We start from the raw sequence: 72089 nt of genomic DNA on the forward strand, positions 1-72089 counted from the left end.
GTCCGATGTCGATGATAGCAAGTCGAATTCGGGGTATGTGTACACCTTGAATAGAGGAGTAGTGTGCGGGAAGAGTTCCAAATAAGATACTACTACTGACTCGACCATAGAGGAAGAGTACGTTGCTGCAGTAGAGGCAGCAAAAGAGGGACGTGTGTCCTATAAACCAATCATGTGAGTGATGGAACGTGTGACTTGACACGCAGTCTTTTTACTTATTATAATTTGGCATTTATCACTTTATATTGCTTGTTGCATATATATATATATATATATATATCCTTGGATTTATGCAATGGGAATCGAATCGTGATGAAATTACAATAATGAGACCGATTCGCCATTAAACATTGATCCTAAAGAATCTCTATCATAGGTTACTCGAAAGGGACATCGAGATAACTGGACAAACTGGTCTCATAGTTGCTCATGTAGGGACACTAGGGATACAATACAGGTGCTCATTGGGGAATGAGTTAAGTGATTGATCCGCTTATGGAATGTTGAATGGTTGATGATGCCTTATTGTTAGATAGCGATTCCGTAGTTCCAATAGTGTATCTGATCCTTAGACTTGAGACACCAAGGATGTCCTGTATGAGTACTCCACTCTTTGATACCGGACTTATAGATTTGGATGTCCTAGATCTAGTACAACCGATCATCGGGAGTGGTAGTCAACCTTATGAGGGCTATTAAGTGTCGATAGAGGATCATCCACTCTCGGTGTCATGAGAGAAATGTCCCATGTGTTCTTGCTCAGACAAATCCCTAGGCAAGGTCATTCGGATTGAGAGAGAAAGAGTTCTCCGGGAGAATCCGATTAGAGCGAGACTCAAGTAGAAACTGTATGGGTCTGACAGCACCATCCCCAGTATACGATCTCTGGGATATTAGATGAATGAAAGACTATAGGTACACGGTAAATGAGGATAGACAGGTCCAATGGATTAGATTCCCTTGTATCATCTAAGGACTGTGGCATAGTGGCCCAGTACGTCCGTAGTCGATGAGTCGAGTGAATTATTATGGAGATAATAATTCACTAAACCAGAAGAAATTCTGACATGCAAGACTCATGACCAGCTCGATATTGGGCTTAGAGGGTCACAGACATATTGTAGGCATTGCGATGAATAGTGGTTCGGATATAAGATATCCGATGGAGCCCATATCTTATTGAATATCCAATAAGCCCCTGAATTATTGGATCATGTGGATGAGATCCAATAAGAGTCCATGAGAGATTATTGGATATAGATCCATTAATCTAAGAGGCTTGGGTAGTTGGATGGAGATCCAATACCTAATAGGGGAGGATCCATTAGGGTTAAGTTGATATGGGACCTCTATAAATATAAGTGATTCAATGGTTCGTAGGCTAGAGCCTTTTTGCTTCCTCTCATATTCTCCTCCCCCTCTCCACCTTAAAGCAAGCCTAGAGTTTTGAGGAGCATCATCACAGCCCTGCTATGTGGATCACGCTAGAAAGGAGGGTGTTTGACCTCCTTCACCCTCTCCTAGAGATCTATAGGGATTCAGGGATATACGATCTCCCTAGGTAACACAATCTATCTCACATGTGGTTTTCTATTTCGTAAATTCTGCGCACCAATCTTCACACGATGATGAACATATCTTTGGGAATTGGGGATTTTATTTTTTGTTCTTCCGCTATGCATGTGATGTCGCCCCCCTTAGATATCCAAACAACATCTCATAGTTGCATGGTCGCATCCTGATAACGGGGTCTTCTCCTGACCATCGATGATCCTGCATGACGGGCTGGTGCTAGGGGTTGCCCGGTGTAGTCCTTCCGATGCTTAAGTCAGCGAAGTGTTGAATATTATATTTTGATGATGAAACCAATTGATAAGTGTTTATGATTTGATCTACGTTTTTAATGATGCAAGATGCTTCGATCATGATGAGATAATTAAAGTAAGAAGAATCATGTTGGACCGGAGGAAAACATGTCAGATGATTGGACCTCGGGCTGGAGGATCGGTCGACGTATCGATAGAAGGCTTCGGGCCATGGATTCGGGCATGAGGCCAAGAAGAGAGGATATTACGCCAAGGATATCAGAGTTGCAGAGTCAACTGACCGATTGGGTAATAGGCCGCAAGAGAGGACGATGCGCCGAAGAATCGGACGAAGCATCGATGGACCAATGACATACCGGACAACATGATTCAAGCTTAGTAATAATTATCTAAATCGAAGTGTGTTTTTACATGTGCAGGATTAATTACGATAGCAAGGCATAAAGCAAAATGAAGTCTCGGAGTCAAGAACGTGATTTCGTTAGGAGTTTGAGAGTTCATCGGAAGTCCGGACTCTTTTCCTAACATAAAGGGGAGAAAATAGTAATGTTAACTATAAGAGTGAGTAAGTGTATAGAAAGTGAACTACCTGATCATTCTCTGATCTTGATAAGGTATGACGATTATCGCTAGTTATTGATATGGTGCACATCATGACATCCTACGATGTTGTCAGCCTCGGTGACAGATGAGCTGGCTTGTGGCAAAATCATCCCTATCACCCATGAATTTGCACCGTTCTATCCTTGATTCCAACTTATCGGGGTTATGTCTCTTGACGTGGGTAGGGCAACCCCAAATCTTAACCACCTTAAGATCGGCTTTCTTCCCTTTTTATATCTCATATATTGTAAATATTATAGTTTTAGATGTAACTCTGTTCAAAAGGTAAGCTACAGACTCTAGGGCGTAGTCCGAGAAAGAGATGGGTAGGTTAGCGAAACTCATCATGGATGGACCGCACCATGTCCAACAATGTGTGGTTTCTCCTTTCTGATATATCATTAAGTTGAGATGTATAAGGATGAGTCCATTGGGATAGAATCTCATGGTCTTTGAGGAATTTGGTGAACTCTGTACTCAAATACTCTCCTTCTCGATCTGATCGAAGAGTCTTGATACTTTTTCCAATCTAGTTTTCTATCTCATTCTTGTATTCCCTAAATTTCTCAAAGGCTTCTACTTTATTAGGTACACATGTTTATATCTAGAGAAATCATCAGTGAATATAATGAAGTATGAAAAACCACTTATGGCTTGAGTCGACAAAAGATCATATACATTAATATATACTAGTTCTAGCAACTCAGTGGCTCTCTCTCAAGTTTCACTTAGTGGAGAGTTGGCCAATTTTCCTTGTAGGCAAAACTTAAAGGTTACATATGATTCATAATCGAATGGATCTAAGTATCCATCTTTTAGCAACATTTGACTTCTTCCCTTGTGGATATGACCTAGCCTACAATGCCACAAGTATATATCATTCATCTCATCTCGCTTTCTCTTAGACACACCAATATTCATGACATGTGGAGCAATATCTAGTATAAATAAACTATTATTTAATATTCCTCTACTTATGATCTTATTAACCAAAATCAGTAAACAAGCATTGTTCTCAAAAACTAATTTGTATCTATTATTTGTCAAACTAGAAATAGAAATAATATTTTTGATGATCGAATGAACGAAATAGCATATATCTAATACAAGAATAGCTCTACTAAGCAATTATAGGGTGACCTCGTCAACGACAATAGCAGCAATCTTTACATCATTCCCCATTTTGATGTCCACCTCACCTCTCGCCAATCTCCTAATCTTTCTAGAACCTACAATGAGTTACATATATGAGATGCTCTATCAATATCCAATACCCATACATTGTCATAACTTTCTAGCAAATGGAGATCAATCAAGAATGTACCTAAAGCTTCTTCAAGCTTTTGTTTCACCTTTTCTACAATATACTCATTATATTTCCTCTTCTAGTGCTCATCTTTACCACAATGGAAGCATTATCATTTGTCCTTTGCCAGGTCCTTTTTAACAATATTTATCTTTCCTAGCTTACCCTTGCCCTTACCCTTCTTAAGAGGCGTTTCTGCCTTCCTTTTCTTTCTGGTCTCACCAACATAGAGAACTAGCTTCTCTTTCTTGATGATGCTCTTAACTTCCCTCAATATATTGAGGAGCTGAAGGAGAGTCACCTCAAGTTTGTTCATATTAAAATTCATTATGAACTATGAAAAGAAATTTGAAAGAGACTGAAATATAAGATCTACAGACAAGTTATCCTCTAGGACCATTCCTAAACTCCTAAGCTTCTCTATCCATTCAATCATCTTAAGGACATAATTCTGAACTGATGTCTCCTTAGTCATTCTTGTGTGGAAGAGACTCTTGGATATCTCATATTGTTAAGTTCTTCCCTATTCCTCAAATAATTTACGAAAAAATGAGCAATCTCATCCTCACTTGCTCCTTTCGCAAGCACAAGCACATCTGTGTCAAGGACATGTGATTTTCTCTACCGTGAGAACAATTCTCAGGTTACGGAGTCAATCCATATAGTTTGGACCAGTGAGATGGTTAACATCTAGTATGTCATGTAAGAGATCTATATGCAACATATTTTTAAAAAATAAAGATATAACAAAAATAAATAAATAACATATATATTTTAAATTTTATAAAAAATTAATTAAGATATAGACTTTTATCTTAGTCGACTCCCATTATTTTCTTATAAAATACAAGACATCCTCCGATATATGAAAATCTCCAATAGAAGATTCGTAATAGAGATCATGATTTAATTGGCATCTTAGCACGACCTCAAGGAAAATTGATCAACTTATGAGTCTTATCACCTCGATACCTCAAATGGCAATGATAGAGAAAAATGCAAAATCATGACCAATGTCTATTGTTATAGCGTCTTACCTCCATATCTAAGAAATATATTAAAACTCTACAAATAGCACTGTTAACATTATGAAATCTCTCAAATTAAGAAAACATCAAAGTTGCATATTCTACCGTAATACATTAAAAGCTAAATGAAAGAAATGGAATTTTTAGTGAGTCTATTCACCCCTATTGACTTTTACTGTTTAGAAAGCAACAATAGAATTGTATACTAAGACACATCGAAGATTCACCATGGACCCACTTTTGTTTCATGACAACAATTCAGCAAGCATGCAAATAAATTGTAACTTAAGTTATTTATTTCTATTAATTTTGAACAAATATTGTCATCTTATTTGCATCATTTAACTTTAGTTCAAGTAACTGAAAACAAAAGAATTCATGATTGCAAAGAAAAAAAAAATCAAACGAGGAGAGGAAAGGTGATGGTAGTATAGAATTGACAAGAGAAAAGTCTGATGATTGAGGTATTCAGTTGGAGTCAAGAACCAAAGGTAGTCAAGGGTCAAGGAAAGGACAAGGGGTGGCGATAGAAGTACAGTGGAGATGAACAGTTATGACAGACGGAAGTAAAACATAGGTAAACGACGATGATCGATAGGAGAAAAGGGTACGGAGGGGAGAGGAAAGGGCAGGACGCAATTATACTGCTTCGAAGGGCAAAGGCGTCCTTGGGGTTTTGGGTTAGGTTTAAATTGGTGGACGGATTTTTCTTTTCGACTGATCCATACGAAAGGACGAGAGCTGCTACACTTACCAATGTCAGGAGGGCAATTTGGGGATTAACTCAAAGATGGGGCACAGTAAAGAGAAATATGAAAAGAAGAGATACCTCACAGAAAAGATTCAAAAGGAGGAGGTTTTTATTAAAAATTTATTTCCCCAAATAACAAGCGGCATACGAATTTCTTAGAGATCAAATATGTACATTTTTTTAGTCATCAAAACATCATTGTTGGTTCCCCAATTCTGTATCGTATCTTAATTTTCAAACTCTTCTTTCGGTGCAATATTTTGCTCATTCACCTCCGTTTCATTTTGATGACAATCAATTAAGAATAAAGAGAAGACGTGGGAGAGGAGGGATGAAGAACGATAGTCAAAAGACAAAGGGTGACAAACAGAAACGGTTGCATTAGAGATGTACTTTTGTTCTCATTGTAATCCAAATTTCAAGACTGACATAAATATCCTCTCAAAAATAATGACAACGATTCAAGTTAATAATATTTAAGTAATCTTAGCTATATTTATAAAATCGGATATGGTTCATGCGAGTTTAACAAAGTCGATCGATTTAGTCGGTCAAGTGAATTAGTCGACCAAATTTTCCAATCTGACACCTACATTCTATAGCAATTAGTCGGTCAGCATTTACGAGGAAAACAAGTAAAGTTAATTCACACTGAAAAATCATAAGATAATAACATGAAAAGACTCCGCAGATATATATACATCTCATGTACTCTGACCGAGAAGTGCAATCGTACGTGTGAAGATACTGCTCGAAACATATGCAAACACGTTATAAATGTCACGTAACACAAAATGCACTAGAATTGTAGAATTGAATAAAATTCTAGTGCATATTAGAATTGTAGAATTGAATAAAATTCTAGTGCATATATGTCCCAGCATGCACTAGAATTGAATACAATTCTGAAAGAAATTGTATGATAACCGACAGCAACACACGCAAAATATGATCCAGATGACCAGTCCATAAGTCAAACCTGAAGTCAGACATCATTTCTATTCTATGGTTCAAACCTATTAAATTAATACCGGTCACAAGCCAAGTTGCAGCTTACAAAACTGGCTGTTTGATGCCGGGAGCAGATCGAAATATCCATTAACAACACGTAAAGTGGACCTAGTCTTAATATATGTCAGAACAGAAACTAATTAAACACAGAACAAAGGAATGAATTGCAAGCAAAATGAGAAAAAAGATGCATTGCAAAACACACTGATGCATGGAGTGGGAGATCTCTGGATTACTCCTGTTTGGGGAGGAATCACAGAAATCAGCCAGATGAAAAGCAAATAAGCATACAATTGATCATGCAAACCCCTGTTAGCACTACTGAACAACATCGATTAATCATGCTATGATCCAGCAGTTTTATAAACTCAGAAATAAATTTTATCATAGTAGTTTTATCAGCAAACACTGTAAATGATACAACTAGAAAAAAGCCTTATGGCATCTGAGTGATATCGATAGACCAATCCAAAGTGAATCCTGTCAGTCTCGTGTTCATGATATCCATGAAATTCTCAGAAATGGTGAGCCACGTGCACTAGACTGGGCTGATTTTGACGATAACATATGTCCCAGCATGCACTAGAATTGAATACAATTCTAAAAGAAATTGTATGATAACCGACAACAACACATGCAAAATATGACCCAGATGACCAGTCCATAAGTCAAAACTGAAGTCAGACATCATTTCTTATCTATGGTTCAAACCTATTAAGTTAATACCTGTCACAAGCCGAGTTGCAGCTTACAAAACTGGCTGTTTGATGCCGGGAGTAGATTGAAATGTCCTTTAACAACACGTAAACTGGACCTAGTATTAATATATGTCAGAACAGAAACTAATTAAACCCAGAACAAAGGAATGAATTGCAAGCAAAAAAAGAAAAAAGATGCATTGCAGAACACACTGATGCGTGGAGTGGGAGATCTCTGGATTCCTCCTGTTTGGGGAGGAATCACTGAAATCAGCCAGATGAAAAGCAAATAAGCACACAATTGATCATGCAAACCCCTATTAGCACTACTGAACAACATTGTTTAATCATGCTATGATCCAGCAGTTTTATAAACTCAGAAATAAATTTTATCATAGTAGTTTTATCAGCAAACACTGTAAATGATACAACTAAAAAAAAGCCTTGTGGCATCTGAGTGATATCGATAGACCACTCCAAAGTGAATCCTCTCAGTCTCATGTTCATGATATCCAAGGAATTATCAGAAATGGTGAGCCACAACATAGGATGATATTTTAACCTGCATCAGGAGTATAGAAAAATGTCCACATGAGCAAAATGGTGTCTAATGATGATTAAATAACGAACTTCAAATTACATATATAGATCAAAATCAAAAGGATTACCTGCGAAGATTAAGAAAGTATAGTAGCCGGTGATGAAGATGCCATTCAACTTTCAAATTTTTTTTCTGTGTTCACTGGAGGCAAGCTCGTCAGAACCCACTGAGGTGTAGTAGAACTTAGCCACAAGGCTTCACCAGTTTTCTTGTGTTTAAAATCAGGAGATTTCTGATTGAACTGCATATGTAAGAAAAAACAACAAATAAGTAATATCAAGCAGTCAAATAAATTGATGTCATCTTAGTTGAAATATCTGTTGAATATCAGGGTTATACCTTGTTTGCCCGGTTGTCCCACCAATCATTTGGATTATCCACAAGGCTCTTCCATGAATTTTCTGCCAATGGCAATCGAAAAATGTTAAAAGAAAGCATAAAATATATTCCAGACCAAATTATACTATCATAGTAAGTCGAAGGAAATGTTTAACTAAGGTAAACTTATAAGAAATAAATAAGTGATAATTATTTTTTCAACAACAATCATCAAAAGCTGTCATATATTTAAAACACAACTGGAGAAAAAAGTCATAAACTTCCAATCATAATTCCAGCACCCTGACGATTTGTCAAAACACCCTTGGTGAAAATTTTCTTTTGATAAAGTAAAATAAGCTTTTTACCAGTTGTAACTTAAAGAACTAAAAAAGGAGAACAGTAAATTAAAGATTCAATTGGTAAAGACCTGCTAGTATGCAAAGTCTAGGAAACCCATAAAATAACAAAGTCCATGAACTTGCACTTGTGATCATTCTTTAAATTCAGGACGAATAAAGTTATGCCAATACCATATGAACATGCATAATCACATTCCACCGAATAATACAATTAAATTAAATTAAATTAATCTCAACCTTGAGAGCCAAATTTTGAAGGAATGGGACTAATTAAGAAAAAAGAACAGCAATGCATCGCCAAGAAATGGAAAGAAATGTTGTTTTCTTTAGGAGTTTCTCATGCACTACTCCACTGTCCTTGGGCACGTTTCTACATATTGGGGATAATTTACAGACATGCTAATTACCACTTCACCATCATCATCATCATCATTGTCTAGACGACAATCAAACACGTCATGCAATGCAAGACCAACTGGTTGCGTGGAATGTAGGATGGATAAAGTTGACAAAACAGGACAAATCAACTGAGGAGCCACTCTCTTTTTGTGTATGTCCCTTGTCGAGCCCTTGTTAACACCATCTTCTGGTCTCATTCTCCCAGTGTAATGGTTTTATCATGAGCTCACACCACTCACCCCTCGAGTAAGATTTGCTGTTATCAAATTGCAAGTAGCAGACAATGCTAAAGAACAAGAATTAAACTAAATGACACTAGATATCTTACTTTGGTTCTTTAGGTGCGTTACCCAACATGTTGCAGTCTATACGGACATAAATAGAAGACAATCTGGAGGAAAAAAGAAGAAACAAATTTTGAGAGTGAACAAAGAGCCTCACAACACGACACAAGTTCTCGAAGATCAGCAGAGGAGAGAACAGGTGGAGAGAGGAGAAAACAGGAAAGGTGCAGAGAGGAGAGAACAGGAGACATAGAAGAGTGAGAACAGGAGGAAGAAGAGTACCAAAGGAGATGAATGGGAGGAAAGGAGAGAACAAGAAAGGGAGTGCTAGTTACAGGTGCCCTACAATGAAATCACGTGAGTGATGACATATGTAACATGCTGCATAGTATTTTTGGTTATGACATTTTCACACTTTATATTGGTTGATAAATATATTGTGATGTCCTTAGATCTATGCAATGAGAATTGGATCATGATTAGATCATGATAATGAGACTAATTCGCCTATAAACACATACCTTAAATATTCCCCATCATAGGTTGCTTGAGAAGAACATCGAAATAACTGAATAGACCAATATGCTATATACCTATCCATATAATGAATGTAGCTAGTCTCATAGCTACTTGTGTGGAGACACTAAGGATATAGCACAAGTGCTCACTAGAGAATGAGTTTACCGAATAATCCGCTCACGGAATGTTGGATGGTTAATGATACCTTATCGTCAGACAGTGGTTTCGTGGTCCTAATTGTGTGTCTGATCCTTAGAGTTGAGACACCAAGGATGTCCTGTATGAGTACTCCACTCTTTGATACCAGACTTAAAGGTCTAAAAGTTCCAAATCTAACACAACCGATCATCGGAAGTGGTAGCCAACCTTACAAGGGCAATTGAGTGTCGATAAAGGATCATCCGCTAAGAGGAATGTCCCGCATGTTCTCGCTCAGGCAAATCCCTAACCAAGGTCATTCAAATTGAGAGGAGTTCTCCAAGAGAATCCGATTAGAGCAAGGCTCGAGTAGATTCCGTAGGAGCCTGACAACACCATGTCAGGTATACGGTTATTGGGATATTAGATGAATAAAGGACTATAGATACACGGTAATAGAGAGCAAACGAATCCAATGGATTAAATCCTCTTGTACCGTTTGGGGACTATGGCATAGTGGCTTAGTACATCCATAGTCGATGAGTTGAGCGAATTATTATGGGATAATAATTCACTAAATCAGTTCTGACAAGTACAACTCACGACCGGCTCGGTATTCGGCCTAGAGGGACACACATATGGTGGATGATGCGACGAATAGAAGATTGGATATATGATATCCAATAAGCCCCTGTTTTATTGGATCTGTTCTCGGTATTCGGCCTAGAGGGTCACACACATATGGTGGATGACGCGACGAATAAAAGATTGGATATATGATATCCAATAAGCTCCTATTTTATTGGATCCGTTAAGTGAAACCCAACAAGAGCTTAGAGTGGATAATTGGATAGAGATCCAATTCCCATTAAGCTAGGGATAATTAGATGATGATCCAATATCTAATATACTAGGGTAATTAGATGAAAATCCAATACCTAATAGGGCATGATCCATTAGGGTTAACAAAGAGGGCTCTCTATAAAAGAGATACGAGACTAAAAGGGTTACAAGGCTGGACCCAATAGCCACCACCTCCAAGACCACTCTTTGCTTCTTCCTCAACCGACTACCCCCCTCTCTGGTGAGAGAGGGCAGCAAGAAGGACTGCCCCTGCTGCATGGTGGTAGTGCACGAAAGTGAGGAAAGAACGCGTCACGAGAGGAGGTGCATCGTCGCCTCATCCGCCGTGTCGCGAGACGAGAACGCGAGATCTACTTCATCCATAGACTAAGATATACGGACAAGGGATATACGAGTTCCCTTAGGTGAGAGCGTCTCACAAATCTTACACAGTTTTCGATTTCACGATTTTTTCACTCCCAATCGTCGAATGCGATTCAATATACATTTGTTTTTAGGAAACCGATTTCCGTTCTATTTTTCCGCTACGCATGTGATTCTCTCCCAGGTTTCCCAACAGTGGCATCAGAGCCAGGTTGTTCGTGCAACGATTGGTTATTAATTACGTGTGTTGTGCTGAATCGTGTAAAATCGATGTTTACGTAAAGTTGTTACGTTTGATACCAATCATAGATTTGAACTGCATCAGTTTTGGCATTTAAAAGGTCATGTTGACCACTGATTTATCATCAAAACGATTGACAGAAAACTGGGAAAAGGGCAACAACTGTTGCAGCCCTGCAATGTTAGCGGAAGGCTACTTGCAACCTTGGCCAAGAGTAGAACTTGATGCTCTCGGCCTTGCCAAAGGTTGCATGGCCAAGCAGAACCCCTATAGCCAGGGATTCTTCGTTGCAAAGGGGTCCCTGGCGGCTAGGGTTTCCTGGCCACCCAAGCAACCCGTGCGGCCAAGATTTCCTAGTCGTATGGGATACTCAGTAGTATGGATACTATAGAGTTTCCTAATTGGATTAAAAGTTAATCCAAGTTTAATTAATTAAATAATTTAATTAATTATTACCTAGTAGTCCTACACCTTTGTGTACATATGATGTATGATGTGAACAGATGATCATGAGCCATGTGTGATGATGTGTATGTGATTATTATTATTGGGACCTACGAGCCTCCCTCTCCTTCCCATGTATCCGACATGTAATTCTATCTCTCTCAGTATTGTACTTCCTCTTATGTGATATGTGTATTTGTGGGCCTATGTGCCTGTAATTAAGTTGTAATTTCACGAGAAGGCGCAATGAATGTTTGGAAATACTAGCGAGACCAAAGAGGACGAGGCGAATGATCATCGGGCATGGAGATACACCGAAGTGCCGATAGGACCGATGAGGGCGAGACAGATAATCACCGAGCATAAAGATGCGCCGAGGCACACTTGAATCTTTTTGTTTGTGATCAAGCCTTTGGCTCGGTTTTGATCACTTTGACTCTGGTCCATGATTATCTGGTGTGGATGTATGTGCATATATATGATATATATTTCTACACCTACTAAGTAATATATATATATATATATATATATATATATATATATACACATGAGATATCAATAATATATTAAATATATGTGTGTGACACATAACATTTAACCACGAGACCGAATTAAATTAAAAAAACCCCTCTAAAATAATATTGACCCACGTGTCCTTCCAACATTATAGGCGGAAATCATTTTTCGACGTAGGCTAAGTTGGTTAAGTCCTCAGAGACCATAATAATTCAGAGGCCGAACATGATGGAAATCACAAGTTATGATTGGCAAGAGTTGCCTACCATTTGAGTTTAATGTGATTGGTCAAGTCCCTCAAGGTCATATACTAAGATGTCGATTGGATCCCAATCCCCACTAAAAAATCGTCGGGGATTTTCGATTCACATATCGGAGGGAGTTGTGTGTTTCACGAGAAAATAAGAATAGATTAAGATAAAAGACCATATTTTAATTGTAATTGCAAAATCCAAAATCTGCATATTATTTACTTTTCAACTACATCTTTAATTTTTAGAAAATATCGCTTTCAAATCCCTTATATGATATACTTGATATCAATCGTCTCACTGGTCCAAACTACACGGATTGGCTCTGTAACCTAAGAATTATTTTCATGACAAAGAAAATCACATATGTCCTTGACATAGTAATATCTACGCCCAAGGAAATGGCAAGTGAGGATGAGATCACTCGCTACGTGAAGTACATTGATGACTCCACTCTTGCTCAATATTACATGTTAGGCTCCATGACTCCCAAGTTACAGAGGCAGCATGAAAAGATGAATGTTATATTCATTCTCCTACATCTCCGCAAATTGTTTAAGGAACAGGAAAGGACTCAACGATATAAAATATCCAAGAGTCCCTTCCGCGCTAGGATGACTGAGGGGACATCCGTTCAGAACCATGTCCTTACGATGATTGAGTGGATAGAAAAACCCACGGATTTAGGAATGGTCCTAGAGGATAACTTGTGTGTGGATCTTGTATTTCAATCCCTCCCAGATTCCTTTTCGCAGTTCATTATAAATTTCAACATACACAAGCTTGAGGTGACTCCCTGAGCTCCTTAATATATTGAGGGAGGCTAAGAGCACCACCAAGAAAAAAAAGTCAGTTCTCTATCCTGGTAAGACCAAAAGAAAAGGAAGGCAGAAAAGTCCCTGCAGAAGGACAAGGGCAAGGGCAAACCGGGCAAAGCAAAGGTTGCAAAGAAGGACCCAACAAAGGACAAAGGCCAGTACTTCCACTATGGCAAAGACGGGCACCGGAAGAGGAACTACAAAAAGTACCTTGTAGAAAAGGCGAAACAAAAACTTAGAAAAGCTTCAAGTACATTCATGATTGATCTTCATTTGTTAAAAAATTATAATAGTGCATAGGTATTAGATACCGATAGTGCATCTCATATCTGCAATTCATTATAGGTTCTGGCAAGGCTAGGAGATTAGCAAGAGGCGAGATGGACCTTAGGATGGAGAATGATGTAAAGGTTGACGTTAGGAAGGTCACCCTACAATTGCCTGGTGGATCTCTTTTAGCATTAAATGTTTCCTATTTTGTTCTTTTAATTTATCAAAAATATTATTTCTATTTTAGGTTTGACAAATAATTAATATAGATTAGTTTTTGAAAACAATGATTATTCATTGATCCTAAATGATGAGAACATCGATAAATAAATATTAAATAATGGTTTATTCATATTAGATGATGCTTCATATGTCATGAAGCGAGATGAGATAAACAATACATACTTATGGCATTATAGGCTGGGTCATATCTATGAAAGAAAATTCTAGAGATTACTAAAGGATGGATACTTAGATTCATTTGATTACGAATCATATGCAACTATCGAGTCTTGTCTTCAAGGGAAATTGACCAACTCTTCATTTAATAGAATTGGAGAGAGAGCCATTGAGTTGCTGCAACTCATACATAGTGATGTGTGTGGTCCCATGTCAACTCAGGCCATAGGCGGTTATTCTTACGTCATTACATTCACTGATGACTTCTCTAAGTATAGACATGTGTACTTGATGAAATACAAGTCCGAGACCTTCGAGAAATTTAGCGAATATAAGAATGAGGTAGAAAACCAAACTGGAAAGAGTATCAAAACTCTTTGATCGGATCGAGGAGGTGAGTACTTGAGTACAGAGTTCACCCAATTCTTTAAAGACTATGGGATCTTGTCTCAATGGACCCCTTTTTATACACCTCAGCTCAATGGTATAACGAAAAGGAAGAATCGCACGCTATTAGACATGATGCAGCTCATGATGAGTTTCACCGACCTACCTTGTCTCATTCTAGGGATACGCCCTAGAGTCCACAGCTTACCTTCTAAACAGAATTCCAACTAAATCGGTAGTGCCTACACCATATAAGATATAAAAAGGGAAGAAGCTCGATCTTAATGTTGTTAAGATTTAGAGTTGCCCTGCCTATGTTAGGAGACACAACCCCAACAAGTTGGAATCAAGGACAAAATGGTGCAAGTTCATGAGATACCCCAAGAAAACTTGTGGATATCATTTCTATCACCCCGAGGACCAAAAGGTCTTTGTTGCTAAGAGGACAGCGTTCCTTGAGAAGGAACACATTCTTAGTGAAAACAGTGACAACGTGAAAGAGTTGAACGAGGTAGGAGAACCTAACTCGAGCACCATTCTGTAGGCCGAGTCTATTCAGGTACCTAGCATACAAGTTCCAACTTTGCGTAGGTCCAACAGAATACCCCCCTCCTGAGAGATATGTGGGACATATCAGAGGAGAGGACATTGAGGATGTTGATCCTCAGACCTACGATAAGGCTATTACGAGTATAGACTCCAAGACGTGGCTAGAGGCCATAAGTTTCGAGATGGATTCTATGTACTCCAACATAGTTTAAAACCTATTTGATGCACCTGAGAGTATTGTACCCATTGGTTACAAGTGGATGTTCAAGAAGATCAGAGTAGATGGAAAGGTAGAGACCTATAAGACTAGGCTAGTAGCAAAAGGGCATCGTCAAAGTCAAAGTTTTGACAATAACGAAACCTTCTCACTCGTAGCCATGCTGAAATCCATCCGAATTCTGTTGACCATTACAGAACACCATAATTATGAGATCTGAAAGATGGACGTGAAAACCGCACTCCTCCATGGCAATCTCGAGGAGGAGGTGTATATGATACAGCCATAGGGATTCGTGTCCAAAGAAAGTCCAGATAAAGTGTGCAGATTGCTTAAATTCATCTATGAACTAAAGGAAGCTTTTCGAAGTTAAAACATAAAATTTGATAAGACAATCAAATCTTATAACTTCGTTGAGAACGAAGATGAGCTTTGTGTGTATAGAAAGGTAAGTGGGAGCGCTATCATCTTCTTGGTGTTATATGTGAATGACATCTTAATCATTGGGAATGATATAGGAATGCTCTCCACAGTTAAAACTTAGTTATCTAAAAACTTCTCTATGAAGGACTTAAGAGAAGCATCCTATATTTTAGGAATTCAGATCCATAGAAATAAATCTAAGAGGATACTTGGCTTGTCCCAATCCCAGTACATAGACATCATTATCAAAAAATTTGACATGAAAAATTCCAAAAAAGGCCTCATACCAATGAGACATGGAATATCACTTTTTAAGAATATGTTCCAAAAGACTTCTGAAGAAAGGGCACACATGGATAGGATACCCAATGCCTCTGCGATAAAATATATCATGTATGCTATGCTATATACCAAGCCTGATATAGCGTATGCTCTCACTGAATCAAAAAGAGTTTTGAGTCAGAAGAGGTTCTGACAGGTGCAACTCACAGCCAGCTCGGTTTTGGGCCTAAAGAGTCACATATATATAGTGGATGACGCGACGAATAGAGGATTGAATATGTGATATCCAATAAGCCCCTATTTTATTGAATCCGTTGAGTGACCCAATAAAAGTTTAAAGTGGATAATTGGATAGAGATCCAATTTCCATTAAGCTAGCAATTATTGGATGGAGATCCAATATCCAATATACTAGGGTAATTGAATGGCGATCCAATACCTACTAGAGCAAGATTCATTAGGGTTAGCAAAAAGAGCTCTCTATAAAAGGGATATGGGACTAAAAGGGTTACAAGGCTAGACCCCATAGTTGTCACCTCCAAGACTTCTCTCCATGATTCTTCCTCAACAGACTACCCCCCTCTCTGATGCGAGACGGCAGCAAGAAGGATTGCCTCTACTGCGTGGTGTGGTGTGCAAAAGTGAGAAAAGAACGCGTCATGAGAGGAGGTGTGTCGTCACCTCATTTGTCGTGTAGATCACCATTAGAGAGGAGAACACAAGATCACATTCATCCACAAACTGGGATCTGCAGATCAGGTATCTGCAAATCAGGAATATACAAGTTCCCTTAAGTGAGAGTGTCTCACGAATCTCATGTAATTTTCGATTTCACGAGTTTTTCGCTCCCTATCGTCGCACACGATTCAATATAAATCTGTTTTGAGGAAAATGATTTTTGTTCTATTTTTTCGTTGGGCATGCGATGGTCTCCAAGGTTTCCCAACAAGGAGGACCAGGATATGGAAGAGGAGAGAACAGGACAAGAGAGGGGAGCAGAGGAGAGAATAAGAAGAGGAAAGGGAAAGAGAAGAGAGAACAGGAGGGAAGAGAAAGGAAGAGAGAGAACAGAATGAAGAATACCAAAGGAGCAATAAAGCACATGTAGGAAGTGAAGAGGCGAGGGCTCGATACCTTGTTGCACAAGAAGTATATTCTTTTTTCTTTTTTTTGGCCTTTTATATAAGCACTATTGAGGGAACTCAAAAAACTCAATCCAACACATATGGGTCAAACAATTTTTACAACCTAAGCCCATCAGCAATCAGGTTCAGTAACTAGGCTAACTCCAAGCTGGATATAGGTTGCAAGATCGTGCAATTTTAAGGTCTAAATCATGTTTACAATACCCATGGGAATCATCAACAATCAGAGATATGTGTCAATCAAAGATAAAAACAACTTTAAGGTGTATCTGAGATCCAATAGAGATAGAAACTACTAAAGGCACTTCGGTGATCATTACAGATGATATTGCCCATTATAGAGCACAACAACGACAAGATTCCTTGTTTAAGGAAATAGTTTAGAGATTTGAACCCTATTTACTCACAAACTGCATCAATGTCCCAGGAGTTGGGACACCTAGAGGGATAAAACCAACCTCAATAACTATTAATAACTCCTATGTGGTAACTATCACTTTCATAGTTAAACAATCATAGAATTAGAAAAAAAATATTTACAAAAGGAATTCTCATAGAATAGGTGCATATTATGATGTCTTACAAAGAAAAGAGTTGCCAAACATTTTTCTCTAACATTAAAATCTTCAAAAGAGCAAATGTTTCATAACAAAACATGATTCCATCAAACGCGTTTCCAGTCCTTTTTAACTACTATGCACACATGCAATGAGCATACATGAAACGATGCTATGATAAGTCACATGTAATCACATTATCTTAATTTTGCATTATGAATCGGCGAAGTAATTCTCTTACCACATAGAGAAATTCTATCTTCAATGGAGACAAAGGTTAGAAATTAGAAGCATTGAGTTAATTAACACTAAGACCAAAAATAGAAATACAATTTGAGAATTGCTAAGAGATAAACTAAGGTTGTAATTACCATAGACGATTATGGAGTTTTTGTAAGCAAAAATTTTAAAAATCTTAGATCTGTTATTCTCCAAGAATAAGATTGATGATGACACTTTGAAAATAATGAAAATTTTATAGTTAAAGTAGGGAGAGCTGTTGGGCGATTTGTGTGATCATCATTTGTTCCTTCAAATTACAAGATAGTTGTATGCTTTATGAACCATCATGTTAGATATTGTTGGAAACAACACTCATGAAAGGTTAGTGTAGTCGAGATAATATTCTAGAAATAAAAATGTGTGGTTACTAGAAAAATATAGAATAAAAATGTTTTCATTTGCAAAAAAATTAATGTAGAATAGTGAATAACATAAGAAATTTTAATTTAAAATGACATGGACATGTTCAAAAAAAATCTACAACGTAAAGCCGAGATGAGAATGTTAGGAGGCTGTGTGGAATTCATGAAAATGATAGACTGCAATGTTTTCACTACAAACAATTTGATGTAGCTCCAATAAAGAATAAAACAAAAAAATTAAAATGGTATATACATGTTCAACAGAAATTTACATACGAAATTATTAAAGGAGCTACATTAGTTAAATTAGTAGAAGAAGAAAGGTAAAAGAAAGCCCAGTGGTGAAGATAATACACTTAATAGGGATAATACACTTAAAAAGAGATTTTGGAAAACAATAAAAAGAGATTTAACTACTATTGATTTAAATAGGGATAATACACTTATTCAAAGCTCAGTGGTGAAGATAGATTCATGCAAATGATCCAAAAATGGTGACGACTTGAGACATTAGAGGTGGTTGATATTATGTTCGCTTCTAATAATAAGCTAAATTGGCTCATGCAGTTGGATAAAACAATGTTTATCAATGATCAGGCCACTATTACTAAAAGATACATCTTTTTCAGGACCTCAGGCATAAAACATAAATCAGAATCAAGGAAGTCAAAATCAAAAAAAAAAAAAGCATTGCTTATCCAAACAAAATTATGCTAGGTGTCAGTTGAAAAATGTATACAAAGTCCATGTACTGAAACATTATTAATATATATATATATATATACATATATATTATTAAATATCATTAGCATGTGGAAAAGGACTATTAAGAAGAGATCTATGCAACAGTGTGTCGAAAATTTAACTAGCCAACCAAAAGTTCATAGCTATACCCACCAGTTTCTTGTTTAGCTTTACCAGAGTTTTGAATATATTTACCTATTTAAAGAAAGCATGCACAAAAAAGAAGAAAAAATCAAGGATGAGAATCAAGATGTAAAAGAATTCACATATACCATTACCTTTTTGTTGAGCAGGCAATTCTCCGTCTGATTTTTCACCCATCCTGGTAGTTCTAAACACTAAACCATCCAGTTTTGCTGACACCCAACTTGGCGCATCATTAAGCCATAATGCTTTCTGAGTCTCACTGTGCTTAAAATCTGGGAAGTTGGGGTGCAACTGCGTAGCAGGATGAGTAAATTATTAGTTATGACAAATTTCTTCGAAAGAGTGCTAAATGGCATAATATGATTGAAAAAGTAGCGACCGATCCTTTCTTCTTAGCCAGCCGATTATCCAACCAATTGTGTGGATTGAGAACAAGATCATCCCATAGGTTTTCAGCAGACTTCTCCATTTTCTTGACACTTTCTGAAGGAGACAATTTCTAGCATTAGGATTTGATCTGAGCGAGTTCCATTTGAAATTTACAACAGTCACTAAGAAAAACTACCAATATTTATGTCCTTTCTTGAGTTTTTTCTTAATCAAGTGAAAAATCAAATAAACATGAAAAAGGAAATTCTAAATTTATTCTTAAATATAGCGATTTAAATGACAAAACTTAATTCCCTAGTTTATTCAAAAAATCATTAACAAGAAGATGCATCCATGTAGAAGAGCATATCAACTCTTCTAATCCACAAGCATAGTTGATATGCAGCAGTAACATACTGTACAACTGAAAGGATATATTACATACTGTACAACTGTAAGGATATATTATGTATCGTAGCACCTTTATAGGATACTAAAATTCAATATAAGCATGATACTTCACATACAACCTTCTCAAAATCCTTGACCTTGAGCACTCCCACTGAAGAACTAGATCAAGTGGTGTTGTAGTCAATATATTACTTCAACCACACCCCTTCACATGATGCTCAGGTTACTTATTACTGATCCATGGTTCCACCATTCGGCACAGTCAAGAGGCACAACCTCCATTTGCAGAGGCTAAAATTATTTTGCGAGGTCATAAGCACCCACAACTTAATCAAGTCTTTCAAGAAGCAACGGAATCTTTATGTGACAACTGGTCTGACCAAATCAAGATGGGTATCATAAATTTCCACAAAAGGATCATCTTCCACAACAGATCTACATATTATAAGCTTTGTCTAATCCTGACACTAATTTCGAGGCAAGTGAACAACTTATGGACACATCTTTGTGTGTTTTTTGAACACCATGAACAACCCATTATAAAGACATAATGATGAATATTAATGACATCCCACAGTCCCAGTGGTGAAGGCACTAAGCATCAACATTTTGTTGATAATCATCAATATTGGGTGAATGCAACCTGAAATTGCCATGGGGGAGGCTCCCACAACTAGGTGTCAGAATGAAGGATACATTTACCATTTTGCTAGATTATCTGATGGGAAAACCTTATGGAAGCACAATCTATCCTCTGAATTTATTGTGGTCACAGAACCATAATGCATATCCTGCATTAGGATGACACTTTAAAAGAGGTTGCACATGGACTAGGTGTACCACCTTATATGCACTGCTAGGGTAGAGATCCATCCCTTTTTGCTAGATTATCTGATGAGAAGACCTTAGAGAAGCACAATCTATCCTCCAAAATCATTGTGGTTGTAGAACCATTATGCATATCCTACATTAGACTGACACAAGAAGAAAGATGGCACATGGACCAGGTGTACCACCTTATATGCACTGCTAGGGTAGAGTTCCATTAGGGATTCACTAATATGAAGATATCCAAGTACTTCCTCCATATAAATGACCAGTGATAGAACACTCAGATGTCCGAAGAACTTCATATGACATGTGAAGTTTTCATTGTTTTTAAACTTTGAAACATTAATAGATATCATATCATTTGTCTGATGTCGTCAATTACTACCTCAACCATGCCTACCAATACCAGTACTACCTACCAACGGATGATAACTTGGTTGTCATTCACAATGTCAGAACTACGTTATAACTAGATTTCTCAAGTACAACTCATTCAGTTAGTGAGGTATAGGAATACTTTATTGTTTTTTGTATACTTTCAATTTAAACACTTAAACAACCAACTTATTACATATGCTTCCTTCAAGGGTAACTATTTAAAGCCTATTTCACATTCAGTATTAACTGTCATGACAATATTATCAATGGATTCTTCATCAATATAATATAGATAACCAACCAACATACTTTACACACCTTGACCCACCTCCAATCTAGCATAACAAACCTTTTAATACTGGTAGCCATAGAACCTTTTAAGTACGTGCATATACAAGTTTTAGAACTATAGATTTGTAATGCATGTATCATGTACAAATTTCATGCACTTTTAAAAGTTCTATAGAGATGTTCTTGACATATAGTCTATCTTACGTTTTTAAAAATATATTCATTCGTTATCGAGTGCAAAAAACTAATAACAAGGTTTCATAGGGATCTATTGGGTCTGAGATCAGTATTAATTGGTTCAACTGGTACCAAACAATACCATGACTAGCAAAGATTCTAGTTTTGTCCATGAGATCAGTATTATATTTACCAATCCAAGCCAAGCATGTTCATGCAATATGACTTGATACAAAAAAACCACTCAACAACCAGCACCAAGTTGTGTAAAGGAGTAAGCCTACTGCCCGCTATAAAAATAAACCCGAGCTTCCTCTAAAGCACCATTTGTATCACTACCCATCGTCCATGGCATCACCTTGAGAATAAAAATACTCGCCTTTAATTGCAGCTGCCTCGTCCACATCACTTTCTTGACTAGCGAAGGGTTCGCCCTTGGGTGTCGCCACATTGGCCATGTCTTCTCCTTAGTTGACAACCTCCTTCCCTCCACCACAACCTGTAAGGCCCTCATCCTCAAGCATCATCGCCTAGTTCACAACCCAGTCGGCCAACAACCTGACCTCCCTCCACCATAAGTGTAGTTTTATCTCTCTACTCTTAAGGCTGTAGGCGTCTCCACTAGTAACCGCCAATACCAAACCATACTGACACTCGAATACATTAGGTATATCGGCATCATGCTGGTCTGAGACCACTGACTGATACTGATACTGATAAAGATTTTAATCCTTGGTATCCAAAAATAGAGATAATGGATCAATACTTCAAAGTTTGCTACATACATCTCTTCTCCGACATGTTATGTACAAGAAAAGGAACTACCAATGTTAATTTTTTTATTATAATGGCATTAGTGAGGCCCTTCGAGTTGTTTATCTTTTAGTATCAAAAGATCAACTATCACATTTTCATCTTTCTAAATATGCATGGAAGTTGTCATATATTGGATTCCTCAACAATATTTAAGGTTTATTACACCACATGGAAACTCAATCTTGTAACACAATAACTCTTCAAGCCCAGGTTTAGTTATTTTATACTTAAGGGCATAAGCTTACTATTTAAATATTTTTGGAATCTACTTAGATTTGAGTATATGATTCAATAAGATCCATTTTTCTTTTGGTTTGTCTAAACTTCAAGTATTCAATAAACATATGCTATCAATAAAAGACATTTTCTTTTGGTTTGTCTAAACTTCATTTATTCATTAAACCTATTAGATTCAATTCATTTTCTACAAGTAGAATAGAAGCTATGGAATGTGTGCTTTCCAATAAAAACCCCAAAACATTTGTTGGGCCTCTAACCAGTAGGAGATAGCAACCATGAGAATAGATGAAGAAAATTATAAAAAAAGGTTACAGCATGACCACACGAATGACCATTTGAAAACAAAATGTTACTTACTATGGTTATTGAAAACAATGGCCATATGTTGTCTTTGATGCCCATCCCAGTGTCGTTTTCCTGTTTTAAACAGAAAACTAAATATATAATATGACATTATAATGTTATGTTCATAATGCAATTTTGATAAACATGGAATCCACATCCAAATTAAGTTGAAGTAAATGCTTGTACAAAAATGTTTCTAATAAAACATTAATGACTTGTCCTACACAAACTAACCAGGTGTCTGAATGGAGCTTATTAGGAGGATATCATGAACATTTGATGTTAAAGAGGACCCATCTCTAGTAAAGAGGCACTTGAAACAAGCATATGATGTTGCAAAGCAAGGACACCATCTCTATAAAGACAACGGTCCAATGCTTGTAAACATAATAACTTGTTAATTGAACCCATATCACAAACTTGAGCTGTAGAGTCGTTGATCTCATTTTTGTAGTTAGTCATGAGATCTACACAGAGGCTATACAGAAGAATCTCCTTTCTTCACAAGATCTACACAAAGGCATCTTCCATTTAGACAGTAGATAAGATTTTTTACCCTTGAAAACATTTTGGATAATTTATTATTTAAGAGGCAAGCCTTGGCAACATGATAAATTGCTGCTTTGCAACATGATGACTGGAGTTCAAGATGTGAAAACTTCCTCTTCACTCACAAGAGTAAAGCCTTCTACACTAACTCTACTTAGACTGCATTGGCAAATCTTTGATTACTTGCAAAGCAGCACAATACAGGATGAAGACATATAAAAATAGAAAATATGACTAATGCCATGTGGCCAAGAAAAAAAATTTCATTTATAAAAAATCAAAAATCAATATTTTTTAAATTTTTCCAAAGATGTATTTTATTTAATAAAAAGTACTTGTTAGTGATTCACTCACAATACTCTTTAAAAGGAAAAAATAAAGACAAATTATAGATAAGTTTAGTTTATATAGGTTGCATTTGGGAACATATTTGAAATGTTAATTGAGGGCTCAATGAATATTTTAAATGTGAATTGGTATTTAATAAATTCTTTCCAAATCGCATCAGGCCTGGATGCTACATTGGAAATGCTCAAAATTTTAGCGCTATCTTAGGGTAGCATCAGCAATTCAACATTTGTAGGGTGTAATATAATTTTTTAAATTCTGAAAATATCTTATGAGTTTATCTAAAATTACAAGATTGCCAAAATGATTTAATGAGAAACTAATATGATTTATATTTTTTATAGGTCAAAATTTATTTATTTATTTTTAAAGATTATTTTATATTTATTTATACTATTATATTTTTATTTATTATATATTTGGGCCATATGAAATTTTTATAATATTTTATTTAATTATTTATTTATTTTTAATTTAAATAAAAAAAATATGTATTCACTTTTGAATAAATATTAAAAATATTAGAAGGGTCAATTTGCCATAAAAAATTTGATGGGCTTTTAAAATACAATTTTACCAAACAAAACCTATGTCAATTCACATTTAAAATACAATTTTTATATATTGTTTATCAAGCACTCAAAGCATTCCACAACTACACATTCATTCAAGCTCTTTCTTTAATCGCACATTAAAAATAGAAATGTATTCCCAAACATAGCCATAATAGTTTTAGCTCATTAGGCTCTTTTCCAAAGCAACTTTTATTAAGTCTTTCCTTGAAAAATCTTGTTCAATCTTATAATGATTGAAATATCGTACCGTATCGGAGTTTCGACATTCGCTCGGTACGGTACGATACTGTATACCGAGCGGTATACCATTCGATATACCACTCAATGTGTGTATATATATATATATATATATATATATATATATATAATTTGACAATGTCGCCTCTCTCTTCTCTCAACGAGATGACATCGCCTTTTCCTTCTCCCACGCATGGGGACGTCGTCTTTTATAAATATATATATATATATATATATATATATATTCCATCCGGTAATGGGCGGCCCGTGTACCAGTCAGCTGACGGACTAATACGTATCGCCCAGTATTATTCAAAACTACATACCTAGTATCTTGTAAATGGTGCAATTCGCCTCCTTTCAACCACTAGTCACTTCACCATCCAGATACCTATCAAAAAATAATGGACACAACTCAAACAAAAGAGTCAACCTACTAAAATTTATCCTCCTCTTGGTTGCCCAACATCACACTCATGATCATTTGAAGTACTTTAATAGTTTAATAGGTTCTTTTTCTTGATCTTGAGCACTTGATGAATTAATATGTTCAAAACTAACATGCAGAGCCCATTGTCACATAAATGCCCTCAACTCAATGCCATTCTTTTCAGCAATTTACTCTAAGTTAAAAGAATCCTGTATGCAAGCAGGGAATGAGAATGGATGTCCAAATGTGTCAAAATTCAAATTGTGACTCATTGCTCATCTATTCTCCCTTCTCTGTATTCCTCTTTCTAATCTCTCTGTCAAATACGAGGGGGAGCTGAAGAGAAGAGAAGCAGAAAACAATGATAATTTGATGTAACCAATCCCAAAAGATATAATATTCAATGATCATACAGCAAATAATACTTGTAACGAGACTCCTTTAGAACTTAAAACCCCCAAGTAAACTAGGAAGATGTTAGGACCCTTTTTATGAGCTTTTGAATAATGTTTATTGAGTCTGTTTAGTCCAGTTGTTTATTGAGTCGGTTTGGTTCAGTTAGAGTCAAGTAGAGGTTTATTTAATATTTATTTATTATTAGAGTTCAAGTCCTGATGGACTTTGGGGGGAACTTTATAAACAAGGATGTAACTGCTTCTTTTCGGTAATCTATGAAAAATATTATTCTGTCTTTTGACAAACCCTAGGAGGCTGATCCCCTCGAAGTGATCAAGGAGGGCCGATCCCCTCGAAGCGATCAAGGAGGTCGATCCCCTCGAAGTGATCATTATCATCCCCATTTCTCCCCTTTCTTTGACGATAAGGCTTTAGGGTCTTATCATTCGGTATCAGAGCGGCAATCCTTAGCGTTCTCGCTGCCGTAGCTATAAAAAAAAAAAAAGGAAAGAAAGAAAGACAGAAGAAGCAACAGCAACCGCAGCCACGCACCCCTGCTTCCTGCTCGGCGACCACCGTCGCCGTTGCTCCCCGGCCAACGCCCACCGCTGCCGCTGTGCCACGGCCAGCAACCTTCTCACCTCGCCTCCTCGCTACCCGCATCTCGCTCGAGCGAGAAGGGCCACGGTCGCTGTTTCCCAGCCAGCGGACCACCCATCGCCGCTTCTACCGTCGACGACGCTGCCCTAGCCGCACCGCCATTGCTGCCTTCCCTTGGTTGCAGCTTCGGTCGTGCGATCTGTCGGCGTCGCTGTTTCTGTGGTGCGATAGAAACAGAGCAGCCGTCGATCCCTCTGCTACCGCAGGCGCCGATTGCCTCTACCGCCGGCGTTGTTTCTCGGCCACTTCAACGCCACCCCTCTCCTTCGTTGTCGAGCCACCACCGTTGCCAGGCACCGTGCGACGACCACTGCACGCCTCCCAGCAGTCGATCCCCCTTGCTCTGCATCTTTTGTAATCGAAACAGGGCAATCACGGCAACTCACATTTGTTGCCCTTGTTTCCAGCCGCCGTCGTCGCCTCGAGCGTCGTCGCCGTCGCCTTCCAGCCGCTGCTCCCCCGTGCGACGACTGCCGCTCGCCTCCCAGCCGCTGCTCCCGCTCGCTTCCCAATCGTTGCTTCCCCTTGCTCTGCATCGATCGTGACCGAAACAGGGCAGTTACCACCGTCGCAGTCGCGGGTCCCCTTGCTGCCGCAATCGCGGATCCCCTTGCTGCTGCGAACGTCGGTTGCCACCACCACCGCCACTGCTGCCCCGCCAGCGACGTTGTCGCTCGCCGCCCAGCCTGCCACGACCCTCGCTACCTCCTTCTCCACCACCGCCGCTGCGCTCCGGCCAGCAACGACTGCTGCTGCCAGCCACCGCAGCCTTCACCTCAACCCCCTCGATCTGCACCGTTGCTGGAGCCCCCTTGCTCTGCATCGTTGCCGCAGCCACCGGTTGCCACCACTGCAGCCTCAATCCCGGCCGCTTCAACGCCACCTCCCTCTTGTTCTGCCTCCGTTGCTGTAGTTGTCGATTGCCATCACCGCAGCCTCAACACGACTGCTCGGCGATTGCTTCCTTGGGTCACAACAATCGCACCCGTCGCCTTTCAGCCTTGGTGCTCTCATCTCACGTAGTGACACAAACACAGGGTAGCTACTCTTCCTCTAACGCAGCGACCGCAGCACTGCCCTTGGCGTCCACCTCCTCGACAACTTCGCATTGATAGTGTTGATGCCCTTGACCGACACCAAAAACAGGAGTTGAGATTACAAATTTGCAGTCTTACGCAATGGCCACTGATAACTCGGTGAAAGCACAAATGGAAGCATTAGAAATCAGAATTGAGAACCGACTGCAAGAAACACTTAATGATTTCAAAAAGAGCCTACTGGAGAGCCTCAGCAAATTTCAACAAACTGGGGGCTCAAGTTCTACGTTGCACAGATCTAAAAATACAAGAAAAGGACCCCAAGATTATGACACAAATTACTCACACATGAAAGTGGAATTTCCAAGATGGAAAGATGAAGATCCAACCAATTGGATCTCTAAAGTAGAAATTTTTTTCCGTTTTCACAGAACCCCAGAAGAATCCAAGGTAGAAGTGGCCTCAATCCAGCTCGAGGGAGATGCACTCCAATGGTACGATTGGTATGAAACTTTCCACGGAGTTCCTTCGTGGGAGCAGTTCAAAAGAGGGCTTCTTGTTCGCTTTGGCCCATCCGAATATGAGAATGTTGATTGCCAACTCGCCAAAATTCATCAGACTTCTACAGTGTTAGAATATCAGAGTAGGTTTGAAAGATTGTCAAATCAAGCTAGAGATTGGTCGGACCGACAACTTCTGGATACATTTATTGAAGGGTTTATTCCAGAGATCCGGTATCAAGTTAAGGCTCGTCAACCCCGTACTATGATAGCTGCGATCTCATTTGCAAATCTACATGAGAAAAAAATTAACAAGGAAAGATCAGCAAGGGGTTTGTATTATGATGAAAAATGGAGTATGGAGCACCAATGTAAACAAGGGCAACATATGATGATTGAGCCAATTGGAGAGGAACCGAAAGCAGAAGAGTTGGACTCTGATTATGAAGGTGTAAAAACTGATGAAGATATTGAAGTCATCACACATACAGTGCATGCATTGGCTAGCTATGCTAACCCATAAATTATGAAAATCAAAGGAACTTTGAAGCATCAGCCTGTCACTATGTTGATTGATACGTGCAGCACAAATAATTTTATGGACAGGAAAGTTGCAGCCCGATTAGCTTACCGCATTGAAGGCTGTGACAGATTCGAAGTAAAGATTACTGATGGACGGATTTTAACTTGTGATAGCAAAGGCCAGGAGTTTCTTGCAATGATTACTACACTAAAAGATCAACCTGTTGCTTACACTGTCAAAAAGTGGAGACCATAATCACTTGATCAACGGGTTGTGATGCGTTGCAGATAGCCTATGATTGAAGTGCTGAAAGAGAAGCTCCCCGAGATTGATGCTGCTCAGCCTTGAGGACAAGGCTGATTTGAAGAGGGAGGAATTGTTAGGACCCTTTTTATGAGCTTTTGAATAATGTTTATTGAGTCTGTTTAGTCCAGTTGTTTATTGAGTCAGTTTGGTTCAATTAGAATCAAGTAAAGGTTTATTTAATATTTATTTATTATTAGAGTTCAAGTCCTGATGGACTTTGGGTGGAACTCTATAAATAGGGATGTAACTGCTTCTTTTCAGTAATCTATGAAAAATACTATTGTGTCTTTTGACAAACCCTAGGAGGCTGATCCCCTCGAAGCGATCAAGGAGGCCGATCCCCTCGAAGTGATCATTATCATCCCCATTTCTCCCCTTTCTTCGACGATAAGACTTTAGGGTCTTATCAGAAGACTTAATAAAAAACTTTCCTTTTCCATGAAATATCATAATTCCATAAAAACTAGCAAAAAGTCTTCCAGATCTCGCCAAATAATGCAGTATAGGGCCATAATAGGAGATTGGAGAGGAAGAGATGAAGAGAGGAAAAAACATTGACATATTACCACAATTCACCTCAGAAGTTACTCAAATTTCATTGATTACCTCATCTTAACCCCAAATAAACTACAATGATTTATGAAAGAAAATAGTTTCCTTTTATGGAAATATCATAATTCCTCAAAACCACAGCAAAAGACTCCTCTCGGTCCATCCAAATATTATTAAACACTTTTTTTAATTACACTAGACAAAAAATTATGATTCTCTAACAATGATATCACCCAATAATAGAATCCTAAAACATTAGGACAGAAGAAAGAAAAATAAACGAGAAAATCTGAACAAAATTCCAAGAAAGTAGTAAAAACTCTGATATAAACCTAAACTCTACGGTCTACTCAATATAAGCTAAATAGGATTCAGTTCGGTGGCCTCGCCTAAACCAGACTAATGACCATCATGCATCAAGTATTGAGTAAAGAAATCTACAACAATGATCTTACAGCTGAATATGAACCAAAAATGCAAAAAGAAAAGTCAATGTTTAAACTTGTATAATTAACAATGACAGTATAAAAAATCAAGATGTCCAACATCAAAAGAAATTAACTCCAAACAATAAAATTGAGACAAAAAAAGAAAAATTCATAGAAGCAAGGCAAAGAATCACTTGGATTTTGCCAATTCATGAATGAGATTCCATGCATCAGATAGAAAGTGGGAGTACACATGAAAAGCACAAAAAAAAACTTCCAACGATTTAAAGTCTTTCACACTTCCAAACAGTATCATGCATGCTGCCCATGTATATGGTCACATGACCAGCATAAGCAACCCAAAGGGGCCTTAGTAGACTTGCTAACCTTGCCATGCAAATCAATAACTCGCAAGACCTACCAAAGGAAGGAAAACTATGCATTCCCGTACCAAAGCAATGATGAATTAGTTCTAGTCATGTGCTAATCATCTAAAAAAGGCATTATATTTATTGTTGATCGCAAGCATAATAACAGGAAGCAAGACAAATAAGAAGCTTAAAGAAAAGCCTAACAAAGCTAAGTTTGAAATAAAATTTATCTTTTTACAAACTTATAAAAAAAGGTATTCCTAGCATGAATTTGAAATCACATACTGGAAATGTAGAAGCATTGATCCAAAACACAGGTATTCTCCCAATCTTATGATAGCAACAAAAAATTATTCATAAAGAAAAACAAAAAAGTCAGAAACTGATACATGAATACAGCCAATTAAAGCAAAATTTATCAAAAGCTATAAATTATGCATTAAATAAAAAAATTACCCAAATCCAAAGATGGTTCATCTTTCTCATTTATGTTGTCATCAGCCTTATCTGAATACTTGCTTTGGACAAAATTTAAGCTATGAGCTAGCACCTATGGCATTCATGACAAAACTTTAGTTACCTTGTAGACTTATCTGAATCCTTGTGTAGAAAAATGTATGAGAAACAAGTGGAGATGACAGACGTACAAAGCCTACTAGATATAACTATGGTAGTGAAGTCTAAAATTAGAATATTTAGTAAAACTGAATGACATGAGCATAACTTTCAGAAACAAATAAAATTATTGGAAATTCAAGTGCAAACAAAGTTACAAAGGCATATCAACAACAGGCTTTTATTTCCAACAGCTTGGGTCGACTATGGTGACCCTTTGCTCATTTAATTCCACAAAGAAACACACTCCAAGAATCCTGCTACCATTATATTCTTACCTAACTTTCCAACGAGAAACTAAAATAGAAATTGAATTTGATTTCACATATAGTGGAATGAAATGAATGCAAAGGAAAAGAACTTTCCAAAGTGACCTTAATCTGAAACCTGTAGCCCATTGTTATGCACAAGATAATTAGTTCTTCTGTCCCTCTACTTGTTCGATTTTTTATCCCTTTATTTGTTCAATTTCTTAATTCATGTGTCTCTACATGCTTCCTTTCATTTTCTGCAATGACACATTTTTAGTTTTACCAACAACAGAAACATAATTACTTTTGGAAGAAAACACCCTCAATTTTTTTTAGAATGTTAACTGAGGATTTGCATAAGATGTTATTTGTGTTGGAAGCCAAAGTTCTTGTTTTTCATAAATGTATTTATCATCACATCTAAGGAGTCTACATAATATTTTAGCAAAATAGAGTTGGTTGAGGGCCATAAGTTTGTGAATTTTCTTAGATGTCTGTTGTTTATGCAGGAAATCAGACCTCTAGTAGTTTGCTTGTTGCATTGCATGTCACGGGTCTAAGGGCTACTAGATAATTCCCATCTTGGTTGAGGGCCATATATGTTTACTTACTTTTCTTTGATGGTGAGGGGATTTATAATTTATGTCAAAGTTTATGAATCATATGGAATATATCTGTCCAAAAGATCTTCTACCAAATTGAAGGCAGGTAATACCCTGGTAAAAAGGCATTGGTCAAGGACCACATAATAAAAAGTCAGTATCACACTAAACAAAAGGCTATAAACCATGAAAAGAACAAATGAGAAGAAATACCCACTACAATAAGCACTCAGTATGAAAAGCAGGAGTAACTAAGTTGGTAAGCAGTGCAAGAGTTGTTCTGCATAACTACAGAAACAACATAAAGTTTAAAATGTGCAAATGAAAACATCTCAACTAGGCCAGTCAACATGACATGTGAAAGAAATAGTTTTAAGGAGGGTGTAAAATGTTGCATTTGCTTGTTTGGATTGATAAGGTGACAATATCAAATATAAGCTCATTTTTATATATAAGGTTTGAGATAGACCTGACCTCGGTTCTGGAACTGGCAGTTCTGGTTCCTAAATTTTGGGAACCAAAACCGAACCATATAGGGGTCAGTTCCAATTCGAACCGACTTTATTATTTTCTATAAAAATTAATTTAAAATCAGAAAAAATCACACATATTTTAATTGTGAACCATTGGTTTGAATTGGAACTGGAACCAGCGATTTCGGTTCAAGAACTACCGCCTTTGGTTCTCAAAAACTAGGAACTGTAATTGAACTACCCAGGTCCGGTCCCGGTTCAGTTTGAAACCGACGAACCAACTGGCCGATTCGGTTCTGGTTCCAACTAGGTTCTAGCCTCGTTCGGAACTGTTGTGAAGGTTAGTTTGAGAAAATAAAAATTTTCTTTCAAATGAAGTAGGAATGGATTTATGTTATCCATGCAATTAGACCTTTGGGATTATATGTCATGGGGAATTAAAGCAAGCAACTTTATACAGGTAGAGGTATTTTAATCGCATCAAAAATCAGGATATTTCCTCCCATCAATAGTCATCATCTTAGCATTTAATAAGCAAGATGTTGCTTATTAAATAAACATCATAAAAAATTGATGTTAAAAAATTCATAGTAAAAATTCATAGATAAGATGGTAAAAAATTGGCAAGTAATTAATTGCTTTCCAAAATGATAAGATTACTAAACTTTTCAGACTAATGAAATCATTAGCCTCAATAATTTATTGAGACAAAAAAAGAAATCATTACTTTTATTCAATAAGATCTCAATAATTGAGTGAAGGAAACATAAAGGTAAACCCACATAACAAGAAGACAAAAAAGTTTACTCATTTCAGTGATCCTGCTTATTAGCACAAATCTATGAGATGTAAACATCCCTTCCTACTATAAAACTTTTATCCAATAATGGCTCTTCAATGAAAATAGAAAGCTAAATTTTTGCAATTGTTGAAGAAGTAGAAGATTGTGTCTAAGTTTCTAGTAAACAAATGCTACCTCTACCAAAGGCATGTACATTGAATCCATCCTAAGATCATATCTTTATGTAGAGTTAAGATGATGACAATCCATCATATCAAACCTGTCTATCACCCACAAAAGTATTTATTCTTTATGTTTAAAATATATTAAATTATTCCTTAAGTTCAAAAGCTCGGAGACCTTGTTTTTAACACAACCTAAACAACCCATGGTGGACAGCCTAACTAGCACACAACCCAACCTTCAACCCGCACCTCCTAGACCAAACCAACACAAACTTGGATATCTAAGCTACGGTATATATAATTCGTGCCCACTCTGACTTTTGTGAGACATGCAACAAACAATAATAGATCTCATCAAGATGGCATAGCTTAAATTCACACTGGCTCAAATAGGTGAGGAATGGGCATAAAAGAAAAAAATGGAGTCTTTGGTACAATCAAAATGGTGGCAGTTCATGTGGATAGAAGAAGATAGGACAATCACAACAAAGATCAAAATAGACAATAAAGTTCAATTATCTTATCCTATAAAGTTCCTACCTAAAATATTAGTCTGATAGTGGTTTGTTTGACTTGCTTCGAGTTCAAAATCTACTCTTCATACAGATTTCATTTGCAAAAAAATAAATCCTTTCAAGCTACTGAATTAAAATAAAAGATAAAAAATAAGTTCGAAAAACAAAATTTGAGGATGTCATTATGCATACCAGCCATAAATAAGAAGAAAAATTATATTGCATACTTGGCAACTCAATGGAACAACCCTTGAGTCAACAGAGCAAATTACAAACTCACCAGCCATATCAATCTTTACCAGTTCATGTGGCTACTCCTTGCAACAAAGTTGGGCATATACTCAACCAACTTGTGTTCAAGTAAAGTCAGTATTCAAGAGAATGTGGGAAGGCCTCCATGCAAATGGTGGTGAGGCAGCAATGGGTAAGGGGTGACTTGACAGAAAACAGGAATGCTGACAGAGGAGATGATGCTCTACAGCAATGCGATGATGATAGGATTTAGGAAATACAAGATCATGCCACCACCACCACATGATGACAATAGTTGGATGATCAAGTCGAACTTATAGTTCCATGCACAGAACAAATTCGTCAAAGAAATTTTGAGAGCAAAGATCAGCACACAAAGAAACTTCAAAGAGGAACTACATAGCTAGTGATGCATGAAAGAAATTTTAGAAGAAAAAATAGATTCAAGGGAAAAAAAGTTTATATATAATACATGTATGTACATATACATACATACATACATATATGTATATATATATATATATATATATATATACACATATATGTATATACATACGTACACGCGCGCGCGCGCGCGCACACACACACACACATATATATATATATATACTCTTTGATGCTGAACTGGATACTAGTTGCTTGGGTTGCCAGACCTCCCAACGGAAGTTAGTGATAGAACATGACCTTCTTTTTTAGAACTTTTTGATCCAAAGGGACAAGAAGGGTGTTTCGGTCTATCAATCAGAGAAGTAATCTACCAACCTAAATAACTTTATTGCATAAAAAGAATATCACATTCAAACATAAGACCTTTGGCTTGCATCCTCTCAGACATATTGACAAATGAGATGTCTTGTGCAGAAGAACTTCTCAATCTGTGATTACTACACCCTCCCAAAACCCAACACTAGATACCCCATAACTATCTGTCTGCATATGATTCCCAGCAAAACAAATTGCCTAATATATATAACCATATTAGGGCTTCTAAACTTTAAACAGATTAATTGGACTTTGCAGAATACTGCATCTGAAAATAATAAAAAATAGAAAATATAAGCCTAACACCACTAGGACTAGGTAAGGAGAGTAGGGGACTCAATCTATCCTCTTCCTTCCTAACTTGACTGGGAGTGAATTAAGCAGGCTCAGGTTGCTTCGTAGCAGCCCAACCCGAGTTTGTCACGCTACTATTTTGCTGACTGGAGCTCATGTCCAACCCATGAAATAATGCAGGTTGGGCTCGAGCCAAAGCTAGGTTGAGTCACCTATGTTGCGCATCCCTACAAATTAAATTCTAAAAAAAGAAGAAAGGCTTGAAAATTTCCCAATTGTCCCTATGCTTTTCAGCCAAATTAATTTCAAAAGAGATATTGACGTGTTTACTATCTACAGTCCAATTCCAAATTATTCCTTCAATTAAACTCAACCAATTCCTGATATTTGATTTAACTAACAAAAAGGCTTACTTAGTTCTAAATACATGCTGCGTCACCCTTCATTTATCTAATGACTATTTTACCCTCTACAGGTCGGAGAATATGTGTTCATAGAGAAATTGAACATGTTGCAAAGTTAGGTTTTCATACTTCTCAGCTGGTTGCTTATTTGTCCTTACTAGACCTAGTAACCTAGATAGCATCTCCATATCAACCAAAAGACGTCTTATAATGAAATTAAAAAAATGTTATGACAGCATCACAAACAAAATAGACATCAAACAAGTAATACTCTCTTTACACCGCTTACTATTCATTGCAATAGTTTAATTGTCCAATGGTAACATTATGGTTCCAATGGAAACATCATCCACACTGACACATTCCCATACAAATTCAGACACATTAAGTGTAGATATACAATAGTACAAATATGACTAACTTCTACCTGGAGTTTAGTATGGGCATCTTCAATTGCATGAGGTGGTGCATCTCCACTTAATTGTCCAGTCACATAGATCACATCATTTACCTTCAAGTGACAAGCAGCAACCTGCGCCAAATCACCTTGAAATTTTACTGGGATCCTGATAAAACAGAAAACACAAATCAAGTTAAACACAAAAGGTATAAATTATAACACCTAACTCAAGGTCAAAGAAAACAATCTGGTAAACAGAGATCACAAATAAAGAAATACTAAAAAGAATTTAATTTTTTGGAACAAGTCAAAGCACCGTTGAAAAAACAAAAGGCACACTCCAAAAACTCAACAGGAAACAAGGACCTATTAGTCAGATTTTTGGTTTCACTGCCATTTTTTAACACATTTTTGTTCATACTTTCATTTGTATAAATTCATGCAATTATTTTGAATGATAGACTGTTACGAAAGTGAACAGAACCCAGTTCACTAGAATTAAAAAAATGAATAAAAATAACCAAAACATAGAAATATATAAGCATTTAATGCTTTGATAACAAATTAATTGGAGTCGATGAAAGCTGAGCCAATAGCCTTAACTGGAGCTAAGAAAGGACTCTAGCGAAGGTTTTGTCAAATTAAATGGTGCTTCCACTACAAAAAGTCTAGCAGATTTACATATGCTAATGAAGACAACACTGACCTATGGCAGTCACCCTGCTGAGGGACTCACAAGCCAAGGTCGCTTATCGAGCTCCAATAAAGGCATAGCCACTAGCAGTGGCAATCCCGCAACCAATCGCACGGGCGGAAGTCTTGCTTGGCACTAGCTGAGCCACCAAATAATTGTTAAGCCCACATGCTTTAAAATGTTTATCAATTAGTTGAGTGCTGGGAGTTTTTGATGCAATGTTTCAGACATCTAAGACCTTACTTCCCCTCTATAAATATATCTGGAGCTAGTCATTTTGAGAAAAAGTTTAAAGTCTTTTTAAAGCATTATTTAATATATCTTCTTGAGCTTTGTTTGATATTTCTTAGTTTTACACTTGACCATATTCTTCTATGTGGTGCTCATTTTTAGTGAAAAAAAAAGTTTAAACGACATGCTAGTGTTTTTTTCCTCTTGCTTTGGTTTTTCTCTTGTTGTGAAGGTTGGCTTGGCAGGCTGTGCTTCATGATGGTGATGCAAGAATTGGCTCTTGAGCCCGAGAAAAAGGTTGTTGATCTCTCTCATGTCGAGATCGTACAACTCAGAAGGAGGACCCTCCCAGGAGTGCTGTTACTTGTTAGGGATTGCCCTTTAATCCCATAAAGGATAACACCAATTGCAATTGATTTGATTTTCACTGACAAAGAGGAGCAAATAATGAAACAGCCAGCCTAAAGGAGTTAAGAAGCCTAACAGTGGATGTAAGCTTGTTTGCCTAAATCAATATAAATCGTTTGAGTTTCCATCTTATCCTCTTATCTTCCTTACTTATATTTGCTTATCGGGTATCTTGAATATACACTGTGTGGGTTTCCTTATACAATTTCATCAAATGACAGTTGACTCTCTCTCTCTCTCTATTATCTTGGTTGATTATTTAATCATTTTTCTTAAATATAAACATGTATATTGTGCTAAACATCATATCACAAAGTTATTTACTCATTGAGAATAATCGCGACCATCCTTTCCTTTATTTAGCTGAGGCTATATTATATCTTGAAAACCTTTTGTTTATTAAAAACCATTTGCACGAGGGCATAAGTACTTCGATAGCACTAGTTCAAACTTTGTTAGTGTCATTTCAATCCATCGATTTACTTGTTTTAGAACCCTTGTACATTTCTTAAAGTATAGGATTTCTGCAGCTGCATGATTCGTTTCACCGAAGTTTTCTCTGCTCAGAAGGATATTACTTAAAAGTACCAAGTGACAGCTACCTAAAATGGCAATACGCACATTCCAACCACAAGCATTCACGGTAGACTCAATCATGCTGAATTTTACTCAAATGTAAACCCCTCACGTCCTCAAATCACTAAACATGAAGGCTTTTTCTAAAAGTATTTCTTCTTTAAATAAACGAGAAAAGAATGATTAGAACGGACGTTTTGGTCCACTGCCATTCAAGAAAAGAGCGTACCAGAACTGATGGAACCCCTTGGTCTTCTCGGAGGCAAGAATCGACACCGCAGTGTATGCGCCATTGGGCAACGCCTGCAGCTCAACCGGCACGCCCACGGTGCCGATAAGATGAACCTGGTTGGCGACCTTGGATTGGAAAGGTATCTCGCTCGGGCACCGCGGGTCCAACGATTCCTCCTCCCGGGAGGCGAAAGCAGGGGACGTAGCGACGGGTCCCAGAGGGTCAGCCTCTGGCTTAGGTTTGGCGGTTCTTCGATAGGTGCGCTTCGCCGGCGCGACGGAGTCAGCAGAGAGATAGGCGAGTTGGAAGGCGGCGAACGGAAACTGGTGGAGCGATAGCCATTTGTTGGACCTGCGGCAGTGGGAGGATAGCACTCTAGTGATGGCTCGAGAGAGATTCATGATGGAGAGAGAGAGAGAGAGAGAGAGAGAGAGAGAGAGAGGCTTGGTGAGACAAAACCCTAAGAGGAAGGATGAGCCAAAACCCTGAAAGAGGACCCTTTAGAGAGGCGATACGAACCGACGATGGCAATAAATATATTAAAATCTCATGATTAAAGGCGGTTGCCACGGGCAATCCTTAGCAACCCTCACTCATTATCATCCCTTAAAAAATATATATATATAATCAGACTAAATATAATCCGTCAATTATTTTCTTATTTATTAAGGTTTTAGTTATTATTATTTTATATAAATCATTGTCATAAGCATAGATATCAGAACCCTTTTTTTTTTTTCTACTCTTCGAAACCTGAGCTTTATTGACATTGCTTCGACATCAAAACCCTAGCTCCGATCATCTCCCAAAGAAGAAGAAAATTAGTGTATAAAAAGAGTTAAAAGAATTTATTGAAATTAAATAATAAATTAAGAATATTTATATTCAATTAAAAGAGGCATCGATGGTTAAAATTTTTTAAAATAAAATTATAAATAGTAAAATTATTTTTTCATGTAAAACCCTCCGTTCTCCTCTGTTCAATTTGCTGGTTTTCTTAGTTTTTCCATGTCACGGCATTCTGGTTCGCTGAGAGGTTGCGGTCCGGTTTGCCTGACCCGGAAGCTAGTTAAAAGATCTTTAGAAAATAATATGACTGTCTCATTTTTAGAATTTTCTTATCCAAAATATACACAAAACCTCCTTATGACAAAATACTCAAAATTTGATATCATTTAACAATAGTTTTTTCAATTATACTATTTTCGTGATACAGTATAACTATCTCATTTTTTTGGCTCAAAGTAGTAACCAACTAATCTCCTTTATCACAAAAATAGACAAAACTGAATATAATTTTTTTGTTAAATAGTAAAAAAAATAGTGTTATTGCTTTAATCAAGAGTATTTAGTTAAAAATATAACTACTAAAGAGATAAGTTTTTAGTTTAAAACTCATCCTATAGAATTTGAGCAAATGTAGATTTAATTTAGTGACGATGTGGTCACTTACAAAGGTTCCTTGGAGATATTATAGTAGTTTCGTTTCTGTTTTCCAACATACAGCAAAGAACCTTTCGCAGAAGAATAAACAAAATCGGATAGAAAGTCTTGGTCGGTTTTTTTTTTTTTCAAATACTGTTAAGTATTTCAAACTTGAATATTTTCAGCATAAAATGCATCTAATAAGTATCATTATCAAAAGAACTATTCTTGCGGAAGATGAATAGAACTGGATATCATTTTGTATAGTTTTGAGAAGTTACAAATTATGAAAATAAGACACTTGCTTCGATCTTGTGGTTTTATTAGCCTAAGATATAACCATAGTACTTTATTATTATGAAGACATCCTGCAAAATTTGCAAATTTAGATTTAAGTTATTAAAGGTATGATTAGTTACAAGGTTTGTTTTCTTAGAAACGGTATAATTAATCATAATTTCATCATTATGAAACTTTGTAACTGATCATACCTTAATCTAAATTTTATGCTGTATTTTTATGATAGAGAAGTCTTGTGAGTAAATTTTAGGCCACAAACTCAAAATTAAAACAATTATACTATTTCCCCAAAACCTTATAACTAGTTTTAACTTACTAAAGTTATCTAATTTATCCATTTTCCACGTACATGAAAAGTCTTTGTGATGCTGATGAGGTTCTTTTGTTATATTTTATTTTGAGACCAAAATACTCAAGAATCTCGTAACAAACCAAAACTTCATTAAGTAATATCCAATTTTATTAATCTTCCCCATTGTGGGTCTTTGTGATATTGGTGTTCTTTGGGACAAAACCCAAAATGTGATAATCTCACTGAAAACCTGTAACTTAGCGTATCATCACTAAATTGAATATTAATTTACTCAAATTCTGCATAAAGCAGTTCGGTGGGTATATTTTAACTCAATAAGCTCAAGATTGGAGCAGTTACACTAATTTTAAAAAACCTTATAACTCAAAACTTCAATATATAATATCCATTTTTTCAATATATAAAATCCAAGAATGTGATAATTAATTCCAAAAAATTAAATTTGAAATAAATGGGACTAAAAATAGAAAAATATAGGCTTTGATTTTAATTAGAATATTTATTCGAATAGATTTTGATGTGATTATATTTTTAAAAGGAGTTTTGAGTTCTAATCACACTTTACAAAGAAGGAAATAAATTAAATTAAATTATTAATTATTAAATTCATGACCTTATGATACAATTAATTGGAATCTCTTCCTCTCCCATCCCCATCATGTTGTAGTTCCCGACTCTCTTAATTTCATGATTATGGTAATTTTATAATTTTATTTTATAGGGTTTAGATTTAATTGTAAATTTTGTGATTTTTAGAGTGAAATACACAAAATCTATGATTTATTAATGGTTCTAAAACTCCATTGCAGATTATAATTCTGATCATATTGTATTTTATCTAATCTACAATTAACTCAAAAGTTTCTATACAAAATATTCATGATTTATTAAAATTTAAGATTGAAAATATTAGCTTCTTAATTTTTAATTCCAGAAAAGTTGTTTCAGATTTCATTTATTTGAAACTTGTTAAATATTTAAATATGCATTATGTAAAATTTCACATGTCTTAATTTTTTGTTCTTATAATTCTTATGATTAAAACTGTTATTCTAGATTTTTTTAAATTCTATTAGAAAAATAAAATTAATTCAATCGAGGAGATTGAATTGGCTAGGCTTGGGTCTCACATAAGTCTAACTTAGTCAATCAAGAGCCTACCCAACGTCCAACTTAGCATAGGTTCCAACTCAATAAAATCTATAGCTCGACACCATATAGCTTAGAGCTTATAAGTAGGTCGCCGATCCAACACTTCAAAGTGACATTGCACACCATTGATCAGCTTAGTGCTAGTTGGCATAAACTAGATTAGAAGGCCTAAATTTAGCTTATCGTTTGATCTATACGAGGTTCTGAGTTCAACAATCTTCTCTCCACTCGATACCATCTTTTGAATAAAAATTTTGACGAAGGAAAGAAATATCGTTAGGAAACTGGTGTAAAATCAAAACAAAATAATCTCTATTATTTGTAAAGTTGAAGTACTAACTAAAAGATTCAAAACAATGAAATTGAAAGTATGATAGAAGACTTATAGATATGTAAGAATGCAAATTGTCCTTGGACACTGCTTAGGTGCTCTCAACAAATTGTGTTACTATTGATTTAAGATTTATATGCTTTTTGCAACAATTGAGAGGAGCTTGATGTAGAGTTTTAGTTTTTAAAACTCGAGGAAGAATGCTATAGTTGGAAGGATTGATTGTATCAAGCTCCACCTTGCATAATTCTGCTCTTCTCTCCTCTTTTTTAAGGCTGGTACAGCTAGGGCTAGTTAGGTACTTATTGGGGACTTCTTTTTATTTCCCTTAGGATCCTTTAGATGGATCTCTCCTCCTTTTATAGCTGAGTAAGGGTTGGAGTCCTAGTTAGGTTAAAATTTAGAGAATCCTAATGCCTTGGTCTTAGAGAGTCTTTAATGTCCTTAGGTTATGAAGAGTCTATCATGCCTTTAAGACTTGTTAGGGTTGGTGCATGACATTTCTACTTCTATTAGGAATTGTGTCACTCTCCCCTTGTGGTTGTCCCTATTTGAGTAAGAGCTACCCTAATCCTAGTCCTAGTAGGATTGGGATCGAGCTAAGTGAGCTATTGTGATATGGGTTTTGCTTACTTAAATAGGACTTTGAGTTTTCAAGAGACCCTTCCATAGGGGCCGATAAATCTAGTTGAGTGTTGTTGAGATCGTTCCTCGTCATCATTGATGCTTAACCTATTACTCTTTTCCTTATGTAGACACTTACTACCCATATGACACATTTTCGAGCCCATGCGAGCTAATCTAAGCCCAACCTATAGCGTTTGTTAGCACTATATCAACTTACCTAAGACATTTGTGGGCTCTCCAAATAAACCTAAAGTTGAGGCCCTCTTATTGTGTGCATGTATACTAATTTAACCTAGTCCTAGTAGAGCCTTATGTAGCTAGTTTAAGGTAGGCCCCAGGCACCTTGTGACCTAGGCAGTCAACAAACCTTATGATCCCCTTAACCTATGGCCCTTTTGTGGCCTAGCCATTGGTTTAAAGTTGATCGAACTAGATTGATTTAATCGTATCAGGCTAGTTCAAGATGATTTCAGATTAATCTTGATCAATTCAAATCTGTTTTGTTACGAACAAGTCAGCACTAAGAGGGGGGGGGGGGGGGGGGGTGAATTAGTGCAGCGGTAAATTACGTCGGTTTCATAAAACTCTTTTGTACGTTAAAAATCGAATTAAAAAATATAGCTTGAAATCTCATTCGTATATGAAGTGAATGCAGTAGGCAAGTAAAGATTTAGTTTGCAGTAATGTAAATTGCTCAAATATAGAAATGCAAACCAGAGAAGAACATGCTAATTTTATAGTGGTTCGGTCGTCGTGACCTACATCCACTCCTCTGATTCCTCTTATGTAAAAGCCACCAACATCCACTATTGATCTTCATTTAATAGGCAAAGATCAGCCTCCTTCTTATACCCCTCTTCTCCTTTTACCGGGTTTAGGAGACAACCCTTACAAGCACTCACTCCTCTCTTATAGAAATCTAAACTTAGAGCGGAGGAGGAAATTTCTCAAGAAATTGCAGTAGCGTTTTCTCACTTTTAAATTCTCTGTACTTGTGTTGTTAACCAGAGATGTGAGGGGTATTTATAGGCTTCAAGTTGATTCAAACTTGGAGCCTAAAAAGGTCTCATCCTAGATTTCCTGGGTACTGGCGGTACCATCGCCGTTCCTGGACAGTACCACCATCGAACAAGGGTAGTACCACCGCCGAACAGGGGCGGTACCACCGCTGGTAGCATTACTGCCAACAGTACCACCGCCCAGGTTTCCTGGGGTATTGTTCCCCAAGCGGTGCCACCGTCGGCCAGGGTTTTAGCACCCTGGTTGGGCCTTGAATCCTACCCAAACCAGTCCAACTTCGGTCCAAGTTGGCCCCTAACAGAGTTGATGGGATTACCTCCTAATCCTAACTCCAATTATATGCTAACTATGATTCCTAAGACATAATCTAAGCAAGATAAGTCTGATTTCTTCCGACGAGCTTCCGGCGATCTTCCGGTGAACTTCCGATGATCTCTCGGTAATGTTCCGACAGACTCCTGGCAAGCTCCTGGACTTCACGATGATCTTCTTGGCGAGTTCTAACAAGCTTCTTTGGCAAGCTCCTAGACTTCTCGGTTGGTTCCGGTAAAACTTCTAACGAATGTCCGGACTTCCGACGAACTCTCGAACTCCCAACGAAATCGCGTTCTTGACTTAGGACTTCATTTTGCTTTATGTCTTGCTATCATAGTTAATCCTACACACACAAAAATACACTTTGATCTAGACAATTATTACTAAGCATGAATCATGTTGTCCGGCATGTCATTGGTCCACCGACGTTTCGTTCGATTCTTCGACGCATCGTCCTCTCTTGCGGCCTATTGCCCAATCGACCAGTTGACTTCTGCAACTCCGATATCCTTAGCGCAATATCCGCTCTTCTTAGCCCGATGCCCGAATCCATGGCCCAAAGCATTCTATCGATATGACGACTGATCCTCCGGCCCGACGTCCAATCTTCTGACACGTTTTCCTCCGGCCCAACATGATTCTTCTTGCTTTAATTGTCTCTCCCTGATCGAAGCATCTTATATCACTCAAAACATAGATTAAATCATAAACACTTATCAATTGGTTTCATTATCAAAATTTGAGATTCAACAATCTCCCTCTTTTTGATGATGACAACCATTTGATGATGGAGTTAACCTTAACTCCTGGAGTTTAAACAAACTCCTCCTATCAATATGCCATATTGATAGAACCTTGAATTCAAGCTGAATTCAAGTCGTTGCAAATTTCATCATGAATATTTGCAACACATCATTATGCATAATATGATCATACTTCTCCCCCTTTGTCATCAACGAAAAGGAGAAGTTCCAACTATCAAGTGTTTGAGATATAAGTTCAAATCATTGCATGTAAAATATCAAGTTTTATCATCATGCAATTTGTGAGCTAGAAAATTTAGCAAGTGTTATATCATGCAAGCTATCAAGTTTTAGATATGTTAGGTAATAAGATAGTAAGTTTACAACATATAAGCTAGCAAAAATTTTACAACATTTTAAAACATGCAAGCTAGCAATTTCGAGATATTCAAGAAACCAACTCTTGTTTCTTGAAATATAAATTTTGCTATATGTGCAAGTTAGATTTTTTTTTCTTCTTGAGATAGACATGATAGCACGTCTTGGTGATGTTCAAGATAGTGAGTTCTACATCATGCAAGCTAGTGAATCTTACAATATTTTAAAACATGCATAATCACTAAATCATCATAAATTTTAATGATGTGCAAAATTACAAATTTTGTAAGTTTGCATTTGTGCGTTTCGAGATTTGCAAGATAACACTTCTTGCTTCTCTTTTGATATGTGCAAGCTAGCAAGTTTGCTTCTTTTGCAATGTGCAAGTTTCCAAATTTTACATCTTGACCTAGCAATATTTCTTCCCCTTTGTCATTGTCAAAAAGAAGAGAAGAATATAGTTTTGTAGTTCTTTTTCCCTTTTACAACGATTTTAAGATCATGACAAAGGTAAAGTATTCATTTTTATTTCAAAATGCCATAATTGAGATAAACCTTGAATTCAAATCAAAGTAATTTCAATCATGATTCACATCATATATGATACATCACATACATCATCATAATAAAAAGCATAAGTATTACCTACATCATTCCAAATCATAAATATTTCATATCATGATGGTATCAATTTATCAAATTATATCCTACCATGATTATAACTTCTCATTTGTATGCATCAAAATAATATCAAGAGTATTTTCATGCATAATTTCATATCATCACATAAAAAATATCAAGAGAATTTTGATGATGAGATACACAAATAATGAAGACAAATTATGAATATCAAGAGACATATTATGATTCTTTTTTGATAACTTAAATGGCAAAAAGAAAGAATCATAGTAGACAATCTTGATTTATAAAAAGAATTTTCAAGTTATAAATCATGAGAAATCAAGATCATGATTTTGATAAAATTCAATAAATTTAAATCATTTTCATAATCCATGAGATTCACAAAAGCATAATATATATGGATTCATTAGTGAAGAATCAAAATCAATTTCATGGTTCAAAAATTCATAACATAGGAATTAAGAAATTTTCAAGAAATGTATTCCCCTTTTATTTCATACAAGCATGCCTTTGCTAAATAAAAACATTCATCATCTTTTCAAAACCGAAAAAGCCACTTTTCATCATGAATAACTTCAAAGTCTCATGCATAGAATAAATCATCAAACATGATTTCAGTAAACATAAATCATCTTCGATCAAAATCATGAAATCATCAAGATACACATTACTGCTTTTTAAACTAATATTGTTAGGTGTATATCTAACATTTTATTACATTATTATATCATTAAAACATCAAGCATGATTTCATAAGGCATTCAAAATTATTTTGTTTATTTATCATAAAACATATAATTTTCATGATTATTTTTAAAATTACTAGCATGATCATAATTTTTATATTTTTATTTTATTTTTAAACATATAATTTTTAAGAAAAATAATTAAACTAAATTAAAAATAACTCATTAAAAGGATCATGTAATTTCGAAATAAATTAAGTGAGTTTCGTTTACCTCATCGTCAAAAGCCATTAAGGCGTAGTTTGCCACCTCGCCTTTGTTGTTTTTCTCGTCTTCGGAGGAGCTCGATTCATCTTTTGACAACTTCTTCTTGCGTTCATAGTAAGTAGTTTCGTTCTTTTTGTTATTTAATTTTTGTTTAATGAAGTTTTTAAATTTCATAGTGATGAGTTCAAGTTCACCATCACTTGAGCTTATGCTCGAGTGGTTTTTAATTGTTCTTAGTCCGAAATCCTCTTTGTTCTTTGAAAGGTGGTTCTCGAGTTCTTTTTTTGCTACATTATTCATTTCATAGGTTATTAAAGACCCAATTAGTTCTTCGAGTGGAAGGTTGTTTAAGTTTTTAGCCTCTTGTATGGCAGTTACTTTTGAATCCCAATCTTTAGAAAAAGAATGTAAAATTTTATTTACAAGTTCAAAATCCGAAAAACTTTTACCAAGTGATTTTAAACCATTGACGATATCCATAAAACAGGTGTACATGTCTCCAATGGTTTTGCTTAGTTTTATATGAAACAATTCGAAATTATGCATCAAAAGATTAATCTATGAAACTTTTACTCTACTAGTGCCTTCGTGTGTGGTTTCAAGAATGTGCCAAATGTTGAAAGCAGTTTCACACATAGAAACATGATTAAACTCAGTTTTGTCTAAAGCACAAAATAGAGCGTTCATAGCTCTAGCATTTAAAGAAAATATTTTTTTCTCCAAATCATTCCAATGGTTCATTGGAAGAGAAGACCTTTGAAAATTGTTTTCAATAATATTCCATAAATCAAGGTTTAAGGAAAGCAAGAAAACTCTCGTACGCATTATCCAATAAGTGTAGCCCGTCCCATTGAACAAGGGAGGACGAATAAGAGAGTGACCCTCTTGAAAGTTGAAAAGAATCATTTCTCTTGGGTGTTAAACCAAATGAGAAATACGAGGCTCTGATACTAACTGTTAGGAACAAGTCGGCACTAAGAGAGGGGGGGGTGGTGAATTAGTGCAGCGGTAAATTATGTCGATTTCATAAAACTCTTTTGTACGTTAAAAACTAAACTCGGAAATATAGTTTGAAATCTAATTCGTATATGAAGTGAATGCAGTAGACAAGTAAAGATTCAGTTTGCAGTAATGTAAATTGCTTAAATATAGAAATGCAAACTAGAGAAGAACACGCCAATTTTATAGTGGTTCGGTCATCGTGACCTGTTGGGAAATCTTGGGGGCGACATCATATGCGCAGCGGAAGAACAAGAAAACAAAATCCCCGATTCCCAAATAGATGTTCGTCGTCGTGCGAAGATTGGTGCGCAAAATCCGCGAAACTTAAAACTGCGTATAGAGTAGATTGTGTTACCTAGGGAGATCGTATATCCCTGTTTCCTTGTAGATCCTTAGGAGAGGGTGAAGGAGGTCAAGCGTCCTCCTCTCTAGCGGTGATCCACACAGTAGGGTTGCGACGACGCTCCTCAAAACTCCAAGCCTACTATGAGGTGGAGAGGGAGAGGAGAATAGGAAAGGCAAGCAAAGACTCTAGCCTATGAGGCTCTGAATCCCTCCTATTTATAGAGGTCCCCTGTCAAACCCTAATGGGTCCTCCCCCAATGGGTATTGGATCTGCATCCAATAAGACAAGGGCTCCGTCGGATATCTCATATCCGAACCTCCACTCATCGCAATGCCTACCATATGTGTGTGACCCTCTAGGCCCAATATCGAGCTGGTCGTGAGTCATACCTGTCAGAACTCCTTCTAACTCGGTGAATTATTATCTCTGTAATAATTCACTCGACTCATCGACTACGGACGTACTAGGCCACTATGCCGTAGTCCCTAGACGATACAAGGGAATCCAATCCATTGGACCTGTCTGTCTTCAGTTACCGTGTACCTATAGTCCCTCATCCATCTAATATCCTAGAGATCGTATATCGAGCATGGTGCTGTCAGACCCATACGGTTTCTACTCAAGTCTCGCTCTAATCGGATTCTCCCGGAGAACTCTTTCTCTCTCAACCCGAATGACCCTGGCCAGGGATTTACCTGAGCAAGAACACATGGGATATTCCTCTCATGATGCCGAGAGTGGATGATCCTCTATCGACACTCAATAGCCCTCGTAAGGTCGACTACCACTCTCAATGACCAACTGTACTAGATCTGGGATAGCCAAACTTATAAGTCTGGTATCAAAGAGTGGAGCACTCATACAGGACATCCTTGGTGTCTCAAGTCTAAGGACCAGATACACCACTAGGACTACGAAATCGCTGTCTGACAATAAGGCATCATCAACCATCCAGCATTCCGTAAGCGGATCAATCAGTGAACTCATTCTCCAATGAGCACCTGTACAGTATCCCTAGTGTCCCTACACAAGCAGCTATGAGACCAACTGCATCCATCATATGGACGGGTATACAGCACACCAGTCTGTCCGGTTATCACGATGTCCCTCTCGAGTAACCTATGACCGGGATTATTTAGGATATGTGTTTAAAGGTGAATCGATCTCATTATCGTGATCTCATCACGATCCGATTCCCATTGCACAAATCCAAGGACATCGCAATATATATATATATATATATATATATATATATATATATATATATATATATATATATATGCACATATGCAATAGTTATAAAGTGATATACGCCAAAATATAATAAGCAAAAAGATTCTGTATCAAGTCACACATGCCATCACTTACGTGATTGGCTTGCTGGGCACCTATGACTAGCAATCTCCCACTTGACCTAAAGCCAATCACATATGTGTCTGATCCCCATCAGACCCCTATGACGCTCAAAGACAAAATGAGACAACGACTTTGTCAATGGATCTACAATGTTATCTTCGGATGGAACTCTTTCCACTGCTACATCTCCGCGGGTTACGATCTCTCTAATAAGCTGGAACCTCGTCAGAACACTTCTGATGAGACCCGGGTTCCCTTATTTGAGTAATCGCCCCATAGTTGTCGCAATATAAGGAAGTCGACTTCTCGCTATTCAGAACGACTCCCAAATCTGTGATGAACATCTTCACCCAGACTCCCTCCTTTGCTGCATCTGATGCAGCAATGTACTCCGCCTCTGTGGTCGAGTCAGCAGTGGTATCTTGCTTGGAACTCTTCCAGCACACTGCTCCTCCATTCAAGGTGTACACATACCCTGAATTCGACTTGCTATCATCGACATCAGACTGAAAACTTGAGTCAATGTAGCCTTCAACCTTAAGGCTATTACCTCCATATACTATTAAAAGATCCTTAGTCCTTCTCAAGTACTTAAGGATACACTTTACTGCTTTCCAGTGCTCCAAGCCTGGATCCGCCTGATACCTGCTCGTGACACTCAGAGCATGCGCTATATTAGGCCTAGTACATAGCATAGCATACATGATAGACCCTATTGCTGAGGCATAAGGTATCATATTCATGTTCGCCCTTTCTTCTGGAGTCTTTGGGGAAATACTCGTAGAAAGCGATATCCCATGTCTCATCGGTATGAGACCTCTCTTGGAATTTTCCATGTCAAACCTTTTGACAATTGTTTCTATGTACTTGGACTGGCACAAGCCAAGCATCCTCTTGGATCTATCTCTATAGATTCTAATCCCCAAGATATAGGATGCTTCCCCTAAGTCCTTCATGGAGAAGTGTCTAGATAACCAAGCCTTTACTGTGGATAGCATTCCTACGTCGTTCCCAATGATGAGGATGTCATCCACATATAACAACAAAAAGGTAATAGCGCTTCCACTTATCTTTTTGTATACACAAGGCTCATCTTTGTTCTTAACGAAGTCATAAGATCTGATTGCCTCATCAAATCTTATGTTCCAACTTCGGGAAGCTTGCTTTAGTCCATAAATGGATCTAAGCAACCTACACACCTTATCTGGGTAGTTCTTGGACACGAATCCCTCAGGTTGTATCATATACACCTCCTCCTCGAGGTTCCCATTGAGGAATGCAGTTTTCACATCCATCTGCCAGATCTCATAATCATAGTGTATTGCAATAGCCAATAGAATTCTGATGGATTTTAGCATTGCTATGGGTGAGAATGTTTCGTCGTAGTCAACACCTTGCCTTTGACGATACCCCTTAGCCACTAGCCTTGCTTTATAGGTCTCTAACTTTCCATCTAATCCAATCTTTTTCTTAAAGATCCACTTGCAACTGATGGGTACAATACCTTCGGGCACATCAACTAGGTTCCAAACCTTATTAGAGTACATAGAATCCATCTCAGAATTCATGGCTTCTTGCCGCTTCCCGGAGTCTATACTCATAATAGCCTCCTTGTAGGTCTGAGGATCAATATCCTCAACATCCTCTCCTCTAATATGTCCCACATATCTCTCAGGAGGATGGGATATTTTATCAGACCTGCGTAAAGTTGAAACTTGTGTATTAGGTACCTGAACAAACTCGGGCTGTAGAGTGGTGCTTGAGCTTGGTTCTCCAACCTCGCTCAACTCTATCATTCTCTCACTGTCTCCGCCAAAAATGTGTTTTTTCTCAAGGAACACTACTCTCTTAGCTACAAAGACCTTTTGGTCCTCGAGATGATAGAAATAATACCCACAAGTTTCCTTGGGGTATCCCACAAATTTGCATCGCTCTATCTTTGATTCTAACTTATCGGGGTTGTGTCTTTTAACATGGGCAGGGCAGCCCCAAACCTTAACAATCTTAAGATCATGCTTCTTCCCTTTCCATATCTCATATGGTGCAGACACTACCGACTTAGTTGAAACTCTATTCAGAAGGTAAGCTGCGGTTTCTAGGGCATATCCCAAGAATGAGATGGGTAGGACAGCGAAACTCATCATGGACCGTACCATATCTAATAACGTACAATTTCTCCTTTCAGAGACACCATTGAGCTAAGGTGTATAAGGAGGTGTCCATTGGGATAATATCCTATGGTCCTTGAGGAACTGAGTAAACTCTATACTTAAGTACTCACCTCCTCGATCTGATCGAAGAGTTTTGATACTCTTTCCAGTCTGGTTCTCCACCTCATTCTTATACTCTCTGAATTTCTCAAAGGCCTCGGACTTGTACTTCATTAAGTACACATATCCATACCTTGAGAAATCATCAGTAAATGTAATGAAGTAGGAGTAACCTCCAATGGCATGAGTTTACATGGGTCCACATACATCACTATGTATGAGTTCCAACAACTCAGTGGATCTCTCTCCAGTTCCACTAAATGGAGAGTTGGTCAGTTTTCCACGAATGCAAGGCTCACAAGTTGCATATGACACATAGTCAAATGGATCTAAATATCCATCATTTAGCAACTTTTAAATCCTTCTTTCATGGATGTGACCTAGCCTACAATGCCACAGGTATGCATTGTTCAACTCATCTCGTTTCCTTTTGGACACATTTACATTCATGATATGTGGAGTAGTGTCTAACATACATAAACCATTATGCAATGTTCCTTTCGTGATAATCTTATCATCTAATAATATCGAACAGCCATTGTTCTCAAAAACAAATTTATATCCACTAACTGTTGAACATGAAATGGAGATAATGTTTTTGATAATAGAAGGAACAAAATAACATGCATCTAATGCAATAAAAGCTCCACTAGGCAGATGTAGGGCGATCTCGCCAACAACTACTATAGTAACTTTTGCTCCATTACCCATCTTGACGTCCATCTCGCCTCTCTCTAATCTCCTAGGCCTTGCCAGAACTTGTAACGAATTACATATATGATAAGCATTACCGGTATCCAATACCCATGTGTTATCATAAGAGTCTGACAAATGGAGACTGATCATGAATGTACCTGAAGCTTCATCAAGCTTTTGTTTCGCCCTTTCTGCGAGGTACTCTTTGTAGTTTCTCTTCCAGTGCCCATCTTTACCACAGTGGAAGCACTGGCCTTTGTCCTTTGCTAGGTCTTTCTTAGCAACCTTTGCTTTACTTGGTTTGCCCTTGCCCTTTCCCTTCTTAAGGGACCTTTCTGCTTTCCTTTTCTTTTTTGTCTCACTAGTGTAGAGAACTGGCTTCTCTTTCTTAATAGTACTCTCTGCCTCCCTCAACATATTGAGGAGCTCTAGGAGAGTCACCTCAAACTTGTTCATATTAAAATTCATTATGAACTGTGAAAAGGAATATGGTAGGGACTAAAGCACAATGTCTACACACAAGTTATCCTCTAGGACCATTCCTAGACTTATGAGTTTCTCTATCCACTCAATCATCTTTAGGACATGGTTCTGAACCGGTGTCCCCTCAGTCATCCTAGCGCGGAAGAGGATCTTGGATATCTCATATCGCTGAGTCCTTCCCTGTTCCTCAAACAATTTACGGACATGTAGGAGAATGGATCTGGCATCTATCTTTTCATGTTGTCTCTGTAACTCAGGAGTCATAGAGCCCAACATATAGCACTGAGCAAGAGTGGAGTCATCAATGTACTTCACGTAGCGAGCGATCTCATCCTCGTTTGCCCCTTCTTCGGGCGTAGGCATCATTGTATCAAGGACGTACATGATTTTCTCCACTGTGAGAACAATTCTCAAGTTACGAAGCCAATCCGTATAATTTGGACCAGTGAGGCGTTTGACATCAAGTATGCCACGTAAGGGATTTGAAAGTGACATTTTCTGAAAATAAAGATGCAACAGAAATGAATAACATGCAGATTTTGTAAAAAATAAACTATCAAGATATGGACTTCTATCTTAATATGCTCCCACTATTTTACTAACGAGTCACGCGACACCCTCAGCACGTGAAACGGAAGTCTCCAGTAGACTTCTAGTGAGGATCATGATCCAATCAGCGTCTTAGTGTAACCTCGAGGGACTCGACCAATCACACTAAGCCTAAAAGGTAGGTAACTCTTGCCGATCACAACTCCTTGTGATTCCCGTTCTGTTCAGCCTTCGAATCACCATGGCCTCGAGGGACTCGACCAACCAAGATGCTCAGTTAAGTCAACACCTTCGTTACAAGATGAGTCTGATTTGATGATATACCCTCGAGGGACTCGACCAAGCATACCATGCCCTCAGGTCACCGGTGACATCTCTATTTCGTAAGCAAGATAGCGAATCGCGATATAGGTGAGTCTCGAGGGACTCGACCAACTCAACCTACAACGGGAATCGGTTCCTACTTATAACGATGGAAGGCCACGTGGGTCAATCTAATTGCCTCACGTTTACCGACTTAATATTATCGAGAGATGTTTCTATGATTTGGTCTCCTAATATGACATGTCACACATATACATATTTAATATATATCTACATCGGATACAAATAGATATACATATATAGTAGGTGTATAAGCAATCACACTAGATGATCATGGACCACAACCTAATATGATTAGGCCCGAGCCAATAGGCCTAATCACTCACATCAAGATCTATGTGTGCAACGGTGCATCTCCATGCCCTATGATCGTCCATCTCGTCATCGTTGGTTCCGTCGACATCTTGATGCATCTTCATGCATCACGATCGTCCGTCTCGTGGGTCTCGCTATCGCATCCACGCTCCCGCTGTGCCTCCTCATGTGATTACAACTTAATCATAGGCACGTAGGCCCGACAATAAACGAGAAATATAATGGAGGCTCGCATACCTTAATAATAATAATCACAAGTACACACATCACACGGTCCATGATCATCCGTCCACACATCATACATCACATGTATAAATAATCATCATCATGTAGGACTACTAGATAATAATAAAAATAATAATCAACTAAACCTTTTAATTAATTAATATTTTCTGAAATCAGGGACATGTAGGGAATTTCATAATTCCTAAGGATATTTTCATAATTTAGATAAAAGATAAAAATTAGAATTTCTCAAATTCACAGGGGCAAAACTATCTTTTTGCCCAAAACCCTAATTCCCTCTTACTGCTGCCGTCGCCGCCACCCTACTGGCGGCGGCGTGTGCGGCGGGGCGAGGGTGCTACCCTTGCCTGCAGGCGGCACGCCCGCTAGCGGCGCTGCCACTGCAGGTGGGCGCCCTTGCGGGCGCCACCGCCTCCGTGAGTGGTTCTGCCGGCGGGGCAACGCCCGCAATCGGTGCTGTCCCGCCGGGCGGTCGCCCCTGTGGTAGGGGTTTCGCCTGCGGGAGCAGCGGCGGCAAGCGCCGCTGCCCTTCTGTCACGGACTTAGCTGGATTTGCCTAAGTCGTGCGGCACCCTTGCGTGTCCGTCCGCAAAGGTCAGCCTCCCCGAAGTCTCCCATTGTCCCCTTAGGACCAACAAAAGAGAGAACGAGCTAGAGATAACGCCTCAATCGGGATCCACAAGCAAACATCTCCGAAAAACACTTCATAGACAATGCAAATTACAAACAGACTTTACAAGCTCTGAACAATGGCACAACAAAGGGTAAAATGGTCCATTACAGACCGAAGGTCTCTCGCACGTGTCCACATGACACAACCTTTATTTACAAGCCTAAAGAGGCCACCAACCCAACTAAAATGGAACTATTGAGCCTTCGGCCGCCCCTCTACATGCTGTACAAGGCATGAACATGCCAAAAGACACGGACATACATAAGCATTACATCAAACATCTTGTTTAAAAGTTTGTCCATGACATTCTCCCCCACTTATTCCTTCGACGTCCTCGTTGAAGCCTTTGTCGACACTGCAACTCCTCGCCTTTGCTGAGTCTTCAATCTTCTGCTCCAGCTACAATGCGCCTCTTGGCTCCTTGCTGCTCTCCGCTACTGTTTTTGAGTAGTCGAACCTTTGATCCGCCATGCTGCTTCAACTCACCAATGACTCTAACTCTGGTGTGGGGTTGGTTGAGTTGTGTTGATCCTTGTTGATTCCTGCGGATCCCCCAAATGAAGGAAAAGACCATCCTTACTGCGCTAGTCTCTCGAATTTCTCATGCTGCTAGAACTGGTTGGATGCTTGTTGGAGCTTTAACGAGCATCATCTCGCAAACTTCTGAAGTTTTGGGTCCTTCCTCCACAAAATCTGCTCATTGACTCTTCTTTCACTTAGTTGTCACATCCAAGTAGGTTCGCATAACTTCCGCTTTCGATTGGCATTTCGTTAGGAAATGAAGCGGACAATCTACTCTCAGTAGCACTGATCACCGTTGGTGAGGATTTGACAACTATTGTCTTCCATTATCTTCGAAGGGTCATTGAACTTGTGCAGAGCTCCTCTGCTGGATAGATAAGAGAATTGGGGTACTCAGTTTCGCCCATTCTCTTAAGAGTTGAGAAGACAAAGGTTACTTGACTTCGCCCGCCTCCTCGAGATTGTACCTCATGCATCGAGCTGGTTACTAGCCTTCGCTTGCTCTTTGCTCACACTTCTGAAGCACTTGAAGTGTTTGCACTCCTTGCGTTGAGTTAGCTACTGTGATTCACCTTCTTAATGCCATCGAACTTCTGGAATGCGGGAAGTTTTCACCCCAACTTAGAGTAATTCCCTGATAGATGAGGTTGCCTCTGGGATTGTACCATCTTCTCCATCAACCCTGCCGCCTACTCCACTGAGTAGCAAAGGTACAGCACCACGTACTGCCTGCTTCGTTCCTTGGTTATGCACTCTTGCATGACCCGAAGTCCTTCACTTTCGGCTATCTTGATGAGAAACTTGTTGACACCGGTCTTACGAAGTTTCTTGGCCTCTGCCCTTCAGCCTTGTCTCGGTACTTGGAGATTGATTCTGCATTCTCCACCTCCTCGGCCCCTTTCACGACCAAGCGCTCTCCCTCCATGAGAGCAAGGGATCAATGACTTTCACGGAAGTCCCGCCTCTGCGGTACCATGGCGCTGCCATGCCCATGGCCCTACTATCCGTCGCCTCGCATCTGCATCCCTTTTCTTCACGATCAATAGATATGTCTCCGTGGCACTCCTTTGAGTCCACCTCCATTCTAACTGATGCTTGATTTTGGGTAGCTAAGTCCCTCTGGACTCGTCGTCGCTTCCTCGCCCCTTTCGACCCCCTGCTTCAACACCTCTGTGTTCTCCAAGCAGTCCGTTTGGTCGATGGAAAGACATACTGCAACTCCCATGCATGGCCTCTGCCATCACGTTGTAGGGTTTGCACCAATTCTGTTCTCCTTAGCTTCCTTGGTAGCAACGTTCGCTTACTCGGCCTTGTCCTCAGACTTGTCGGGCTCCCTTAAGCGAATATGAGCTCTAGAGCAGTCCAACTCTCCAGCTGCTTCGATCATACTTCTGCATGATCAAGTTCCTCCCATGGAACTCACTAGTACTTGCATTCGACCTTTTCCCTTGGTTGAACCCAGCCCCCATATGTTGATGACCAAGGTTTTCATTCAATACAAAATTCGATGCACGCACGGAAGACCCGCCTCTACGGTGCTAGTCATAGGTGCCCAGCAAGCCAATCACGTGAGTGATGGCACGTGTGACTTGATACAGAATCTTTTTGCTTATTATATTTTGGCGTATATCACTTTATAACTATTGCATAAATGCATATATATATTGTGATGTCCTTGGATTTGTGCAATGGGAATCGGATCGTGATGAGATCACGATAATGAGATCGATTCACCTTTAAACACATATCCTAAATAATCTCGGTCATAGGTTACTCGAGAGGGACATCGTGATAACCGGATAGACTGGTGTGCTGTATACCCGTCCATATGATGGATGTAGTTGGTCTCATAGCTGCTCGTGTAGGGACACTAGGGATACAGTACAGGTGCTCATTGGAGAATGAGTTCACTGATTGATCCGCTTATGGAATGCTGGATGGTTGATGATGCCTTATTGTCAGACAGCGATTCCGTAGTCCTAGTGGTGTATCTGGTCCTTAGACTTGAGACACCAAGGATGTCCTGTATGAGTGCTCCACTCTTTGATACCAGACTTATAGGTTTGGTTGTCCCAGATCTAGTACAACTAGTCATTGGGAGTGGTAGTCGACCTTACGAGGGCTATTGAGTGTCGACAGAGGATCATCCACTCTCGGCGTCATGAGAGGAATATACCATGTGTTCTTGCTCAGACAAATCCCTGGCTAGGGTCATTCGGGTTGAGAGAGAAAGAGTTCTCCGGGAGAATCCGATTAGAGCGAGACTTGAGTAGAAACCGTATGGGTCTGACAGCACCATGCTTGATATACGGTCTCTGGGATATTAGATGGATGAGGGACTATAGGTACATGGTAACTGAGGATAGACAGGTCCAATGGATTGGATTCCCCTGTATCGTCTGGGGACTACGGCGTAGTGGCCTAGTACGTCCGTAGTCGATGAGTCGAGTGAATTATTACAGAGATAATAATTCACTGAGTTAGAAGGAGTTCTGACGGGTATGACTCACGGCCAGCTCGATATTGGGCATAGAGGGTCACACACATATGGTAGGCATTGCGATGAGTAGAGGTTCGGATATGAGATATCCGACGGAGCCCTTGTCTCATTGGATGCAGATCCAATACCCACTAGGGAAGGACCCATTAGGGTTTGACACGGGATCTCTATAAATAGGAGGGATTCACAGCCTCATAGGCTAGAGTATTTGCTTGCCCTTCCTATTCTCCTCTCCCTCTCCACCTTATAGTAGGCCTGGAGTTTTGAGGAGCGTCGTCGCAACCCTGCTGTGTGGATCACCGCTAAAGAGGAGGACGCTTGACCTCCTTCACCCTCTCCGAAGGATCTGCAAGGAAACAAGGATATACAATCTCCCTAGGTAACACAATCTCTATACGCAGTTTTGTGTTTTGTGGATTTTTGCGCACCAATCTTCGCATGACGACGAACATCTTTTTGGGAATCGGGGATTTTTGTTTTCTTGTTCTTCCGCTACGCATATGATGTCGCCCCCCATGATTTCCCAACAGTGGTTTCAGAGCCAGGTTGTTCGTGCGAATGATTGGTTTTGAACTGCGTGTGTTGTGTTTAGGAAGAATATTGACGTCAAAATCGTTGACGCAAAAGCGAGGAAGGGCAGCAACAGTTGCTGTCCTCGATCTGCATGCCTGCAGCCACCTGCAGCGGCAGCCGCAGCCGTAGCCAGGCAGCACAGCGCCGGCGCATGCGCAAGGGCTGTGCCTGCAGCAGCCGGCCGACGGTCTGCTTGCAGCAGGGTTGCTGCTGGCGGGGCTGGCAGCCCACAGGCAGAGGCGCCGTAGGGCAGCGACGCCTGCCGCCGCTGCTCCCGCGGGCTAAACCCCCCCCCCCCCCCCCCGTCACAAGGGCAGCCGCCCGGCGGTACAGCACCGTCTGCGGAGGCAGCGACGCCCGAAGGGGGCACCCACCCGCTGCGGCATCATCGCTAGCGGGCGTGCCGCCTGCAGGCGAGGGCAGTGCCCTCGCCCCGCCGCACAGGCCGCCGCTGGCAGGGTGGCGGCGGCAGCAGTGAAAAGGGGAAAGGGTATTATGGTTTTCGGGGAAAAAGACAGTTTTGCCCCTCGAAATTTGAGAAATTCCAGTTTCTGTCTTTTGTCCAAATTACGAAAATACCCTTAGGAATTGAAAAATTCCCTACATGTCCCTAATTTCAGAAAAATATTAATTAATTAAAAGGTTTAGTTGATTATTATTTTTATTATTATCTAGTAGTCCTACATGATGATGGTTATTTATACATGTGATGTATGATGTGTGGACGGATGATCATGGACCGTGTGATATGTGTACTTGTGATTATTATTATTGAGGTTTGCGAACCTCCATTATATTTCTCGTTTATTGTCGGGCCTGCGTGCCTATGATTAAGTTGTAATCATATGAGGAGGCGCAACGGGAGCGTGGATGCAATAGCGCGACCCACGAGACGGACGATCGTGATGCATGGAGATGCATCAAGATGTCGACGGAACCGACGAGGACGAGATGCACGATCACAGGGCATGGAGATGCACCGTTGCACACATAGATCTTGATGTGAGTGATTAGGCCTACTGGCTCGGGCCTAATCATATTAGGTTGTGGTCCATGATCATCTGATGTGATTGCTTATACACATACTTGCTAGTCATAGGTGCCCAGCAAGCCAATCACGTGAGTGATGACACGTGTGACTTGATACAGAATCTTTTTGCTTATTATATTTTGGCGTATATCACTTTATAACTATTGCATAAATGCATATATATTGTGATGTCCTTGGATTTGTGCAATGGGAATCGGATCGTGATGAGATCACGATAATGAGATCGATTCACCTTTAAACACATATCCTAAATAATCCCGGTCATAGGTTACTCGAGAGGGACATCGTGATAACCGGATAGACTGGTGTGCTGTATACCCGTCCATATGATGGATGCAGTTGGTCTCATAGCTGCTCGTGTAGGGACACTAGGGATACAGTACAGGTGCTCATTGGAGAATGAGTTCACTGATTGATCCGCTTACGGAATGCTGGATGGTTGATGATGCCTTATTGTCAGACAGCGATTCCGTAGTCCTAGTGGTGTATCTGGTCCTTAGACTTGAGACACCAAGGATGTCCTGTATGAGTGCTCCACTCTTTGATACCAGACTTATAGGTTTGGCTGTCCCCAGATCTAGTACAGCTGGTCATTGGGAGTGGTAGTCGACCTTACGAGGGCTATTGAGTGTCGATAGAGGATCATCCACTCTCGGTATCATGAGAGGAATATCCCATGTGTTCTTGCTCAGACAAATCCCTGGCCAGGGTCATTCGGGTTGAGAGAGAAAGAGTTCTCCGGGAGAATCCGATTAGAGCGAGACTCGAGTAGAAACCGTATGGGTCTGACAGCACCATGCTCGATATACGGTCTCTGGGATATTAGATGGATGAGGGACTATAGGTACATGGTAACTGAGGACAGACAGGTCCAATGGATTGGATTCCCCTGTATCGTCTGGGGACTACGGCGTAGTGGCCTAGTACTTCCGTAGTCGATGAGTCGAGTGAATTATTACAGAGATAATAATTCACTGAGTTAGAAGGAGTTCTGACAGGTATGACTCATGGCCAGCTCGATATTGGGCCTAGAGGGTCACACACATATAGTAGGCATTGCGATGAGTAGAGGTTCGGATATGAGATATCCAACGGAGCCCTTGTCTTACTGGATGCAGATCCAATACCCACTAGGGAAAGGACCCATTAGGGTTTTGACACGGGATCTCTATAAATAAGAGGGATTCACAGCCTCATAGGCTAGAGTCTTTGCTTGCCCTTCCTATTCTCCTCTCCCTCTCCACCTCAGAGTAGGCCTGGAGTTTTGAGGAGCGTCGTCGCAACCCTGCTGTGTGGATCACCGCTAGAGAGGAGGACGCTTGACCTCCTTCACCCTCTCCTAAGGATCTGCAAGGAAACAGGGATATACGATCTCCCTATGTAACACAATCTCTATACGCAGTTTTGTGTTTTTGCGGATTTTGCGCACCAATCTTCGCACGACGATGAACATCCTTTTGGGAATCGGGGATTTTTGTTTTCTTGTTCTTCCGCTGCGCATATGATGTCGCCCCCTATGATTTCCCAACAGTGGTATCAGAGCCAGGTTGTTCGTGCGAATGATTGGTTTTTGAACTGCGTGTGTTGTGTTTAGGAAGAATATTGACGTCAAAATCGTTGACGCAAAAGCAAGGAAGGGCAGCAACAGTTGCTGCCCTCGATCTGCATGCCTGCAGCCAGCCGCAGCCGCAGCCAGGCAGCACAGCGCCGGCGCATGCGTAATCGCTGTGCCTGCAGCAGCCGGCCGGCGGTCTGCTTGCAGCAGCCTTGCGGCCGGCGGGGCTGGCAGCCCGCTCGGTAGAAGCGCCTGCGGCCACTGAGCCCGCGGGCAGAGGCGCCGCGGGGCAGCAGCGCGGGCTGAGGCACCGCAGGGCAGCGGCGCCTGTGGCCGCTGCTCCCACGGGCAAAAACCCCGCAAGGGCTGCCGCCAGCGAGACAGCACCACCTGCGGGCGCTGACTCGCGGGCAGAACCGCCCGCGGGGGCACCCACCTGCAGCGGCAGCGACCCCAGCGGGCGTGCCACCTGCAGGCGAGGGCAGTGCCCTCGCCCTCGCCGCACAGGCCGCCGCCAGCAGGGTGGCTGCGGCGGCGGCGCAGCAGCAAGGGGGAGAAGGGCATTAGGGTTTTCTGGGCAAAAAGACAGTTTTGCCCCCTCGGAATTTGAGAAATTCCAGTTTCTGTCTTTTGTCCAAATTACGAAAATACCCTTAGGAATTGAGAAATTCCCTATATATCCCTGATTTCAGAAAATATTAATTAATTAAAAGGTTTAGTTGATTATTATTTTTATTATTATCTAGTAGTCCTACATGATGATGATTATTTATACATGTGATGTATGATGAGTGGACGGATGATCATGGACCGTGTGATGTGTGTACTTGTGATTATTATTATTGAGGTCTGCGAACCTCCATTATATTTCTCGTTTATTGTCGGGCCTGCGTGCCTATGATTAAGTTGTAATCACATGAGGAGGCGCAGCGGGAGCGTGGATGCCATAGCGGGACCCACGAGACGGACGATCGTGATGCATGGAGATGCATCAAGATGTCGACGGAACCGACGAGGACGAGATGGACGATCACAAGGCATGGAGATGCACCGTTGCACACATAGATCTTGATGTGAGTGATTAGGCCTACTGGCTCGGGCCTAATCATATTAGGTTGTGGTCCATGATCATCTGGTGTGATTGCTTATACACATACTAGATATGTATATATATTTGCATGCGATGTAGATATATATTAAATATGTATATGTGTGACATGTCATATTAGGAGACCAAATCATAGAAACATCTCTCGATAAAATTAAGTCGGTAAACGTGAGGAAATTAGATTGACCCACGTGGCCTTCCATCGTTATGAGTAGGAACCGAATCCCGGTGTAGGTTGAGTTGGTCGAGTCCCTCGAGACTCACCTATATCGCGATTCGCTATCTTGCTTACGACATAGAGATGTCACCGGTGACCTGAGGGCATGATATGCTTGGTCGAGTCCCTCGAGGGTATATCATCAAATCAGACTCATCTTGTAACGAAGGTGTTGACTTAACCGAGCATCATGGTTGGTCGAGTCCCTCGAGGCCATGGTGATTCGGAGGCCGAACAGGACGGGAATCACAAGGAGTTGTGATCGGCAAGAGTTGTCTACCTTTTAGGCTTAGTGTGATTGGTCGAGTCCCTCGAGATTACACTAAGACGCTGATTGGATCCTGATCCCCACTAGAAGTCTGCCGGAGACTTCCGTTTCACGTGCTGAGGGTGTCGCGTGACTCGTTAGTAAAATAGTGGGAGCATATTAAGATAGAAGCCCATATCTTGATAGTTTATTTCTTGCAAAATCTGCATGTTATTCATTTTTGCTACATCTTTATTTTCAGAAAATGTCGCTTTCAAATCCCTTACGTGGCATACTTGATGTCAACCGCCTCACTGGTCCAAATTATACGGATTGGCTCCGTAACTTGAGAATTGTTCTCACAGCGGAGAAAATCGTGTACGTCCTTGATACAGTGATGCCTACGCCCGAAGAAGGGGCAAGCGAGGATGAGATCGCTCGCTACGTGAAGTACATTGATGACTCCACTCTTGCTCAGTGCTATATGTTGGGCTCTATGACTCCAGAGTTACAGAGACAACATGAAAAGATGGATGCCAGATCCATTCTCCTACATGTCCGTAAATTGTTTGAGGAACAGGGAAGGACTCAACGATATGAGATATCCAAGAGCCTTTTCCGCGCTAGGATGACTGAGGGGACACCGGTTCAGAACCATGTCCTAAAGATGATTGAGTGGATAGAGAAACTCACAGGTCTAGGAATGGTCCTAGAGGATAACTTGTGTGTGGACATTGTGCTTCAGTCCCTACCAGATTCCTTTTCACAGTTCATAATGAATTTTAATATGAACAAGCTTGAGGTGACTCTCCCAGAGCTCCTCAATATGTTGAGGGAGGCAGAGAGTATTATTAAGAAAGAGAAGCCAGTTCTCTACTCTGGTGAGACCAGAAAGAAAAGGAAAGCAGAAAGGTCCCTTAAGAAGGGAAAGGGCAAGGGCAAACAAGGTAAAGCAAAGGTTGCTAATAAAGACTCAGCAAAGGACAAAGGCCAGTGCTTCCACTGTGGTAAAGATGGGCATTGGAAGAGAAACTGCAAAGAGTACCTTGCAGAAAGGGCGAAACAGAAGCTTGGTGAAGCTTCAGGTACATTCATGATCAATCTCCAATTGGCATATTTTTGTGATAGTGCATTGGTATTGGATACCAGTATTGCTTATTACATCTACAATTTATTATAAATTCTAGCAAAGCCGAGGGGAGATTGACGAGAGGAATATTGCATAAAGGTTTGTTTATGCAAGACACTACTCCACATATCAGGAATGTAAGTGTCTAAGAGGAAACGAGATGAGGTGAACAATGCATACCTATGGCATTGTAGGCTAGGTCACATCCATGAAAGAAGGATTCAAAAGTTGCTAAATGATGGATATCTAGATCCATTCGACTATGTGTCATATGCAACTTGTGAGCCTTGCATTCGTGGAAAACTGACCAACTCTCCATTTAGTGAAACTGGAGAGAGAGCCACTGAGTTGTTGGAACTCATACATAGTGATGTATGTGGACCCATGTCAACTCATGCCATTGGAGGTTACTCCTACTTCATTACATTTACTGATGATTTCTCAAGGTATGGATATATGTACTTAATGAAGTACAAGTCCGAGGCCTTTGAGAAATTCAGAGAGTATAAGAATGAGGTGGAGAACCATACTGGAAAGAGTATCAAAACTCTTCGATCAGATCGAGGAGGTGAGTACTTAAGTACAGAGTTTACTCACTTCCTCAAGGACCATGGGATATTATCCCAATGGACACCTCCTTATACACCTCAGCTCAATGGTGTCTCTGAAAGGAGAAATCGTACATTATTAGATATGGTACGGTCCATGATGAGTTTCGCTGACCTACCCATCTCATTCTGGGGATATGCCCTAGAAACCGCAGCTTACCTTCTGAACAGAGTTCCAACTAAGTCGGTGGTGTCTACACCATATGAGATATGGAAAGGGAAGAAGCCTGATCTTAAAGTAGTTAAGATTTGGGGCTGCTCTGCCCATGTTAAAAGACACAACCCCGATAAGTTAGAATCAAGGACAGGGCGATGTAAATTTGTGGGATACCCCAAGGAAACTTGTGGGTATTACTTCTATCATCTCGAGGACCAAAAGGTCTTTGTAGCTAAGAGAGCAGTGTTCCTTGAGAAGGAACACATTCTTGACGGAGACAGTGGGAGAATGATAGAATTGAGCGAGGTTGGAGAACCAAGCTCAAGCACCACTCTACAGCCCGAGTCTGTTCAGGTATCTAATACACAAGTTTCAACTTTACGCAGGTCTGATAGAGTATCCCATCCTCCTGAGAGATATGTGGGACATATTAGAGCAGAGGATGTAGAGGATATTGATCCTCAGACCTACGAGGAGGCTATTATGAGTATAGACTCCGGGAAGTGGAAAGAAGCCATGAATTCTGAGATGGATTCTATGTACTCCAATAAGGTTTGGAACCTAGTTGATGCACCTGAAGGTATTGTACCCATCGGTTGCAAGTGGATCTTTAAGAAAAAGATCGGAGTAGATGGAAAGGTAGAGACCTATAAAGCAAGGCTAGTGGCTAAGGGGTATCATCAAAGGCAAGGTGTTGACTACGACAAAACTTTCTCACCCGTAGCAATGCTAAAATCCATCAGAATTCTATTGGCTATTGCAGCATACTATGATTATGAGATCTGGCAGATGGATGTGAAAACCGCATTCCTCAACGGGAACCTCGAGGAGGAGGTGTATATGATGCAACCTAAGAGATTCGTGTCCAAGAACTGCCCAGATAAGGTGTGTAGGTTGCTTAGATCCATTTATGGACTAAAGCAAGCTTCCCGAAGTTGGAACATAAGATTTGATGAGGCAATCAGATCTTATGACTTCGTTAAGAACGAAGATGAGCCTTGTGTATACAGAAAGGTAAGTGGGAGCGCTATTAGCTTTTTGGTGTTATATGTGGATGACATCCTCATCATTGGGAATGACATAGGAATGCTATCCACAATAAAGGCTTGGTTATCTAGACACTTCTCCATGAAGGACTTAGGAGAAGCATCTTATATCTTGGGGATTAGAATCTATAGAGATAGATCCAAAAGGATGCTTGGCTTGTCCCAGTCCAGGTACATAGAAACTATTGTCAAAAGGTTTGGCATGGAAAATTCCAAGAGAGGTCTCATACCGATGAGACATGGGATATCGCTTTCTACGAGTATGTCCCCAAAGACTCCAGAAGAAAGGGCGAACATGGATATGATACCTTATGCCTCAGCAATAGGGTCTATCATGTATGCCATGCTATGTACTAGGCCTGATATAGCGCATGCTCTGAGTGTCACGAGCAGGTATCAGGCGGATCCAGGCTTGGAGCACTGGAAAGCAGTAAAGTGTATCCTTAAGTACTTGAGAAGGACTAAGGATCTTTTACTAGTATATGGAGGTAATAGCCTTAAGGTTGAAGGCTACACTGACTCAAGTTTTCAGTCTGATGTCGATGATAGCAAGTCAAATTCAGGGTATGTGTACACCTTGAATGGAGGAGCAGTGTGCAGGAAGAGTTCCAAGCAAGATACCACTGCTGACTCGACCACAGAGGCGGAGTACATTGCTGCATCAGATGCAGCAAAGGAGGGAGTCTGGTTGAAGAAGTTCATCACAGATTTGGGAGTCGTGCCGGATAGTGAGGAGCCGATTTCCCTATATTGCGACAACAACGGGGCAATTGCTCAAGCGAAGGAACCTAGGTCTCATCAGAAATCTAAGCATGTTCTGAGGAGGTTCCACTTTATAAGAGAGATCGTAACCCGAGGAGATGTAGTAGTGGAAAGAGTTCCATCCGAAGATAACATTGCAGATCCACTGACAAAGCCGTTGTCTCAGATTGTCTATGAGCGTCACAGGAGTCTGATGGGGATCAGACACATAAGTGATTGGCTTTAGGTCAAGTGGGAGATTGCTAGTCATAGGTGCCCAGCAAGCCAATCACGTGAGTGATGGCACGTGTGACTTGATACAGAATCTTTTTGCTTATTATATTTTGGCGTATATCACTTTATAACTATTGCATAAATGCATATATATTGTGATGTCCTTGGATTTGTGCAATGGGAATCGGATCGTGATGAGATCACGATAATGAGATCGATTCACCTTTAAACACATATCCTAAATAATCCCGGTCATAGGTTACTCGAGAGGGACATCGTGATAACCGGATAGACTGGTGTGCTGTATACCCGTCCATATGATGGATGCAGCTGGTCTCATAGCTGCTCGTGTAGGGACACTAGGGATACAGTACAGGTGCTCATTGGAGAATGAGTTCACTGATTGATCCGCTTACGGAATGCTGGATGGTTGATGATGCCTTATTGTCAGACAGCGATTCCGTAGTCCTAGTGGTGTATCTGGTCCTTAGACTTGAGACACCAAGGATGTCCTGTATGAGTGCTCCACTCTTTGATACCAGACTTATAGGTTTGGCTGTCCCTAGATCTAGTACAGCTGGTCATTGGGAGTGGTAGTCGACCTTACGAGGGCTATTGAGTGTCGATAGAGGATCATCCACTCTCGGTATCATGAGAGGAATATCCCATGTGTTCTTGCTCAGACAAATCCCTGGCCAGGGTCATTCGGGTTGAGAGAGAAAGAGTTCTCCGGGAGAATCCGATTAGAGCGAGACTCGAGTAGAAACCGTATGGGTCTGACAGCACCATGCTCGATATACGGTCTCTGGGATATTAGATGGATGAGGGACTATAGGTACATGGTAACTAAGGACAGACAGGTCCAATGGATTGGATTCCCCTGTATCGTCTGGGGACTACGGCGTAGTGGCCTAGTACTTCCGTAGTCGATGAGTCGAGTGAATTATTACAAAGATAATAATTCACTGAGTTAGAAGGAGTTCTGACAGGTATGACTCACGGCCAGCTCGATATTGGGCCTAGAGGGTCACACACATATAGTAGGCATTGCGATGAGTAGAGGTTCGGATATGAGATATCCGACGGAGCCCTTGTCTTACTGGATGCAGATCCAATACCCACTAGGGAAAGGACCCATTAGGGTTTTGACACGGGATCTCTATAAATAGGAGGGATTCACAGCCTCATAGGCTAGAGTCTTTGCTTGCCCTTCTTATTCTCCTCTCCCTCTCCACCTCAGAGTAGGCCTGGAGTTTTGAGGAGCGTCGTCGCAACCCTGCTGTGTGGATCACCGCTAGAGAGGAGGACGCTTGACCTCCTTCACCCTCTCCTAAGGATCTGCAAGGAAACAGGGATATACGATCTCCCTAGGTAACACAATCTCTATACGCAGTTTTGTGTTTTTGCGGATTTTGCGCACCAATCTTCGCACGACGATGAACATCCTTTTGGGAATCGGGGATTTTTGTTTTCTTGTTCTTCCGCTGCGCATATGATGTCGCCCCCTATGATTTCCCAACAATACTAGATATGTATATATATTTGCATGCGATGTAGATATATATTAAATATGTATATGTGTGACTTGTCATATTAGGAGACCAAATTATAGAAACATCTCTCGATAATATTAAGTCGGTAAACGTGAGGCAATTAGATTGACCCACGTGGTCTTCCATCGTTATGAGTAGGAACCGATTCCTGGTGTAGGTTGAGTTGGTCGAGTCCCTCGAGACTCACCTATATCGCGATTCGCTATCTTGCTTACGACATAGAGATGTCACTGGTGACCTGAGGGCATGGTATGCTTGGTCGAGTCCCTCGAGGGTATATCATCAAATCAGACTCATCTTGTAACGAAAGTGTTGACTTAACCGAGCATCATGGTTGGTCGAGTCCCTCGAGGCCATGGTGATTCGGAGGCCGAACAGGACGGGAATCACAAGGAGTTGTGATCGGCAAGAGTTGCCTACCTTTTAGGCTTAGTGTGATTGGTCGAGTCCCTCGAGGTTACACTAAGACGCTGATTGGATCCTAATCCCCACTAGAAGTCTGCCGGAGACTTTCGTTTCACGTGCTGAGGGTGTCGCGTGACTCGTTAGTAAAATAGTGGGAGCATATTAAGATAGAAGTCCATATCTTGATAGTTTATTTCTTGCAAAATCTGCATGTTATTCATTTCTGCTACATCTTTATTTTCCGAAAATGTCGCTTTCAAATCCCTTACGTGGCATACTTGATGTCAACCGCCTCACTGGTCCAAATTATACGGATTGACTCTGTAACTTGAGAATTGTTCTCACAGCGGAGAAAATCGTGTACGTCCTTGATACAGTGATGCCTACGCCCGAAAAAGGGGCAAGCGGGGATGAGATCGCTCGCTACGTGAAGTACATTGATGACTCCACTCTTGCTTAGTGCTATATGTTGGGCTCTATGACTCCAGAGTTACAGAGACAACATGAAAAGATGGATGCCAGATCCATTCTCCTACATGTCCGCAAATTGTTTGAGGAACAGGGAAGGACTCAACGATATGAGATATCCAAGAGCCTTTTCCGCGCTAGGATGACTGAGGGGACACCGGTTCAGAACCATGTCCTAAAGATGATTGAGTGGATAGAGAAACTCACAGGTCTAGGAATGGTCCTAGAGGATAACTTGTGTGTGGACATTGTGCTTCAGTCCCTACCAGATTCCTTTTCACAGTTCATAATGAATTTTAATATGAACAAGTTTGAGGTGACTCTCCCAGAGCTCCTCAATATGTTGAGGGAGGTAGAGAGTACTATTAAGAAAGAGAAGCCAGTTCTCTACACTGGTGAGACCAGAAAGAAAAGGAAAGCAGAAAGGTCCCTTAAGAAGGGAAAGGGCAAGGGCAAACAAGGTAAAGCAAAGGTTGCTAAGAAAGACCCAGCAAAGGACAAAGGCCAGTGCTTCCACTGTGGTAAAGATGGGCATTGGAAGAGAAACTGCAAAGAGTACCTTGCAGAAAGGGCGAAACAAAAGCTTGATGAAGCTTCATGTACATTCATGATCAGTCTCCATTTGTCAGACTCTTATGATAACACATGGGTATTGGATACCGGTAGTGCTTATCATATATGCAATTCGTTGCAGGTTCTGGCCTGGCCTAGGAGACTAGAGAGAGGCGAGATGGACCTCTAGGTGGGTAATGGAGCAAAAGTTGCTGTATTAGCTGTTGGCGAGGTCGCCCTACATCTGCCTAGTGGAGCTTTTATTGCATTAGATGCATGTTATTTTGTTCCTTCTATTATCAAAAACATTATCTCCATTTCATGTTTAACAGTTAGTGGATATAAATTTATTTTTGAGAACAATGGTTGTTCGATATTATTAGATGATAAGATCATCACGAAAGGAACATTGCATAATGGTTTATTTATGTTAGACACCACTCCATATATCATGAATGTAAATATGTCCAAAAGGAAACGAGATGAGTTGAACAGTGCATACCTTTGGCATTGTAGGCTAGGTCACATCCATGAAAGAAGGATTCAAAAGTTGCTAAATGATGGATATCTAGATCCATTCGACTATGTGTCATATGCAACTTGTGAGCCTTGCATTCGTGGAAAACTGACCAAATCTCCATTTAGTAGAACTGGAGAGAGAGCCAATAAGTTGTTGGAACTCATACATAGTGATGTATGTGGACCCATGTCAACTCATGCCATTGGAGGTTACTCCTACTTCATTACATTTACTGATGATTTCTCAAGGTATGGATATGTGTACTTAATGAAGTACAAGTCCGAGGCCTTTGAGAAATTCAGAGAGTATAAGAATGAGGTGGAGAACCAGACTGGAAAGAGTATCAAAACTCTTCGATCAGATCGAGGAGGTGAATACTTAAGTACAAAGTTTACTCAGTTCCTCAAGGACCATGGGATATTATCCCAATGGACACCTCCTTATACACCTCAACTCAATGGTGTCTCTGAAAGGAGAAATCGTACATTATTAGATATGGTACGGTCCATGATGAGTTTCGCTGACCTACCCATCTCATTCTGGGGATATGCCCTAGAAACCGCAGCTTACCTTCTGAACAGAGTTCCAACTAAGTCGGTGGTGTCTACACCATATGAGATATGGAAAGGGAAGAAGCCTGATCTTAAAGTAGTTAAGATTTGGGGCTGCTCTGCCCATGTTAAAAGACACAACCCCGATAAGTTAGACTCCGGGAAGTGGAAAGAAGCCATGAATTCTGAGATGGATTCTATGTACTCCAATAAGGTTTGGAACCTAGTTGATGTGCCCGAAGGTATTGTACCCATCGGTTGCAAGTGGATCTTTAAGAAAAAGATCGAAGTAGATGGAAAGGTAGAGACCTATAAAGCAAGGCTAGTGGCTAAGGGGTATCGTCAAAGGCAATGTGTTGACTACGACGAAACTTTCTCACCCGTAGCAATGCTAAAATCAATCAGAATTCTATTGGCTATTGCAGCACACTATGATTATGAGATCTGGCAGATGGATGTGAAAACCGCATTCCTCAACGGGAACCTCGAGGAGGAGGTGTATATGATGCAACCTAAGAGATTCGTGTCCAAGAACTACCCAGATAAGGTGTGTAGGTTGCTTAGATCCATTTATGGACTAAAGCAAGCTTCCCGAAGTTGGAACATAAGATTTGATGAGGCAATCAGATCTTATGACTTCGTTAAGAACGAAGATGAGCCTTGTGTATACAGAAAGGTAAGTGGGAGCGCTATCACCTTTTTGTTGTTATATGTGGATGACATCCTGATCATTGGGAATGACGTAGGATTGCTATCCACGGTAAAGGCTTGGTTATCTAGACACTTCTCCATGAAGGACTTAGGGGAAGCATCCTATATCTTGGGGATTAGAATCTATAGAGATATATCCAAGAGGATGCTTAGCTTGTCCCAGTCCAGGTACATAGAAACCATTGTCAAAAGGTTTGGCATGGAAAATTCCAAGAGAGGTCTCATACCGATGAGACATGAGATATCGCTTTCTACGAGTATGTCCTCAAAGACTCCAAAAGAAAGGGCAAACATGGATATGATACCTTATGCCTCAGCAATAGGGTCTATCATGTATGCCATGCTATGTACTAGGCCTAATATAGCGCATGCTCTGAGTGTCACGAGCAGGTATCAGGCGGATCCAGGCTTGGAGCACTGGAAAGCAGTAAAGTGTATCCTTAAGTACTTGAGAAGGACTAAGGATCTTTTACTAGTATATGGAGGTAATAGCCTTAAGGTTGAAGGCTACACTGACTCAAGTTTTCAGTCTGATGTCGATGATAGCAAGTCGAATTCAGGGTATGTGGACACCTTGAATGGAGGAGCAGTGTGCTGGAAGAGTTCCAAGCAAGATACCACTGCTGACTCGACCACAGAGGCGGAGTACATTGCTGCATCAGATGCAGCAAACGAGGGAGTCTGGGTGAAGATGTTCATCACAGATTTGGGAGTCGTTCCGAATAGCGAGAAGTCGACTTCCTTATATTGCGACAACTATGGGGCGATTACTCAAATAAGGGAACCCGGGTCTCATCAGAAGTGTTCTGACGAGGTTCCAGCTTATTAGAGAGATCGTAACCCGCGGAGATGTAGCAGTAGAAAGAGTTCCATCCGAAGATAACATTGCAGATCCACTGACAAAGTCGTTGTCTCAGATTGTCTTTGAGCGTCATAGGAGTTTGATGGGGATCAGACACATATGTGATTGGCTTTAGGTCAAGTGGAAGATTGCTAGTCATAGGTGCCCAGCAAGCCAATCACGTGAGTGATGGCACGTGTGACTTGATACAGAATCTTTTTGCTTATTATATTTTTGCGTATATCAATTTATAACTATTGCATAAATGCATATATATATTGTGATGTCCTTGGATTTGCGCAATGGGAATCGGATCGTGATGAGATCACGATAATGAGATCGATTCACCTTTAAACACATATCCTAAATAATCCCGGTCATAGGTTACTCGAGAGGGACATCGTGATAACTGGATAGACTGGTGTGCTGTATACCCGTCCATATGATGAATGCAGCTGGTCTCATAGCTGCTCGTGTAGGGACACTAGGGATACAGTACAGGTGCTCATTGGAGAATGAGTTCACTGATTGATCCGCTTACGGAATGCTGGATGGTCGATGATGCCTTATTGTCAGACAGTGATTCCGTAGTCCTAGTGGTGTATCCGGTCCTTAGACTTGAGACACCAAGGATGTCCTGTATGAGTGCTCCACTCTTTGATACCAGACTTATAGGTTTGGCTGTCCCAGATCTAGTACAGTTGGTCATTGGGAGTGGTAGTCGACCTTAC

General features: G+C 39.7%; 1 protein-coding gene across 2 annotated transcripts; it reads right to left on the minus strand.

Moving 5' to 3' along the window:
* Nucleotides 1-7524: 7524 nt before the first annotated feature.
* On the minus strand, nt 7525-38056 carry LOC135674158 (protein OSB3, chloroplastic/mitochondrial-like). 2 transcript variants are annotated; one of them, XM_065183698.1, is made up of 9 exons: nt 37548-38056; nt 35437-35575; nt 30332-30425; nt 22976-23035; nt 19485-19588; nt 19237-19396; nt 8164-8225; nt 7892-8065; nt 7525-7785 (listed from the first exon to the last, which is right to left on the minus strand). In XM_065183698.1, the coding sequence occupies exons 1-8, from the start codon at nt 37949-37951 to the stop codon at nt 7937-7939; spliced, it is 1152 nt and encodes a 383-aa protein (XP_065039770.1). In that variant the 5' UTR covers nt 37952-38056; the 3' UTR covers nt 7525-7785; nt 7892-7936. The 2 variants fall into 2 exon arrangements, with proteins under 2 accessions (XP_065039770.1, XP_065039771.1); XM_065183699.1 differs by lacking the exons at nt 19237-19396; nt 19485-19588.
* Nucleotides 38057-72089: the final 34033 nt, after the last annotated feature.

The sequence above is a fragment of the Musa acuminata genome, chromosome BXJ1-5 (assembly GCF_036884655.1).
Source record: "Musa acuminata AAA Group cultivar baxijiao chromosome BXJ1-5, Cavendish_Baxijiao_AAA, whole genome shotgun sequence".
Classification (NCBI taxonomy): Eukaryota; Viridiplantae; Streptophyta; class Magnoliopsida; order Zingiberales; family Musaceae; genus Musa; species Musa acuminata.

Coding starts and splice junctions, on each gene's coding strand:
- LOC135674158 (XM_065183698.1), bottom strand. CDS start 37,951: ATGAATCTCTCTCGAGCCATCACTAGAGTGCTATCCTCCCACTGCCGC. Junction 30,426..35,436: donor ATGCCCATACTAAACTCCAG/GTAGAAGTTAGT, acceptor TGAATGCCATAG/GTGCTAGCTCATAGCTTAAA. Junction 19,589..22,975: donor CATTGTTTTCAATAACCATA/GTAAGTAACATT, acceptor TGTCTCCTTCAG/AAAGTGTCAAGAAAATGGAG.